At 34.2% G+C, this 72089-nt stretch overlaps 2 long non-coding RNA genes across 2 annotated transcripts in view; one reads left to right on the top strand and one right to left on the bottom strand.

The window, feature by feature from the left end:
• LOC145269589 (uncharacterized) overlaps positions 1–7043 on the bottom strand; it is a 16021-nt gene extending 8978 nt beyond the window's left edge. The window contains exon 1 of the long non-coding RNA XR_013865117.1: positions 6949–7043. This is a non-coding gene — a long non-coding RNA (uncharacterized LOC145269589). The remainder of the gene's footprint in view (positions 1–6948) is intronic.
• A 9229-nt stretch (positions 7044–16272) lies between these two features.
• LOC145269588 (uncharacterized) lies at positions 16273–36231 on the top strand. The gene is made up of 2 exons (XR_013865116.1): positions 16273–16363; positions 30550–36231. It is a non-coding gene; the product is annotated as an uncharacterized LOC145269588 (long non-coding RNA).
• Positions 36232–72089: the final 35858 nt, after the last annotated feature.

Raw genomic sequence — 72089 nt, 5'->3', positions numbered from 1 at the left:
TCATGCTGATAATAACAAAACAACATGAAAAGTTGTTTTTTCCTCCGCCTTATTTTCCAGCTCTGATACCACCACCGTCACCAGTGTATATTAGATGCTTACAGGCCTCAAAAGAATTCTCCGCAAAAAAAAAAAAAATTGGCTACAATCAAGAAGTGATATTAGAAATATGTAGAATAATTTGTCTTCAAAATACACCTACTTTTCTAATATTACTTCTTCATTGTAGCCAATTTTTTTCCCCCGAGAGAATTCTTTTGAGGCCTGTAAGCATCTAACTGGTGGTGGTGGTGTCAGATTGTTAAAGAAACGTTGGAATTAGTGCATCACCCTTAAAGGAAATGAAGCTGATTACAGTGGAATTTTGCTTTAAATTCGTTGATTTATTAATTAAACTTGGAACTTATTGAGTGATGACTTAATTGCTATAAAGAAACTGATGATTTGAGCTTTGTACAAGCAAGAGTCAACATATAAAACAACATTCAGTGTCGCTGCTACTTCAAACAAAATAAGTAAATTAGCAAGAAATATGCTAGCCATATTTCAATGTTTTCTTATACACTTGACTACATTTCTGGTATAAATAAAACACTGATTTAATGACAATATTATTTTCAAATTATAAACTTTGAAACTTGTAGAAAAAATTATTTGTTTCAATTGGTTCTTTTATTAACAAAAAAGTTGAACAATTTGTTTTTAAATAAATGAACATTATGTGATAATATTAACATTCTTCATTTTCACTTTTAAATTATTTTTGAAGATTTTCCAAAAAATGTAAAATAAAATATGAAATGTAATGTGATTGCAAATTTCAAAATTATTTAATATTTTATGTTACTGTTAATGAGGATATTCAACTAAAACATATCTGCGCAGCCTAAAACTAAAATTATGTTTTCTTAGGCCATTATATAGGAAAACGATGAAAAACCAATAGTAAAAAAGAACAGTTTAGATTTTAGATTGAGAGATCAGTTTAGCGTATAAATTTAATGTAAAATGATCATTTTATCGTTATTTCCATGGCAGGTGCTCGTCTGAACTCCAATCTCTGGTCCCCCCTCGCCAATCTTTCACGAAAAACACCCGTCTAGCTGAATCCACTGTGAAAAATTTCCCCCACTCTATATCTGTGCCTAAATCAAAACGCGGATTCCATGAACAAAGCTTCTTTCTTAGAACTGCACGCCTGTGGAACTCTATTCCGTCTGTCTGCTTCCCACCAGACTACAACTTGGATGTCTTCAAGTCCAATGTTAACAAATTCCTAATGAACCGCCCCCTTAAGTAAACACTTCATCAAATCTCCACACTAACGTAATGTACTTGCAATAACCCTTTTCCCTGAGTGGCTTCCGGGCCTTTATAAGTGGTGATCACTGTGTAAAAAAAAAAAAAAATTACTTTCTGGCCAAAAAAGTATTTGAATGACATATAATCAGTCTAGTTAAAACTTAAATGTGCAATGTACTTTTTAGGGGACGGGGCACTTGAACTTAAGATTAATAAGAGGATTAAGGGAAGGATTTGGAGGGAATGCCACCAGCTGGACTTAGGATTTGTGGTAGGAGTAATGGGTGATTTTCACTACCCCGCTCCCCCCCCCAAAAAAAACACGCACACACACAATTTAATTATTTAAGTAAAAAAAAACACGCACACACACACAATTTAATTATTTAAGTAAAAAAAAAAAACACGCACACACACACAATTTAATTATTTAAGTAAAAAAAAAACACGCACACACACACAATTTAATTATTTAAGTAAAAAAACACACACACACACAATTTAATTATTTAAGTAAAAAACACACACACACAATTTAATTATTTAAGTAAAAAAAACACGCACACACACAATTTAATTATTTAAGTAAAAAAAACACGCACACACACAATTTAATTATTTAAGTAAAAAAAAAACACGCACACACACACAATTTAATTATTTAAGTTAAAAAAAACACGCACACACACACACAATTTAATTATTTAAGTAAAAAAAAAACACGCACATACACACAATTTAATTATTTAAGTAAAAAAACACGCACACACACAATTTAATTATTTAAGTAAAAAAAAAACACGCACACACACACACAATTTAATTATTTAAGTAAAAAAACACACACACACACAATTTAATTATTTAAGTAAAAAAAAACACACACACAATTTAATTATTTAAGTAAAAAAAACACACACACACAATTTAATTATTTAAGTAAAAAAAAACTGGTTGTATAGTCTTTAAACGCTATTGGGATACATGATCAGCCTGAAATAGCTGATAAATTTATGCAATTTTTATATGCAAAACTAATTTCGCAGTCTAAATTCTGAAATAATTGATTTTTTTTTTATTCTAACACGTAATCACCTAAATAAAAAGAAAGATCTCAATTTGGTGGGAGTGGGATTTCACTGAAGGTGATCCTCTACAAATTTATCAACAATTATTTCATTATAACATTTTTAAATATTCTTTAAAATCCTTCAGCATGCTTTAAAAATCATATATAAATTGTAGACTGTATTATGAATGTTGCTTAGCGCAACAGTATTTATCTAAAATAATCTTCATTTTCCCCAAAACATGATTTCCATTTCATAGAGAACGTCTTTATTACTGCGAGAAGGCAACAGAAAACTAAAATAAAAAAAATAAAAAAAATTAAAAACACAAATATTTGGGAACTAATATGTTCAATAGAGCCCAGAGTTAACGTTTTCAATACAAGCATTTTTACTTAAAGAATTCTTTGTTTGGCCTTTTCTTTTTGTTTTGGATCCCACCCTAAAATTTGGCATTTTTTATGCCCTTTTTTTCATAAAAATTTGCCTTCAAATATTTATTTTTGTCTGATAAAAGAAAACATTAACTTGATGATTGAATGGATTTCTGGTATTCACTTCTTTGAAAAAAGTTTCAGGTGCAACTTAAGGAAGTAGGTCCAGCAGACGAGCCTCATTCTGAAATTCAGAAAATTTAGCTGTGAAGCTACTGAAAAGTAACCCTTTTTATTGAAGATGGATATTAATATTTTAAAAGTTAATTTCTTAATTTTACTTAAAAACAAAATGTAAACTATATATGTTTACATTTTGTTTTTAACTAAAATTAAGAAATTAATTTTTAAAATATTGTTGATATTCATGTTCATTCAAAAGGGTCACTTTTCGGTAGCTTCACCGGTTGTTAACCTAAATTTTTCGAATGTCAGAACGAGGCTCATCTGCTGGACCTACTTTCTTTATTTCTTTTTTGCTTCACCGCTGTTTGTTTTTATTTATTTATTTTTTATCTGTTTTCCTTTTTACGTTGACTTATGTTGCAATCATTTATGGGTAATTCTTTTTTGGCACGCCAGGACGCCAGCTCACCAAAAAGTACACCACGAGCCAAATTTCACTCCGTCCTAAAAGCAACTTTCTACAGAAAAAAAACCCCAACATATTTTTACATTTTATCTCGGGAATAAAGAAAATTATATATTAAAAACCACGTTTATTATTTTTAAATCCAACAATGGAGTTAAAGTCAATGTTTTCGATTGTAAAACAAAACTATTTTTTATAAATCTCTGTTATTTTTTCTAAGGAATAAAATGGAATAAAGTTTATTTTTGCAAGAATGTTTAGACATTTACCTAGCAAATAAGCATAAAAATATACAGGGAAACCCCCGTTTATTATTTTTAAAATTCGAAAGTATATACCAGGTATGAAGTTGTTTTTTTTTTCTTTAACGAAACTGACTTCATACCCGGTGTATCATTTTGATTGTTTTTTTTTTTAAATAATAAATGCGGTTTTTCATATATATTTTTATGCTTATTCGCTAGGTAAATGTTTAAACATTCTTGTAAAAATAAACTTTATTCAATTTTATTCTTTAGAAAAATTAATTCATCAGTACGCCAAACAGAGATTTATCAAAAAAAAAAAAAAGTTTTGTTTTAAAATCAAAAACATTGACTTCAACTCCATTGTTGGATATTAAAAATAATAAACGCGGTTTTTAATATAATATTTTATATTTATTCACGAGATAAAATGTAAAAGTAAGTTGTTTGTCTGTAGAAAGTTATTTTTTGGACGAAATGAAATTTGGCGTGTGTTGTACTTTTTGGCGAGCTGGCGTCCTGGCGTGCCAAAAAAGAATTACTGATTATTCATTCATTTTCACTTCTTGGTACTTGTGCATTTAACGAACCAGACGTAACTCAGTATTTGCTCGGCTTTGTCCGGTGCATGATGACGTCAACAGCCAGATAAAACCGAGCATTGGCGATAAAATATAAACAACGCTACAATGAAATTGTAGAAACATAAAAAATTAAATAAGTAAAAAGCAAAAACCTACCGTTCATTTATGTTTTTTTTTTATTATTGTTTGAAATTGTTTTCTGTTTTCAAAATAAATACATATAAAACAAGTTTTTTGTTAAATAATAGGAAACTTTTTTTTTGTCTGAACTGTTTTTTTTTTTTCAATTTTTAACGTAAAAAACCATATTGTCTATGTCTTAAACACGTAAAAGTTATTATTATTATTATTATTATTTTTTTTTTTTTTTTTTTGCAACTCTTTATGCCAAATAAATGGAAAAGCCTAAAAAAAGGGCAATAAAAAGCATTTGGGGGCGCAGGAACAAGGATTATTTGTACATTTTTTTTCGCCAGAAACAAGGATTTTTTTTTTAATTTATTAGTGGAAGGAGGGTTTTGGCGTTCCTATTCGGTACAGTGACCAAGAAACCCTCCTTTTCGGCGGGGGTCGTATCCACCGAAGACCCAGACCACCACCAGAAGTCTGCCGACGTTGTGTTTTCTGCGGTTAAAAACGGACTCGTCGATTTCTACCGTATGGCCTGGGCCTCCAATCTGCTGAGGATTCCTAAGAAAATAGTCCCTGCATATATCACGCAGGAAAATTTTCCAATCCACGATTGTGTGGCGAGAACGTAACCCACATTCGCGATGGAGATTTTTTGTAGATGCCATCTCGAACGCCCATAAGTATATTATTTTTATTATACATGCGATGGTTAGTCGGGATTTTGAGAAGAAGGTCCCAATCCTAATGGAGGTCCATCGACGACATGTTACACTTCTAAACCTCCAATCGTAACCGTCGGAAAGGCTTGTTCTCTTTACAAGTACACAATCCTGGCCAAAATGTAAACACCTTTTCTCTTCTGCCAACAATTTCCGTTGCTGGCAAAAGTTTAGTGCAGCCTCTGGGGTCTGGAGCTGCTGGTGCTGGTCCGCAAGAGGTTTGTAATATTCATTATTATTTCGTCAGTTATCTTTTTAAAACAAATTTTTTTTTAACTCTCTTCAAATAAGCGTTTCTTGAGTTGTGACACTCTTCCAATTGATAGCGAAATTGTCGTCTGCTTAATCGGCAACGCTCGGTTTTATCCGGCTGTTGACGTCATGCGCCGGAAAAGCCGAGCAAATGCTGAGTTACGTCTGGTTTGTTAAATGCACAAGTACCCACTTCCTCGTTATTTTCACTTTTTCGTTATGTTTATAGTAATAAATGTTCGAAATTTCTTTGAATTTTGTCTTTCTTTAATTCTTTGAATAATGTGTGTGTGTGTGTGTGTGTTTTATCTTAACTTGCTTTTATATTTCACCATTTCGTTTTTTTTAGTAATAAATGCTTCTCTACATTAAAAAGCGACCTTGTGTCTGACTCTGCCCTCGTGGAGAGACAAGTAAATAGGAAGTAATATCGCGGCTAAAAACGTTTTTCGACCCAAATAAAAGCATTACAATACATTTAAACCTTGAAGAATTTCCGCCATGATGCGCCCTTGTGTTCTAAGTTAACATCTAGCCAGTATTTGTCTGTCAAATTTTAAAAAAAGAAAAAGAAAAAAGCGCTTTAAAATAGTAAAAAAACACTCAAGCTTTTTTCGTTTGTTGTCATTTTTTTTAAGGGGGTTTGAGACGCCCCTATTATCCTGAAGAACCAGCTATGTAAACACTTTGCAATATATTTCAATAATTATTTACAAAAGATTTTCTTTACAATCAATTTTTATTTAAAATTAAGAAATTGTTTTCTGAAATACTTTGTTCATATATGTTTACATTTTTTTTTTGTTTTTAAGTAAAATTAAGAAATTAATGTTAAAAATATTGTTGATATCCATCTTCATTCAAAAAGGTTACTCTTCGGTAGCTTCTTCACCGGTTGTTCAATGAAATGATAAATAAATAACGAAATTTATCAATTATTATATTTTTTAGAAGATTTTAAAAACCGCCTTGTTTTCATTGTTTACGTCAAAACGTGTGGCTCCAATTTTCCCTCTTTTGGGGGAATTTTTTTTTTTTTTTTTTAAATTCATCGGTTTTACGGAGAGTAAAACAAACAAACAAAAAAGATTTTTAGAGAATCTTTCTCCTTCAGAATGCTACAAAAATTACAATAAATCAATTTTATTTTACAAGTTTTTACTGTTAATATTTGTAGGGGGGGGTCGAAATATGCGCTTTTATTAAGTTTTGCTATTAATCAACCGAATTCGCCTAAAATCTTCAACGAGATTAATTCATTTAGAGTTAAATTTATCGGTACTTGTGCAATTATTGAACCGTGCTGAAATAATAACGTTATTTCGACAGCCATTCTTACCATGGGGAGAGGAGGGTGTTTTTTTTGTTTTTTTTTTAACTATTCTGTACTTTCAGTTAACAAATTAATCATAATAATAATAAAAATATCGTAAAACTTTTATTTAACTCGAAAATACTATTTAAAAATAGCACGGTTCAATAAGTGCACAAGAAGCACCTATTCAAATAACGGACATTTTCTTTTTAAAATTGCTTTCCACCTCGATGTGAAATTTTTGAAGATTAATAAAAACATATTTACTAAAAGGTTAAATAATTCAAGTAATATCTTACTTACTTTAATTGAATCTGAGCAGGACAAATGACTTGTCAGGTTTTGAAGTATTCAGTGCATGCGTTATCAAGCCAAAGGTTTTACGTCCCACCACCTCCCCCCCCTCTCTCTCTCTCTCTGCCCGTTCTCATTTCGTTCTCCCACGCCCTAATTTATCACCGGTAAGTTGTTGTTGTTGTTGTTATAACCCCCCCCCCGATCATTTAAATATATTTTTTTATATTATGATATGGCAATGTATAGTTTTAGCGGCGTAAATTATTTGACAGACAAAAAAATGATTTTTTATATACATAAAACATTATTAGACCAAAAAGGCTGAGATAAAACCCGAAAAAATTTGATTTTTATTTTCTCATCATCATTTTTATTAGACGACAATCGAGGCCGCCATATTGTTTTTTTTGTTTGTTTTTTTTTAAATTAGGCCTTTCTAACGTTTGACAGATTGGCCTTTTAAAGGCTAAATTTGACCTATTTTACGCTCTTTCATTACAAAAATTGCGGCCAAAACAGTTCCAAGAGCTTAAAAAGGTCAAATTTGGCCTTTAAAAGGCCAATTTGTCACACCATTGAAAGGCTAAATTTTAAAACAATATGGCGGCCTTGATTGTTGTACAGTTGGTCTAATAAAAACGATGAAAAAATAATAAAAATGAATTTTTTTCTGGTTTTATTCCAGCCTTTGGGTCTAATAATGTTTTATATAAAAAAAAAAAAAGTTTTTATAACTTTTTGTCCGTCAAATAATTCACGCTGCAAAACTACATATTTGCCCCATTGTTTTTACCATGAAAACTTCATTTATCGACTACAAAATCTCGCCCCAATTCTGTAGAAGCTTCGAATTTCCTGTTAAAATCACAGAGAAAAATCTTTGGGATACGTTGCAGAGAAGCAAACAAACGAAAACGTGTACAAATAAAATAAAAATAAAAATGAATAAAAAAAATAATAAAAATACAACTAATAAATGTTACCTGGTATTCTGCTAGTATATATTTCCACCTATCTCATTCAATTCAATCGTGGGCAACGTCAGGTGTTCTGCTAGTATATATTTAAACCTATCTCATTCAATTCAATCGTGGGCAACGTCAGGTGTTCTGCTAGTATATATTTAAACCTATCTCATTCAATTCAATCGTGGGCAACGTCAGGTGTTCTGCTAGTATATATTTCCACCTATCTCATTCAATTCAATCGTGGGCAACGTCAGGTGTTCTGCTAGTATATATTTCCACCTATCTCATTCAATTCAATCGTGGGCAACGTCAGGTGTTCTGCTAGTATATATTTCCACCTATCTCATTCAATTCAATCGTGGGCAACGTCAGGTGTTCTGCTAGTATATATTTCCACCTATCTCATTCAATTCAATCGTGGGCAACGTCAGGTGTTCTGCTAGTATATATTTCCACCTATCTCATTCAATTCAATCGTGGGCAACGTCAGGTGTTCTGCTAGTATATATTTCCACCTATCTCATTCAATTCAATCGTGGGCAACGTCAGGTGTTCTGCTAGTATATATTTCCACCTATCTCATTCAATTCAATCGTGGGCAACGTCAGGTGTTCTGCTAGTATATATTTCCACCTATCTCATTCAATTCAATCGCTACCGGATATCTGTTAGTATATATTTCAACCTATCTTATTCAATTTCGGGCTTCGCCCAGGATTGGATGTAATAGGTGGAAATATATATTAGCAGAATACCTGGCGTCACCCGAAATTGGATGAAATAGGTAGAAATATATACTAGCCAAATACCTGGCATCAACCAGGATTGGATGAGATAGGTGGATATATATACTAGCAGAATACCCAGTGTCATCCTGGATTGGATGAGATAGGGGGAAATATATACTAGCAGAATACCCGACATCACCCGAGTTTGGATGAGATAGGTAGAAATATATACTAGCAGAATAGCCGGCACTGCCCTAGATTGTATGAGATAGGTGGAAATGTATACTAGCAGAATGCCCAGCGTCGCTCAGGATTGCGTGAAATATATACTAGGAACATACCCGGCATATATATTATTCCTTAATTGGAATTCGTTTTTTGAGATGAGCATTATATATATTAATTTATTTTTATTTCGGACTATTATTCTCATCTTTATTAGTTGTTATTTTTCATCTTTTATTGGTTTGTTTATTCACAACGTTTCGGCCAACTATTCTTCTGGCCTTCGTCAGGTGGTAACCGTGACGGATAGGAACTTTGAATCTCCTAACTGCATTCTCAGCCATCACTGCCATCCGTAGTTGTTGTCGTCTCACCACATTTTGACCAATTAACCTCTGGCACGCTTTGGGTGGGATTGAAACCGCTATCTTCAGACAATGTTCATCTGGAACTGTAGAGATTCAACGTCTCTATCAACTGCGCCACGGGCCCCGAAGGGCGATCAAGGTTGGATTCTTTGATCTTATAAATCCACGTTTATTTATTATCTGATCTTCCATAGTCGGGTCCGTACCGATTGGTATATATATTATTCTTTAATTGGAATTCGTTTTTTGAGATGAGCATTATATATATTAATTTATTTTTATTTCGGACTATTATTCTCATCTTTATTAGTTGTTATTTTTCATCTTTTATTGGTTTGTTTATTCACAACGTTTCGGCCAACTATTCTTCTGGCCTTCGTCAGGTGGTAACCGTGACGGATAGGAACTTCGAATCTCCTAACTGCATTCTCAGCCATCACTGCCATCCGTAGTTGTTGTCGTCTCACCACATTTGCCAAACATTTTTAAAACGGTTAGAAACGCTTAGCAATATTATCGGCTGTTGATATCATATTTTGGGGAAAGCAGAGCGAATCCTGAATTACGTCTGGATCAAACTACTAGTCGGAAAAGAGAAGACGAATTTGGTGTTCTTTTTAAGATTTGCTTTGAAAAGGTCTCACTGTTAAATTTTTACTGAATCAATTAAGTATTATATTTTTTATATTTTTAAGGCTACAAACATTCAAAACTAAATAAATACAGACTAAGGTAGACTAGTACAATGCACACTCCCTCCTTGTACTTTTTTCTTTTCGTTCTTTTTAAATATTTTTCAATGGATTATTATCGATTGGATACTAATCTACCATATTATATATAATTTAAAAAATATATATTTATAAGGGATGCTCAGTTTCTAGTAAGTCGATCCTCCATATTGGAACCACTCGATGAGAACATGAACACCCTTTATATATAAAGGATATTTGTATTTAAAAATCTAACGATATAAAGACCCTTATTATCCAATGCATTCTGTATTGTTTTCCTTGGTCGCCATATTTCTTTTCACGTGCACCTGCATTCAATTGTAAAAACAATACGAAATACATTGGATAATATCATTGTCTTTAAATAATTAAATGAAAATACCTTTATATATATGTTCAATATGGGGGACCGATTACAAAACGTTGTATTAGAAAATGAGCACCCCTTACAAATATTGTTTTATATATATATATATATATATATATATATATATATATATATATATATATATATATATATATATAGCGTTGTCTGGGTGTTTGGAGGTGTGTTGCAGAATAAAAAAAAAAACGTGGTAGTGGGCAGGCAGGCTCGAACCTGTACCACAAAGGAGGAAAAAATGTGAAAAAAAAAAACATGACGTCCTTGCTGTTGCATTCATCGCCAAACCAAAAGTGACGAATGTTTAAATTAAGGCTAGTCAATCGAAAGGCAGTACGACTTTCGAAAATATCAGCACAAAAAGCGACCCCTCTCCATAGAAAACTGCCTAGTTGAGCATTAAAGAATTAATGTTTTTAGCCAAGTTTTCGATATTTGTCGTCTGAAGGGTCGAGCTTCAAAACAATACCAATCTCGTGAAAATCCGTCGTTCTGGCAAAAGTTTTAGGCAGACATACTATCATACATACATTTGAACAGACAGGTAAGATTTAGATTATAGACTAGCGGGGGATACCTGGCGTTGCCCGGGTATTTGGAGGTGTGAACAAGAACAATAAAAAATCGTTGCCCGGGTGTTTGTGTCGGGGGGGGGTTAAAATAAAAAAAAAGTTTTGGTAGTTAAGTATGAAAGATCGAACACGAAGCCTTGAGGCGAAGTTGAAAATTAAAGTGTGAAAAAAAAAACATGCGACGTTAATCACTGGGCCACCAAGAAATAGTAACATAAACATGTTTAAATTTATTTAAGTATTAAAAATTGGCAGGTGCTTGTACTTAATGACTTAATGAGGTCAACTTTCAATACGGGGGAGTATTTTATTTACTTCAGGGAAGCATTTTTATTTTTTTTTGTTTCCCCAAGATGTTGGGGGGGGGGACCAGCTCCCCATAAAAAGGGGATTGTCCAAATTAAGGAGAAACTCTGTATTGATCAAAGCTGATTATTTTTGGACGTTCCCGGCGATCGCACTGGGAACGATGTCTTAAGCTTCATTTTGCTTTTATTATACAAAAAAGCCCAATCCATATGCAGTGAACGAAAAATGTGGAATATTTATCTTTTCGAACTTGGGCAAATTAAATAGACAGGAGACCCCCATTGTTAACTCGTAGATGTTATCATTTAGACATGATATAAAAAGTTTAAGAATGGTGTGAAAAAAGCCTTTCTCGGACATACACAAAAAGCGAACATACATACATACACACATTTTCGCTTTTATATATATAGGGGTTACCCAGAATTGCCCGGGTGTTTGGAGGTGTGCGTGATTTTGGGTAAATCAAAACAAAAGAATAATAAAAAATCGTTGCCCCGGTGTTTGTGTCGGAGGGGGGGGTAAAACTTTAAAAAATGTTTTGGTAGGTAAGTATGAAGGATCGAACCAGCAGCCTTGAGGCGAAGTTAGAAATTAAAGTGTGAAAAAAAATGTGCGATGTTCACGACTGGGTCACCAAGAAATAGTAACGGAAACATATTTGAATTTATTTAAGCATTAAGAATTGGAAGGCGCCCATACTTAATGACTTAATGAGGTCAACTTTCACTGTGGGGCAGTATTTTATTTACTGCGGGGCAGCTTTTTAAAAAATTTTTTTGTTTCCCCAAGATGTTACCTCATAAAAAGGGGATTGTCCAAATTGAATAGCAATTGTCTGATATAAGGAGAAACTCCGCATTGATCAAAGCTTTTGGACGTTCCTGGCGCGATCGCCGGGAATGATGTCTTAAGCTTTATTTCGCTTTTATTATACGAAAAAGCCCAATCCACACGCGGTGATTGAAAAATGTGGAATATTTAGCTTTTAAAACTCACCCAAATTAAATAGACAGGCGGACCCGGTTGTTAACTCGTAGATATTATCATTTAGGTATGATATAAAAAGTTTTAAGAAGTAGTGAGCCGACTGATCGCTTCTCGGAAAAAAGCCTTTCTAGGACATACACAAAAAGCGAACATACATACACACACACACACACACACATTTTCACTTTTATATATATATAGACTAGCGGGGCAGGGGTACCGCGAGTCTGTTGACTTCTTTATTTATACGAAAAAGCTTAATGCACATGCGGCGATCGAAAATTGTTGAATATTTACCTTTTGAAAGTCGGGCAAATTAAATAGACAGGCGACCCCGGTTGTTAACTCGTAGATATTATCATTTAGGCATGATACAAAAAGTTTTAAGGAGTTGTGAGGCAACCGATCGGTTCTCAGAAAAAAGCCTTTCTTGGACATACATGAAAACGCACACACACACACACAAACATTTTCGCTTTAATATTTATAGATGGTAAATTATTGTCCAATCGATAATTTGTTGGAAAAAAGACAGAAAAAAATAAGAGCATTGTATAGGTCTACCCTAGTTTGTGTGTGTGTGTGTGTGTGTGTGTGTGTTATGTTAACACACAATATTTTTTAAAATATCAGGAAATAAAAATTGATATTTAACGATGGATGTCTTGTCAAACGAATCTTATAAAAAGAAAAGTAGAAATTGTGGAATTATAAATTTGAAGTATTTTTACATGTTTTTAAAATGTTTGGAACATATGACCCCCTTCGTTTACTACTCTCCCCTTTCCCGACCACCAAACAAAAATGCTTACGATTATATATCTCGTCGACCACTATGTGGCCAAGAAGTGAGTGCTCATTTTACATTAAATTTAAGAAAGTGAATAGACCGATTCATACCATCAAAAAAATTCCAACAAAAACCTAACAGCCAGCCATGGTTCTCCCCTGAATGTGCTGCTGCCATCGCGCACAGAAATAACTTTTTCCATAGCTACCAACGTAATAGATGTACTGAGACTAAAGCTGCTTTCAGGACTGCCAGTAACCACTGTAAAAGAGTAATAAAACATGCAAGAGAGCTATATGCTCAGTCTGTTAAACCAAAGTAGCTGAGCAGCGGCTTGGCTCCCACCAGTTCTGGCAAATAACAAACAGGATCTTGAACAGAAGTGTGCGTTCTATCCCAACTATCATCAATGGACCTGAGATCATCTCGTCAGCATCAGACAAGGCCAGACTATTTGTCAAGAACTTTGCAGCTAATTCTACCCTATGCGACAATGACCATTAACTCCCCGTAATCCTCCTATGACAAACAACACGCTATGCAACATACAAATATCTGTGCATGAGGTCGCCAAGCTAATCAAGAACCTTGATTCCAGTAAAGCAACTGGCCCTGATGGCATTCCAGTTATAGTGCTGAAAAAGCTCCAACCAGAACTTGCCCCCATACTTACAAAACTGTTTAAGCGTTGCCTTAAGGAGAAATGCTTTCCAACACCCTGGAAAACCTCATCAGTATGCCCTGTATTTAAGAATTCAGGTGAAAAGTCATCTCCCTCTCAGTACAGACCAAAAAGTCTCCTGTGTGTCATAAGTAAGTTGTTGGAATCCATATTAAATAAAGAAATAGTCAACCACCTCAACAGAAACAACCTTCTTAGTGACACGCAATATGGTTTCCGCTCTACAAGATCTACAGCAGATGTGCTAACGGTTATATCACACAGAATTAGTGAATCTCTTGACAAAGGTTTCCTTTCCAGGGCAATTGCTCTTGACATATCGAAGGCTTCTGATAAGGTATGGCATAAGGGCCTACTTCACAAGATTTCCAGCTACGGTATTACTGGAAATGTTTTCTCAATCATTAAATCATTTCTCTCCGATAGGTTCATAAGAGTAGTGGTTGATGGGCAGAAATCAGAGGCCCACAGTATTAATGCTGGAGTCCCTCAGGGGTCCATCCTGGGTCCAACTCTCTTTCTGATCTACATCAAAGATCTCCCAAAACACATACTTAAATCATTCATTGACATCTATGCTGATGACACGACCATCTATGGCAACAGATCAAAGGCCATAAATGACAAAGTTCTCTCTAATTCTCTCTCCTCTGATCTTGAGCATGTGGTACAATGGGGGAAGAGGTGACTGGTCACTTTTAATGCATCCAAAACCAAGCTTCTATCTTTACATCATCAATGCTCTAATCCCCATCTGGCATCAATTGAAATGGATGGCTCTCGTCTTGGAGAGGCTCCATGTTTTGACAAGCTTCTGGGTTTGACCTTTACTCCTGATCTAAAATGGAACACGTACATCAAATCTGTTGCCAGGGATGCTAGGAAAATGGTGGGATCCTTCTACCGCTCCAGAAGATATCTCACTACTGATGCAATTCTTTATCTTTATAAAATCCAAGTACGTCCAAGGATGGGTACTGCTGCCACATCTGGACAGGAGCTGCTAAAAACAGCCTATTCTGCATTGACAGAGTACAAAATAGACTTTGTGGTTTAGTGGGGGATGCCCTTTTCTCTTCCCTGCAACCTCTCTCCCACAGAAGAGACGTTGCAAGCCTGTCTTTGTTTTATCGCTATTTCCATGGCAAGTGCTCGTCTGAGCTCCAATCCCTCGTCCCCCCTCGCCAATCTTTCACGAGAAACACCCGTCTGGCTGAAACTACTGCCAATAATTTTCCCCACTCTTTATCTGTGCCTAAATCCAAGCGAAGATTCCATGAGCAAAGCTTCTTTCTTAGAACTGCACGCCAGTGGAATTCTCTGCCGCTTGCCTGTTTCCCACTTGACTACAACTTGGACGTCTTCAAGTTCAACATAAACAAATTCCTGACAAATCGCCCCCTTAAGTAAGACACTCTATCAAAACCCCCAATACTAATGATTACTACAATACTATCTCATTGATTACTGTACACGCAATAACTCTTATCCCTGAGTGGCCTTCGGGCCTTGATAAGTGGTGGTGACCCCCATGTAAAAAAAAAAAGTGAACCCTCACTCTAAAATGTTAAATTTGTATTAATTTTCACATTAACTTTTAAGACGGTTGAAACGTATTAGCCCCCCCCCCCCGCCCAATAGATTTTTATTTATTTTTAGAGTAAACTACGGCGGGTTAGGTCGTAAAATGCTACTAGTACTACTACCACCACTGCCACTGTTCTTTTTCTTCTTCTTCTTCTTCTTCTTCTTCTTCTTCTTCTTCTTCTTCTTATTATTATTATTATTATTATTATTATTATTGTTTGTTGTTGTTGTTGTTGATAATAATAATAATTATTATTATAATAATAAAATGTTATTAATAATAATAATAATAATTATTATTATTATTATTATTATATTATATATAGTAATGATAATAATATAATATTATTATTATAATAATAATAATAAAAATAAAATATCATTATTATTATTAATAATAATAATAATAATAATAATAATAATAATAATAATAATAATAATAATAATAACAACAACAACTTACATTTTATGAGAAGGTGAGTAAATGCAATGATGGAGAGATTTAGAGAGAGATTTGGAGAGAGAGAGAGAGAGAGAGAGAGAGAGAGAGAGAGAGAGAGAGCAGTGACGTAGAAAAAAAAACTCGTTTGGTTTAATGGCACATGCGCCGACTATTCCGATCTGAGAACAAAGCCTTTGTCTAGCTCAGCAAACTCATGAGGTCAGAAGGCTAGAATTATAGACTTAAATTTAACAACGATAACAATAAACTGTTAATCAACCGAATAGTAAGCAAAAATAAAATATAACAATTGTGTTTACAATGAGAAATAATGACAAACCTGTCAGAGGAGAGGGAGAAATCCAGTAAAAAAAAAAAAATCTCAGTTTTGATGATGACGAAATGCGTTATTTGACCTTGACGAGATTCACTTAATTCTGCCCTTAAAAAACAAAACACCGCACACACACACACACACACACACACACACACACACACACACACACACACACACACACACACACACACGCGCGCGCGCGCGCGCGCACGCGCGCGCGCGCGCGCGCACGCACGCATGTGCGTTACCCTTAAAACATCAACGAATGATTCCAACAAACAAGTCAACGAAAGACGATTCAATAAATGTAAGTATAATATTACTGGAATTATTTCACCTTTTTGTAAATATGTTTTTTATTAATTTTCAAAAGGTATCACATCGAGGTCGGCAGCAATTTTTTAATTGACATTAGATATATTGAATTCTTTAAAAATATATTTAAAAATTAATTTAATCTCTTGGAAGATTTTAGGCGAATTTGGTAAATTATAGCGAAACTTTCTTCTCGTGTTGAAACTTTAACTTTTTCAAATAAGTAAATATCAGAAATCCAATTGACCACCGAGTTAATGTTTTCTTTTAAATAAATTTCTGAAGCTAAATTTTTCAGAAAAAAAGGCCTAAACAGGTCAAATTAAAAACTGAAGCTATACTTTTAGAAGCAAAAAAGCAAAAACAAACAAAAAAGGCCAAAAAAAGAAGAAGTTTTAAAGGAAAAATGGCTGTATTGAAAATGTTAACTCTGTTGCTATATTGAAGCTGTTAGCTCACAAATATTAGCATCTTTTATTTTTTTTTTAGTTTCGTATTGTTTTCTTAGCAGTGCTGCTGAAGTAAAGACGTTCTCTATGAAATTGAAATCATGCTTTTGGGGCGAATTAAAATTAGTTTAGATAAATACCTTTGCGCTAATGAACATTAATAATACATTCTACAGATTATATATTATTTTTAAAGTCTGCCCGAGGACTTTAATAATATTTGAAAATGTTCTTCTATATATGATATAAACGTCATAGTCCCCCCCACTGCGCCAAAATACTGTAGGCTTACAAAAACAGATGGCACATACAAATTTAGTGCCTAAACTATTAACCACTATCTCATGTAACTATCAAACGACATTTTAGACATATGCATTCTTTATAACAAAACCCTATTGGCCAAGATCAAAGTGTAGTATCTGTTCCGACAGATACTGCAAGCTATGACTAGCAAAGACCAGATGTGGGGGCAACCCCACATGCCTGACCTTTAACCAGCTCCCATTTCCCACCTCTCGGGAGCTGGTCCCCTTTTTCCCTTCCCCCTCCCTTCACTCCTCACATTAAAAATCGGCCTTGTGCCTAATTTGCTCAGTGGGGGAGCAAATAAATACCATCTGTTCCGGCAGATGCTGCACTTAAGATTATTTGTACCAGTCAATGGAGGGGAAACCCTCTATACTGGGACAATTATTATTTTTGATAACCAGAGTGCCCCCTTTTTGCCTACTTTTAGGGGAGCTGGTTTTTACCTCACATTAAAAACGGCCTTGTGCCTAATTTGCTCAGTGGGGGAGCAAATAAATACCATCTGTTCCGGCAGATACTGCAAGCTATGACTGGCTATGACTAGCTATGACTAGCAAAGACCGGATGTGGGGGCAACTCCACATGCCTGACCATTAACCAGCTCCCATTTCCCACCTCTTGGGAGCTGGTCCCCTTTTTCCCTTCCCCCTCCCTTCACTCCTCACATAAAAATTGGCCTTGTGCCTAATTTGCTCGGTGGGGGAGCAAATAAATACCATCTGTTCCGGCAGATGCTGCAAGCGATGACTAGCAAAGACCAGATGTGGGGGCAACCCCACATGCCTGACCTTTAACCAGCTCCCATTTCCCACCTCTCGGGAGCTGGTCCCCTTTTTCCCTTCCCCCTCCCTTCACTCCTCACATTAAAAATCGGCCTTGTGCCTAATTTGCTCGGTGGGGGAGCAAATAAATACCATCTGTTCTCCAGATGCGGCACTTCCAGAAATCCTTCACGACTGAGACAATTTTTATTTTTGTACCTTTTCTCCACGTTAAAAAACCACCCTGGTGTCTAACTCTGTCCTGTGGGGAGGCATTGTAAATAGGTACAAAACCCTAAGTTTAATCCTAAGAGTGACATCATCACCATTGCAATCACCTACACCTACTCCCTAATTACTAAGTCCTTCCAAGATTCCCATGCCACACTGTGTAAATTTACACACAGGATAGTTATATTGACACATCCATCTTCCTAACTGATCTGTAAACTCATAGACATAGCAGTCGCCTTCCATTCCTCGAAACAAAATATAATAAGGTCTCCCCAGATGTGTTCCTACCTTTCTGATTGGCTGATACGTGACATTCTCCTGTTCCAGAATGAAACTAATCTCAGTATTAAATGAACACTTCAAAAACTTTAAATTATTGTCCTTGCTTAAACACGCAATTTATGTGAACTGTTAAACGGTTCGTGTCAGCACATTACTTACGGAACTAAAAAAAAACACCTAATAAACAATACAAGTTCTATAATGGATTAACCCTTACTCCCTCCGAAAAAAACAAAACAAAACAAAAACAAGAAAGAAAACATAAAAATATTTCTGTGAACAACTCGTGATAACTTTGTTCTTTTTTAATCACCTAAAAAGCATTCAAAACAATACAAAAAATATGATCCACTTTTCTTTTCTTTTTCGTTTTTTTTTTTTGGGGGGGGGTGAAATTGCATATTTATAAATGGCCGACAATGTGTTTCCTTATTTTCGTTACAAAAACTCAATGAATTTAGCTTGTCACAACTTACATTCTCACACTTACCCTCCCTATCTTAAGTCATCATACGCCTTGCGATAAATACAAATAACATTTTGTGTTCTCCCCACTCCAGTTTTCTCAGGTTTTTTTTATCTAATTGAAACAGTTTTTTTTTGTTTTTTTTTCCTTTTTATTTGTCTTTTGGTACTCATACATATGATGATCCAGACGTAACTCAGCGTTCGCTTGGATTTCCTAGACAACAGCCAGATAATTACCGATGGAATAATAACGCTACATACCCTACGTGCAGTGATTTTCAACTTGAACGCCCCAGCATAGTATAAATATCCCCAACCTCTCCATGTTAAGAATGACTTTCAGAATACTCTCACAAATCACTCTATGTTAAGAACGGTTTTCGAGGTTAGGGATGTTTAATCTGAAAGCCGTTCTTAACATTGGGCGGTTGAAGGTGTTTATAATATGCTGGGGCAGGTTGTAAAAAATTACCCATTTATTTGTAATATATTTGCTTTTTTACCATTTCTTCATACGTAATAACTAGTCGGAAAAGAGAAGACAAATTGGGAATGTTTAGAAACACCTTCTCTTTAAACATTTATTAAAAATTATTTTTTTTTTGCTTTTTTCTGTTGATTTTACTGCATTTAAAATTTTTCTTTTTTTCTTTTACGTAGCGTTGTTACTATTACATCGGCAACTTTTGGCATTATCCAGCTGTTGAAGTTATGTTCTGGGGTAAATAGATGCTGAATCATGTCTGGATCAATATCTGCATGTGTACCGTTTTTTTTTTTATTTTGGGGAGACTTGCTGTCACTCAGACTCCAGAGAACACCATAAGTTGTTATCAAAGAGAAAACTTTGATGATAGCCTGTATGACTACTAGTGAGTAAACAACAATAATATTAACATATTCTACTCTAAGCAGACGAAAAATACTAAATTTAGATTCATCATCATTATAAAAAATTTAAAACAACTCATTTACTAATAAGCAATAACTCGACATCTGACGACAATTTACTAAAAAATAGCATTTCTGTGTATATTTTTAAATGTCCTATAGGAGAATGCGTCTCCAAAAACAACTCGTACATCGGCATGACTAGAACCAGTATATTTCACTTGTCTTCCCATAACAGCTCCATCACCAACACCTTGTAGCACATGACATCCCAAAAACGAATTTAGAAACATATCAATAAAAAACACCGCCATTTTAGCCATCTCACATTGTAACCTGCGCCTCTTAATCATTGAAGCCCTACTCATTCGCATAAATAAACCAACCATCAATCAGGCTCAATATGAGGGGGAGGCCACGCTTAAGTGCTTTAAATAATTTTGATTGACTTTTAAATACATTCACCAAACGCAATTTTTAATTCATCACTCACCTGAAGGCGACTCCTAGAAGTGAAAAAAATATTATTATGAAATGAAAAAACTTCATTTGTTTTTTGGGTATTTTATGAAGAAAATATACTTTGAAACAGTGGTGGATCACTTTCCTATATTAATTTAATGTGAAATGAGCACCCAATTTATGGCCTATTTTTCAGGGTGGGGGCTGGTAATTTTTATAAGGGGGTTTATTTAGTCGTTGTGGTAGACCAACATAAAACCAACCAACAGGCAATAATTGCTGTCGATATTTGTAAAATCTTACTTTGGTTCCCAACTTAACATTTTCCTCTCAAATGACGACTTATAAAGGTTTTCGGTTATGCTGAAAACGAATATCGCATTTTAAATTTCCACAAATAAGTAGTTTTCCGGATATTAAGCAATGTAACTGTTACATGTTATAAGGTTGTAAATGTTATAAATGGTGGCTAAAATACATTACAACACAAAATTTATCGGGATAGGTAGAAGAGGAACTTATCTTGACTTTATAACGTTTTTATTTGTTGGCTTCTCTTAACAGAACTCACCAAAACGATGAATTGTTATTTTTCATTATTTTGAATGCTCCTAATTTCTTTTATTACAAATTATTTTTCTACTTCATTTTTTGATTCAGTGAAAAGTGAAATAATTGAAACCAAGTATTGCAGTAATTAAGAAAAAAAAAATACACGAAATAACTTTCATTTCATTTCTTAAGGATAGGATTCCATGTTTTCATGCTTAAATAAATTTCTGTTTTTTAATAAAACTTTGAGACGAGTTATTTTTACTCACAGAGGCCGATAAGTAACCAGTTAAGATTACCACAGCCTCAATTGTATGTCTTTTTTATGCTCGCTGCCCTCCCCATGTAAACATAGATTTTTGTTAAATGTTAAGCGGTAAATGTCAGCACGTTACTTATGGAATTTGACTTCAAATGGTTTGATTTTCAAATCATATTATTTTACCTTTAATTATAATAAAAGCCTTGAGATTTATTTTTTGTTATTAAAATATATAAAGAAAAGACAAATTTCATAATAATCTTTTTTTTTACATGGAAGTCACAACTTATCAAGGCCCGGAAGCCACTCGGGGATAAGGGTGATTGTGTGTACAGTAATCAATGGGATAGTATCGTAGTAATCGTTAGTATTGGAGATTTGATAAAGTGTCTTACTTAAGGGGGCTGTTCATCAGGAATTTGTTTATGTTGGATTTGTAGACATCTAGGTTGTAGTCAGGTGGGAAACAGGCAGATGGAAAAGAGTTCCACTGGCGTGCACTTCTAAGAAAGAAGCTTTGTCCATGGAATCTATGTTTTGATTTAGGCATAGATAAAGAGTGGGGCAAATTATTGAACGTGGTTTCAGCTAGACGGGTGTTTATCGTGAAAAATCGGCAAGGAGAGACCAGGGATTGGAGCTCAGACGAACACTTGCGATGGAAGTAACGATAAAACAGAGACAGCCTTGCTACGTTCTTATGTGGGAGAGAGGTTGAAAGGAAGAGAAAAGGGCATACCCCCCCACTAAGCCACGAAGTCTATTTTGTACTCTGTCAAGGCAGGATAGGCGTTTTTTAGCAGCTCCTGCCCAAATGTGGCAGCACTACTCCATCCTTGGACGCACTTGGCTTTTATATAGATAGAGAACTGCATCAGCAGTGAGATCTCTTCTAGAGCGGTAGACTGATGCTACCATTTTTCCAGCGACCTTGGCAATAGTCTTGATGTACGTGTTCCATTTCAGGTCAGGAGTAAAGGTCAATCCCATAAGCTTATTAAAACATGGAGCCTCCCCTAGACGAGAGCCATCTAGTTCAACTGATGGCAGGTGGGGATCAGAGCGTGATGTAATGATAGGAGCTTGGTTTTAGTTGCATTAAAAGTTACCAGCCACCTCTTCCCCCATTGTACCGTGCACTCTAGATCAGAGGAGAGAGAATCAGAGAAAACTTTATATAGAATTCAAACTCTTTCCGTCTTTTTTATGGAAAATTAAAATTAGTTGATTTATATTTTACAGATTTTGTCTATGTTATTATACATACGTTCGTCAAATTTAAGTGTTTATTATTATATATGTTATAAGTAAAAACATCAGATGTAGCTTAAAAACAGACTGCTCCAATGATAAAGAATTTAAAATTACCAGTAATTGTCTATATTTGTAAAATTTTAGTGCTTATTATTATTAGGTACGGGCAAAAATAGAGGGACCTAGTTTTGAAAGTCTATTTATCATAATTTTTTGTAGGTTTCTGACTACTTTTTGATTGTATTCGAAATATTAGAGACTAAAGTTAATTTCCTAAAGGAAAAAATATTTGTACACGTAAAAAAAAGTTATGAAAAATGTTTTCACTGCGAGCTAATTCATGTAAATTTTGAAGTTATATAAATTCATTATAAAAATCCTTTAAAAGATAAATATTAGTTTTCTGGGTCTATTTCAAAGATAATTAGTAAAGTAAAGTCCTAAGATATTGAATTAAATAAAAAAACACCTTGTTTGTGCAAAAGTAACTTAATTATCCCTCAAAAAGCAAGTAATTTTCCGTTCGCCAAAAACACAACAAACTAAAATTTTGTAAACACAATTATAAGGAGGCCCAAAATTTCAGCCAATCGAAACGCTGTTTCAAAATGAAGAGGGGTGTCAGATTTCTTTTTTTTTGTCCAGACGTGCATCCATACATTCCTATACTAGACGTTTGTACCAATTTTTATCATTTTTTAATTTATTTTTTATGTTCCTGTTTTTAAATAAATTTTTTTAATTATGGTTCGAGATTATATAAAAATTATGTTATGCCAAAAGTTTCACATTCTTGCGAGCAAGGAAATTATAAAAATCTTGCATATAAAAATTCTGAAAAATCTGTAATTTAAAAAGAAGTAGATATATTTTTCTATTATAATTTTTTGTGTGTGAAAATATTGAATAAACAATGCTTAATTCAATGGTAATATCGGTAGTTTGAGAAATTAATTTTTCTTTGAGTTATATTGAATTCATTAATACGGACTTTAGGGGGGTTCATAGTGTTCCTGGAAAACTTATATTTTTATTGTTACAAATTATGATGCTTTATTTATATATGTTGTCAGCTTACCAACCTGCGAAAACAAAAAACAAAAATTTGGGTTGGGTATCAGTATCGTGCAGAGAAATGTGCACATTTTTATCATGCGTTCATAGAACAGTGAATTACAGTGCATAATGTATGCCATTATATCTCGAAAACTACTTGTCTTTGCCAAAGTTAAAATAGATTGTCTTATTCAGCATATTCTAAAACCTATAGAAGTCGTCAGTTTGAAGGAAATAGTGTAGTTGGTGCGAAGGTACCTAAAAATAAATAATGTCTGAGCAGTGTGGAAAATGAGTCCTAAAAAGAAAACTGCATAAAAAACAACTTTATTAAAAAAACAAAAAACAACTTTATTAAAAAAGCAAAAAACAAAAGTCAATCTATGACCAATAAGTATATCCGTAGGCAATGTAATAAAGGGGAAATGTGTACTTTAGCAGCGAAAATTATGTGACATTCAAAGTAAAAAAAAATTGGCGTAAATGAAGTCAAATACAAACTGATTGAAAAGTAATGAAAATGATAATTTATCTGGACGTAATTCAGGCTTAGAGTGTAATAATGTGTTTTATATAAAAAGAAATATTTATGATTTCTAGAGTGAAAATATATATATTTTTTTGCCTGATCACTCCAATCTAGGCTTGGTGCCACTTTGATGTAGGGGGCTACTACAACTCTTTTATTAAGAGATTTGGCGGACATTTATGAAAGTATCCTCTCCTGTAAATACTACAATTTACATTCCCTTTTTTTCCTTTTTCATGTTAATCTCATCGATTACAAACTTAACTTTCAGATAAAAAAAAAGTAAAATTGAAAAAAAAAATATGACTTTTATTGTCGGAGATAAGTTTTCAATCATAAATTATTGGATGTAGGTAGATTTAATGTAATCTAATTAAAAAATACTATATCCTACTTTATTTTGAAAGTGCCTACCTTTATAAATTTCATTCGATATTTTAGAAACAAATAAATTGATAAAAACTGTGAATAATTAACTAATTGTTTTACGGATCTTTTTTTCTAAACAACCGAGAAAAACAGAAGAAAAAGCTAAATAAAACATTATGTAACTATGGTTAAAACCAAACTAAGATTTTATATGTTCATATATTCGTCTTGATCGTAATTGAACAGTACTTTGTAACTATCACCGCATTGTTACAATACATACTTAAATAATTCGTTGACATCTATGCTGATGACACGACCATCTACGGCAACACATCAAAGGCTGTAAATGACAAAGTTCTCTCTGATTCTCTCTCCTCTGATCTCGAGCGTGTGGTTCAGTGGGGGAAGATGTGGCTGGTTACCTTTAATGCATCCAAAACCAAACTCCTATCCTCACATCATCAACGCTCTGATCCCAGTCTGGCATCAATTGTGATGGATGGCTCTCGTCTGGGTGAGGCCCCGTGTTTGGACAAGCTTCTGGGTTTGACCTTTACTCCTGATCTGAAATGGAACACGTACATCAAGTCTGTTGTCAAGGTCCCTAGAAAGATGGTGGGATCCTTCTACCGCTCCAGAAGATATCTCACTACTGATGGTATTCTCTATCTATATAAAAGCCAAGTACGTCCAAGGATGGAATACTGTTGCCATATCTGGGCAGGAGCTGCTAAAAACAGCCTATCTTGCCTTGACAGAGTACAAAATAGACTTCGTGGCTTAGTGGGGTATGCCCTTTTCTCTACCCTGCAACCTCTCTCCCACAGAAGAGACGTTGCGAGCCTATCCTTGTTTTATCGTTATTTCCATGGCAGGTGCTCGTCTGAGCTCCAATCTCTGGTCCCCCCTCGCCAATGTTTCACGAAAAACACTGAATCCACTGTGAAAAATTTCCCCCACTCTATATCTGTGCCTAAATCCAAATGCGGATTCCATGAACAAAGCTTCTTTCTTAGAACTGCACGCCTGTGGAACTCTGTTCCGTCTGCCTGCTTCCCACCGAACTACAACTTGGATGTCTTCAAGTCCAATGTTAACAAATTCCTAATGAACCGCCCCCTTAAGTAAACACTTCATCAAATCTCCACACTAACGTAATGTACTTGCAATAACCTTTATCCCTGAGTGGCTTCCGGGCCTTGATAAGTGGTGATAACTGTGTAAAAAAAAAAATTTTTTTTTCTTTGATGGTCACAAAGTATGTGTTCAGTTTAATAGATTATCATAATTGAAAAATGAAAGGTAAGTTTGTATTCGATTAAATTAACGCAAATAAAGTGTAAATTGTGGAATTTAGAGGGATGGCCAATTTCCGAAACGTCCGCTAGAGATTCGTTCATATTTGCATCTCACAATTTTTGACAGTTGAACGAATGATATTTATTATGAAATCAAATCATTAAAGAAAGAAAGCTGAGCCGATCTATTTTTTAAATGTAGAATGTGTTACAAATGTTACTGTAACATGAACTGTTAAAAAGAAAAACAAAACAGAAATAGTTGTCACAGCTTTTTTTTTTTTTGTAAGTATTTTTTAGCGACTGGAAATATTGTTGATGCGTTTATTGTTTTGAAAAACTGTAGCATATCACTTAATGCTAAATCAAACGAAAAGTTGCTGTGCTTCCTAGGTAAATGTTATCATCTAATGTAAGTATCAATGGTTCGTTGTTTTTGCTGTTAATACTCGGTTATAGAGAACAGTCCTTAATCATTTTCTAAGAGATCAGTATATTTTAGCATCGCTTAGTTTAGGACGCTACAACCGGATATGATAAAAAGAAAGCTGTGAAGTAATTTTTTAATACACAATATGTAAATAATCCAAATAATGCGAAAAAGGCATGTGTTATTTTAAACTAAATGTTATGGTTAATTTTTTGTAAAAATTAGTCTTTAAGATAGAGGAAAAGTGAGGATAGTAAATTATAAATGATTTGAACCAATGCATGGCGATTCAGCAGCCACATTGATTTAGGGCTACGGTGTTCATTTTTTGTATGATTGTGTATAATCTGGAATAATAGAATTTCATTGTTGCAACCAATGAGAATAGGTGGAATGTTAACGGGGTGAAACCATTATTTTTAATAGTGAAGTGTAATGATAGTTGTATGTGTATGAGTGGTTAATCCAGTTAATAAGGGTATTCAGTCAATATAGTTATAATGTTTATATACTAGCAGTTCAGCCCAGCTTTGGTCGGGCCCTATGTACTGTTCATAACTTTATGTGCATATGTATATATATATTAAAAAGTTTGACTCATGTCCAGGAAACCTATATTTAAAATTTCAAGTGTTTAGACGCAAAATTAGCAGAGGAGTTTAGTACAGTATGCAAAGGTCAACTCTTTCGACTTTGACCCCGTGGCAGCCAAATTTTCGTCCAAAAACTGATTAAAAAGCTTGCTAGATGTCTGAATACACTTTTTGAAAAATTCCAAATGTTTAGCGATGTAGTATTGGGAATCCCAGCTTAATTGCCATATAGGTAGGTTTAGAAGTATATTTTCGTTTCCCATCAACGAGTTGGCAGGATCACAAAAGGTTAGGTTTGACAGGCATCAACCTATAGAGAATGCACCGGAAATTAGGAGTGACATGTACCGGAAATTAGAGATGACACGGGAATTGTGGTCGTAGGCTTCCGGTTGACGACCACATGGGCTGAGAGTTGGTTTTGTGCAGCAGAGAATGCAGACGGGAAATCTTGTGTCGCTGGCAAACAGGGTTTCGAGATGATAGGCTTGCCTTGAATAAAAAGATTGAAGCTTCAAATCCATCTTGTTTATCGATGCATCTGTCTGCAGTGATCACTCCCCATGAGATGGAGACCAGCATCCAAGAAGGCATCATCCACTGGCCAAGGCAACCAGATATGTACAAATTATACATGCCACATACACGTCTCGAAGATTTTCAAGTCAAGAAACGGTGTAAGGATAAGAACACACACACACACACACACATGTAACAGTGAACTGCACGTAACATACGTAAGAGAATACATACACACACCCATATATGTAGTAACACAGACATTTAAAAGTAAATGTAAAAGAAAATGTAAAAGTAAAAAGAAAACGAAGTAGAAGTAAACGAAATAGTAAGGTGAATAACTAAATATGTAATAAATAGAAGGACGTAAAAGCCCTCATTTAAGATACTCAAAATTGGCTGAATAGTTTGATAGAGACCGCAAAGTCAAATCTTTTAAACTTTGACCTCTTGGTAGCCAAAATTTCGGCCAAAAACCGATTACAAAGCTTGCCCTATGTCTAAATACACTTTATGTAAAATTTCTAATATTTAGATCAATAATTGGCTGAGTAATTTTGTAGAGAACACAGGGGTCAATTTTTTTTTAACTTTGACCCCTAATTTCCCCCCCTTAACATTTATTGTCAAGGGCTCAAATCAAATTAAAAAGTTTGATCCATGTTCAAGTAACCTACATCTAAAATTTCAAGTGTTTAGACCAAAAATTGGTGATTGAGTTTGGTAGTGTTTTCAAAGGTCAAATCGTTGAACTTTGACCCGTTGACAGCCAAATTTCTGGCCGAAAATGGATTAAAAAGACTTTCCCAAATCTCAATACCCCTTATGTCAAATCGCGATTCTGTAGACTGAAAATTGACAGAGAAGTTTGATAAGGAAATATACACACACAGACAATTTTACTTTTATAGATGTATAGATTTACCCGGTCATGACTGGGAGAGTGAGAGGATTTTTCGGGTAGAGGGGAAAATACGAACTACTTCGTCTTTAGGTCTTGGCAATTGTGATGATGTCGATCGTAGGAAGTAAGATAGGATTTTTATCATAATGAAAAAATGTGTCAGTAACGGCGTTCAACTGTTAGAGAAGATGTTGGGTAAAAGTTCAAACAATAAATTTACATGTGGCATCTGTTATTGCAAACCTACAGTAATTTGGTCCAGAGAGGAATTTCTGCAAACAAATTATATATATATATATATATATATATATATATATATATATATATATATATATATATATATATATATAGGAGATTATAGCCAAAAGCCTCACATGTAGCTTAAAAAACAGACTGGTTCAATGATAAAGAATTTTAAAATAAAAGCGATTGTCTACATTTGCCAAATTTTAGTGTTTATTATTTCTTTAAAATATAAACATTAAGTTGTCTGGATTTTTTCGAAAATAAAACTTAGTTAATAGCTTTTCTAGAAAAGTAATAACCAAATAGAGAATTAAAACTGAAAGATTTTTATTTTAATTATTATTCACTTTAAAATGACATACACAGAATGAGTTAACATTCTTGTGCCTCAATTTTTTAAATGACATCGTAAATATTTCTCATAAATGATTACACCGAAATATAAAATTACATGGATAAACAATATTTTAGTCATCAAACATAGAAAATTCAATGTGGTAAAATTTCATTTATATTCTACAATTTTTAAAAAATTATTTATTGGTCCCCCCATAAAAAGAAGTATGGGTCTGTCAATTCATCCTTGTCTCTTCCTCAATTCTTTTTTCAATAACTACACCTTGGAATTTTTTTTAAATTTTGCACAAACATTAAACATGATATGAGTAAAAACGGATCTTCCGGGAAAATTCCGGTTGGTCCCCCCCCCCGGTGTGCCTTTCAGGATAAAATGGCTTAAATTGACACTTTTGTGCTTATTAAAAAAAAAAAATTGGTGTCTTTGATTTTTATAAAACTTTCTGACGTATGAACTTTTTTTTACACAGTGATCACCACTTATCAAGGCCCAGAAGCCACTCAGGGATAAGGGTTATTGCAAGTACATTACGTTAGTGTGGAGATTTGATGAAGTGTTTACTTAAGGGGGCGGTTCATTAGGAATTTGTTAACATTGGACTTGAAGACATCCAAGTTGTAGTCCGGTGGGAAGCAGGCAGACGGAACAGAGTTCCACAGGCGTGCAGTTCTAAGAAAACTCTGCTTTCTAAATCAATCAATATTGGATTGATTGGGATCTGTATTATTAATACATTGTATTAGTTATAAAAATAAATTTGTCACAAAGTTATTGAGATAGATTGTAATATTTGAAAGAAATCTTTGGCAACTTTGGTCAGATTACATTTTCAGATAACCATGATTGCTTTCAAGTCATCCTTCCATTCTCATTGATTTCAAATCCTTCTTTCACTTGTAATTCCTTTAAAGTATTTCATCATCAACCATTACAACCATTGATGTGTTGGGCAGCAACAAAGCTCCTCCAGCTCCGCCTACTTTGAACCAGTCTAGCCATTGAACCCCAAGAATGCTGCATAGCTTTCCTCTCCCTTTTCAACGTTATTCTCCAATCTGTTCCTAGCCTCCCCCTCTTCGTTTGGCCATCTGGAATCCAGTGCAGTGCTGTTATTGTGATTAATCGTAGATCTGTCCGGAGAACATGCCCAACCCACCTCCATCGCCGTTTTCTGATGATTTGGCCCATATCTTCTTGATGCCATCTCCTTAGTAGATCTTTGTTTGAGATCTTCTCAGGCCAGAATATTCTCAGTATTCGTCCAAGACACGTGGTATAGAAGGGTCGAAGCTTGATGAAACATAAAGGAGTGTTGATACTACACAGCTCTGATAATGTTTGAGCTTCGTGTTGATGTTGTATTGCGCAGATCTCCAGATGTTGTTCATACCCCTAAACACGCCCCTTGCCTTGCCCAGCCTCCCTTGTGCCGCCCTCGGGTCTGATGATGCTGCCCAAGTAGGTGAAGCTGTCTGCCTGGCGCAAGTTCTTTCATTCACTTGAACTGGAGTTGGTCTATTCACGTTCAGTGTCATTGTCTCTGTCTTTTTGGTACTAATATTGAGTCCAACCTTCTGGCCAAATGTCTGCAACTTGTAATAAGTATTTATTGAATTGTATTTCCTTTTAAGTTTTCCTTAAACAGTAGTTGCTATTAAGTCTTCTTTCTACAGTAATTTTTTAGTCTTCATTTAACTAGAAATAAGAAAACAAGTCTCATTATATTACCGCATGTTTCTTTACATAAAAACTGATTAATACAGAAATTGAGTAGTTAATTTCAAAATATTTTGTCTCATGTCTTTAAACATCTATACCTAAAGATTTATTTATTACAAAGTATTATGGTGATTAAATTTTTTTATTGTTTTGATTTCACTACAGATGTATAAATTACTCATATTTTCTTTAAATGTTTTCTTTTAATATTTTCTTGAATTTTGCAGGATATTATTCATTTATGAGAAAAACAAGTATCATTGGATTTGAAAGGATCAACATTTTTGGTGACTTTAAATGGAAACGTCTTACAAGATATATTTTCAAATTTTATATTTTTATGTAAATTCTCAACTATAGTAAACAGTACAAATGTTTCTTTTTCGTCGAATCAGACTTATTTATCATACAAAGGATGTTCTTGTCAACTGTACACAGATTTTATCTTTAATTTGCCTCTTTAGTAGAACACTAACTTTAATGATTTTTCCAAATACATGCTCAAAATAATTAAGGATCTTAAGAATTAATCCATATTATTAATTTCGAATTTTAAAACAGCCTGCGAGTTACATTTCCTTCCGTTTCTTACCTAAACTAAAGAGAATCAAATTGTGCCATAAATAATATAAAATATTCAGCCTTAAAATGAGCTCTATTTATTGTGAAATATGTGGCTCTTCATTTTCAAGGAAGCAAAATATGTTGCAACATATGCGAACTCATACTGGAGAGAAACCATATTCTTGTGAAGTATGTGGCTCTTCTTTTACACAGAAACAAAGTGTGTTGGAACACATGCCTACACATACTGGAGAGAAACAATATTCTTGTAAAGTATGTGGCTCTTCTTTTACAAGGAAAAATAGTATGTTACAACACATGCGAACACATACTGGAGATAAACCATATTCTTGTGAAGTGTGTAGCGCTTCTTTCACACAGAAATCACATATATTGCAACACATGCGAACACATACTGGAGAGAAACCATATTCTTGCGAAGTGTGTGGCTCCTTATTTAAACAAAAACATAGTGTCTTGGTACACATGCGCACGCATACTGGAGAAAAACCATATTCTTGTGAAGTTTGTGGCTCTTCTTTTACAACAAAAGCAAATATGTTGCATCATATGCGAACGCATACTGGAGAGAAACCATATTCTTGTGAAGTATGTGGCTATTTGTTTACACAGAAACAAAATATGTTGAAACATATGCGAAGACATACTGAGAAGAAACAAGATTCTTGTTAAATATGTGGTTATTAATTTTTATAGAAACACAATATGTTGCAACATATGGAAACACATACTTAGCTATGGAATATGTTTGAGCAAGACGTGTATAACATAAGTGAAGGACAGAGATCTGAAGGGAAAATCACTCCACCAAAAATATCAGAGCGACAATGTTTTTAATGAGACTAAGATTCAATACATAAAAACCAAAACTTACTGTAGCAGAATTAGCAGTAACCAAAATGAGAAATAGAGAGCTTACCTCGGATACGTCTGTTTTGGGCTGAGCGGAAGAGAGAGTTCCAAGATGGCGTCCATGGGCTTTTATTAGCGTTTACCCAATGTAATTATTGTTGAATCACGTCTGCTCTTGCGCGATTATGCAAATACGTCGTTCCCGGCCGCTATAAAGGCAGGACATTGGAAAGGAGAGGCAGCGTTCTGCAGATTGTGTGTAGGTGATTCTTGCGAGTAGATTGTGCTTGTTACGACCCACGTGTCTGCGAGAAGCGAGTTTTTGTTCCGTCTGTTTTTAGTTGTATTTTTTGTTTGTTTTGCCTACTACATTTTTGTTTCACTTACAAACAAAACAATATCATTACAATTAATTATCGGTGAAAATATACAGCTTTAGCATTGTTGACTAACTTCAAAGGAAATAAACAGACTAGACAATAAAAACGTAGAATGTTAACATTGTACAGAAGACAGTGTTTGCATAGACTGTATCTGCACATAGATTGCTTATCAGTATCCTGCCACTATCCTGAGTCCCACTGAATTACTGATGAACTCCCAAAATCCAGACATAAAAATGATGCATCAACATAATGATATTAGAGTCAGCAGACAACTTCCACCAAATCGAAATATTTTGGACAAAACTGTCGTTCAAAGAAAACAGTATGCTACAGAAGAAGTATACTCTTTATTCACCCCAAACAGGGCACAGTGTCACTAAGTCATAAGGAACTACTAATAATAACAACCAGATTTTCTCGGATACTATGTAGGGAATTGGGCAGCGAGATTTCTGTTCATATTAAACTTCTGAATATCAATACAGTTAGGAAAGCATGGGCCTGGGAGGGAATTCTAAATTCTAGTAGTTAGTGGGAAGAAGCTATTTGAGTAGAAAGCTGTACGGCATCAAGGGATCTACAGTGTAGGGATGCTTGTCTGGTTTGTTGGGGATAGTAATGTCGACAGGATCCTAGTGCTTTGAGTTATTCCGAGCATTTACCATTAAGGTATATGTAACACAGCCACACTTCACTTATGGGACAGAGGTTGGAGTTTTGCCGACAGTACGAAAGCTATTAGGTTGTGACACCGTTTTTTAACACTATATGAGAGCGAGGTACTATTGGCACATGCATCAACTCAGATATGACAACAATATTCCATGCATAGGAGAATAGTGGCTTTGTAGAAATACATGGTACTCTCAGGCGTGAGTAACCTAGCATGGTAGAAAGAGTTCACCTTCCTCGTAGCAGCCTTGGCGAGTATCTCAATGCATTTGTTCCAATGCACGTTGTTTGTCAATGGTAAGCCTAGGAACGTGATGAAAGTACTTTCAGGTAATGTATCATTAGCCATGCAATCAGTGGTTGAGAAGGTTTCTAGTAATTATTAAAGACAATAAGCTTACCCTCAGCGGCATTGACCGTTACCATCCAGTTTAAGCTCCATTCCACCACAGAATGAAGGTCTTCTTCTAGAGTTTCAGTCATTTCTTTAGATATGTATTTATTAGTTTTCTCCTAAAGTCTGTTATCCAATGTAGTGTCATTAGCATATACCCATCTCAGGCACAATTTTATCAGGAAAATCGTATATGAATATCAAGAGAATAATCGTCCGAGTAATGACCCCTGTTGCACACCCATATTTGTATCATGTTTTAGAATTTTTTATTAACTAAGAAAAAATTGATTCTGTTGAGTAAACGTCAAGTAATGCCATACAATTATATTTTGATCAGAACCCTATCAAGTGCGTGGTATATACGTTCATAGATTACAGGTATGATATCTGCTGTAGAACAGTTTTTTTTAATGGATACTGTCGGTCAAGAACTAAGATTTTTATCTATGAGGTGGCGAAATATTGTTGATTTATTAACACAGTGGTCTGTGAAAACATCTCCACGGGACGATATGAAAAAATTTAATATGGAATGCAACAGTAAGCCCTTGGAACATGTTTACCAGGAAAAACAGTTGGGAATAAGTCATACACCATCCACTATGTTTATGCAATCCCTACAGCTACATACCCAGAAAATAAAGCCATAAAATATGACAAAGTGATATGGAACAAGAAATAGAAGAAGCAACCTTAGTAGAAGTCAGTGTCTCCAATAATGCTTGGTTAAAAAGGGCTGAGAGGGAAATGATAACGAAACACCAAGGTATTACGTATGACATGACAAGAAACTGGAATCTATGGGAGATTGCTATCATCCCAGTAATTATAGGAACAACGGAACTTCTGAAAAAGAATTTAGACAATTACCAAACAAATATACCCGGGAAACAAAGTGCAAGAAAGATTAAAACAATTGTACTAAAGGGACGGACAGAATCTTAAAAAGATCTATCGGTAAAAATATCTGAGTTATCAGGTGGTTGCTTGGCATTCAGTAGGATGTCCCTTACCGAGCTGAAACAAAATGATGAGAAATTATTTTAAAAAATCACACGAGCGTTTTAAGTAATAAACAATTAGAAAAATTACTATGTAAAATGACTCAACGAATATACTTGGTGAACTAATACTGGAGAAGTGAAAAATTGTACTTAAATAATTTTTGTCACTTGAATTTGTCTCTCAATTTTAATATTTGGATATGATACATTAAAAAATCCTTGAAAACGTATAAGTCAATCGTATATTTCACAATATTAAAATCAATGCAAACCTGAAGAACTTTTTTAAATGTAGAAAAATAAGAAATATTTTTGTAAAACTTTTTTATAACAGATAAAAACTATAACTTTTAACAACCCTTAAGTTACATAATCACAATCACTTTTTATTTAATGTGAGGAAATGATGACTTCAAAAGATTTCTGAATTTTACTTTTGATACAAAAATAAAATAATCTCTCCAAAAGTTTGCAGTTTTTCCCCTTTATTTGTAAATAATTTTATTTTTATTTTTACTTTATCAAAATGTAACGTGATATTTTTGTAACATTTACCATTTGTATAATATACTTTGAAAAGTAAATTAGTTGTTATAAAAATGCAACATATTATTTTTGTAACATTTACCATTTGTATAATATAATTTAAAAGGTAAATTATTTGTTATCAAAATGTAACGCAAATTTTCGTAACATTTACCATTTGTATAATATACTTTGAAAAGTAAATTAGTTCTAATCAAAATGTAACACAATTTTTTATAACATTTACCATTTGTATAATATACTTTTAAAAGTAAATTATTTGTCATCAAAATGTAACCCAATCTTTTGTAACATTTACCATTTGTATAATATACCTTGAAAAGTAAATTAGTTGTAACCAATTTGCATCTTATTGATTGTGGGTGGAGAATACTTTTATTCCATTTTATTTCATTTGCATGAGAATAGTTTTGATTCAGTGAAAATGTTTTTATTGGACACAATAGATATGAAAAAGAATGTCCTATTTATAAACCGTTCCTCATAGTTGTGGAAATTGAAACGGCAGACTAATTCGATTGTCGCCCTTTAACTCTGATAACCGGAGAGCGACACAGTCACGTGACTTCCTGTTTCTTTCTTTTCTCTTCCTCTTTTCCGCTGAACCCTCGACCAGTCAACATGTAATGAAGAGTCGCTCCTGGTGGGGGCATTGGCCACCCAACCAGCGCTCCTGATTAACCCGTCAGCCTCTCATCAATCGCAAGTAACAGACTCTTTTTCTAAATGAATTCTTATTCTAAACGAACTCTTATTCTAAACGAACTCTTATTCTAAACGAACTCTTATTCTAAACGAACTCTTATTCTCAATAAACTCTTATTCTCAATAAACTCTTATTCTCAATGAACTCTTATTCACAATGAACTCTTATTCTCAATGAACTCTTATTCTCAATGAACTCTTATTCTAAACGAACTCTTATTCTCAATAAACTCTTATTCTCAATGAACTCTTATTCACAATGAACTCTTATTCTAAACGGACTCTTATTCTCAATGAATTCTTATTCTCAATGAACTCTTATTCTAAACGAACTCTTATTCTAAACGAACTCTTTTTCTAAACGAACTCTTATTCTAAATGAGGTCCGGTTCTGACTCGCTGAAGTTCCCTCAAGACTTTTTAGGGAGCAGATGAATCAATGCGCCCTGTTAGCTGATGGGTCAGCCTGTGGCCGGAGAACTCAGAGTGGGGGCAGTGGGGCATTAATTCACCAGAGAAAATAGTTCTCTGTGACCGCTATATCTACTTAAGACTACAAATTAATTCCGGCGAAAAATGAAGGAGTTTAAATTCATTTTTACAGATGGCGGCGGCAAGTTATGAAGAAGAAAAAATACAATTCCAGTCGGATTTTGGGGAAACGCGATCGTCAAGTTATGGAGAAAAAAAAATTGCAATTCGAGTAAGATTTCTTTTAGAAATAACGTCGTCAAGTTATGGAGAATAAAACATTACAATTAGCGTGAGTTTTTTTTTTTTAGAAATTAAGTCGTAAGTTATAGAATTTTTAAAGAAATACTGTCGTTAAGTTATGGAAAACAGTAAAAAACGATCCAGTTAGATTTTATGCAATATTTAGGGTTAGTAATGCTTTTAGGGCACACCCTAATAAAATAAATAATTCGATACAAGCTTCTGAAATGACAAACGCAACAACTTCATAAAATGTAACACAGAAAGTGTTTATTGAGGAGAATGAGGTATTTTCTTTGTAGAAAAGCTGGACTCCGGCACCTGGTATTATCGCGGTAGTTATTCCAGTTGAATCGTCGATACCGTAGAGATAACACCGAGGTGGAGAGAGAGAGAGAGAGAGAGAGAGAGAGAGAGAGAGAGAAGAAAAGGAGGTCCGTTCTGTTTGGAGTCTCTCGGCGTAAGAATGAGTTGAGTTGTTCTTCTTCAAACCGGATGCTGTCTGATTTCCTTTGGGGATAGGAAGTATCAATGCGCCGTACCCCTGACTGGACAAGATGTGGCCGAATAGCACAGGGGAGAGGCATTGATTCAAGGAAGAAAAAAGTCCCATTTGTTTCTGCTACATAACCCCCTGCTTAGGCTGAAAGCCGACAGAGAAAAAGGTAGCATAAAAAATAGCGAAAAAATAAAAATGTCTTTTCTTTATTTATTTTTAAGAGAAAGGAAAAAATGTTCTTACTTTTGTGTGAAAAGTTGGGGAATATTTGCAACTTCTTGTAATAGAATATATATATATTCATTTTTTTTTTTTGAAATAAGGGAAAACAAGGAAAAAATATTTTCTTAACCGAAATACAAAGTTTTACACAGTCTCTTCGGCTAATGTACCCACTGACCACTACGTGTTGTGGTGACATGATTGTCTTCACTTGGAGCATTTACTTCAGGTGTATGCATATTTTGATGCTGTGTGAAAGTAGGGGGGTTGCTCGTGTGTTTTTGTGTCAAGAAAGGCTTTTTTTACTCTATCAATAGAAACAGTTTCTCTTTTACCACTGATATCTAAAGTAAAAAGTTTATCGGTATGTGAAAGCACGTGATAGGGGCCAGTATAAGGTGAAGTTGGGGGGGGGGCTTTCACGGTGTCCTTTCCTAGAAAAACGTGAGTCCAAGATGAAATGTCATTTGGGACTGAAGATCTAATGGTCCCTTAGTGAATATCACTTTATCTGCCGATGCCGCTATCTCATCAATGGGATGCTTTTCCAGTTGGCCGATTTCCTTTGACTGGTCAAGATGTGGCCGAATAGCACAGCAGGGGAGAGGCATTGATTCGAGGAAGAAAAAAGTCTGCTACATACTCTTTTACCTATGTGGATAGGCTTTTAGTGTTATTACTCACTTTAAAACGTTTAATTACCAAACAACGTATGGTATTTTCAACATGAAAATATTGTTCAAAGCAACTTCTTGTAATAGAATAATTTGTTTTTTTTTTGTTTTTTTGAAATAAGGAAAAACAAGGAAAAATATTTTCTTAACGGAAATACAAAGTTTTACACAGTCTCTTCGGCCAATGTACCCGCCGACCACTACGTGTAGTGGTGACATGATTGTCTTCATTTGGAGCATTTACTTCAGGTGTATGCATATTTTGATGCTGTGTGAAAGTAGGGGGAATGTGTGGCTCGTGTGTTTTTGTGTCAAGAAAGGCTTTTTTTAATAGAAACAGTTTCTCTTTTATCACTGATATCTAAAGTAAAAAGTTTATCGGTACGTGAAAGCACGCGATAAGGGCCAGTATAAGGTGAAGTTGGGGGGGGATGGCTTTCACGGCGTTCTTTCTAAGAAAAACGTGAGTCCAAGACGAATGTCCTTTGGGACTGAAGATCTAATGGTCTGTCCCCTAGTGTGCATCGGTGAGAGCTTACTAAAATAAGCTTGCAGTCTGTTTACACACAGAGCTGAATGGTTTGTTATGACTCTATCGGGCTCAACATTTGGCTTGGCAACGATAGAGGTACTCCATATACAAGTTCGGCTGAAGAGTATCCCAGGTCCTCTTTGATAGCAGCACGACAGCCAAGAAGGACAACCGGTACATATTCGCGCCATCGCTGTTAATCAGGGTAAGCACATAATGCTGCTTTCAATTGGCGATGGAAGCGTTCAATCATCCTGTTAGAAGCAGGGTGATAGCTTGTAGTGCGAATACGTTGGATCCCTTGCATCCTGGAGAGTTCCTGGAAGAGGTGGTATTCAACTGTATGCCACGATCAGTGGTGATGGTAGTGGGAACTCCGTAACGCAATATCCAGCCTGATATAAGAGTTTGCACTACGGACTCAGCCAAAATGTCTGTGAGGGAAATGGTTTCAGGCCACCGTGTGAAACGGTCTATAGAGGTCAGGAGATAAGTAAATCCCTGACTGACCGGCCAAGGTCCAATCAGGTCGATGTGCACATGGCTAAACCGAGCGTCTGGGGTGGTGAATGTTCCAAGGGGTGCACGGATATGCTTGTGCACCTTTGACTTTTGGCAGGATACACAGGAACGTGTCCAGGCAGTGATATCACGCCTCATATTTGGTCAGAAAAATCTAGCTGTAATCAGCTTCACTGTGGCTCTGCATCCAGGGTGTGCCAAATTGTGTAGGGTGTCAAAAACAACTCTACGATGAGTCAATGGAACGAATTGTCGAGGTGAATCTGTTGAGGTGTCACAAATGATCTGCGTGTCGGAGGTAGGCACAGGCAGGTATGCGAATTTGCAAGTTGCAAATTCAGGTGACGATGGATCCAACGTGTCCAGACTTGGCTGGTCTAAGGCCATCTTCTGTAAGTCAATATCCAATGGTGAGGACAGAGAATTAATGGGAAGGCGGGACAAAGCGTCTGCCACAGCATTCTGCTCACCTGAGATATGTCGGATATTGCTGGTAAATTGCGAAACAAAATCCAAGTGGCGTGCTTCATGGGGAGAATATTTGTCTGGCTTAGAACGAAGTGCGTACGTAAGTGGACAGTGATCAGTGTGGATCACAAATTGACGACCCTCGCGTGAATGTTGGAAATGTTTCAGTGCAAAGTACATTGCCAGGAGTTCACAGCCAAATGTGTCGTAATGTTGTTCTGCCGGTTTCAGCTGTCTCAGAAAGTATGAGAGAGGGGTTAACTGGTGTTGGTGCTGCTGTTGCAATACTGCACCTACAGCTGTGCCTTATGTGTCAACAACCAGTGAAAACTGGGCATCGGGTACAGGATGTGCAAGTAGAGATGTTGTCGTTAGTTTTGTTTGTTTTCACTTCATTGAAAGCTTTTAGCTGGGCCTCATTAAGTGAGATCTGCTCATTTTTCTTCTTCCTGTTACGTAACAGGTCGGAAAGAGGAGCTAGACGGTCCGCACAGTGTGGGATAAAGCATCTGTAGTAGTTCAACAGACCGAGGAAGTGCCTTAGTTGGCGAAGTGAAGTGGGTGGTTGAAGGTCTTGCAGAGCTTTCACCTTTTCCGGTAACGGAGATATACCGTCTGGGCTGATAATGTGGCCCAGGAAAACTAGTGACGAAGCACCGAAATCGCATTTACTAGGGCTAATCCTCACCTGGTATTGCGGAAATCGTTTGAATAGTAGGCGGAGTTGGGTGACATGTTCCTCAGATGAGGCACTTGCCACGAGGATGTCGTCTATATAGTTATAGACGAAGTCCAAGTCACGCACTACTTCGTCCATGAAGTGCTGAAATGTGCTAGCCGCATTTCGTAAACCAAACGGCATAGTTAAGAATTCAAACGCTCCGAATGGAGTCGTTACCGCAGTCTTAGGTATGTCGGCCAGATTTACTGGAATCTGATGGTAAGCCTTAACTAGGTCTAGTTTGGAGAAAGTCTTACAACCATGCAGAGAGGAAGCAAAATCTTGTATATGTGAGATTGGGTAACGATCAGGTACCGTCATGGCATTGAGTCGTCGGTAGTCCCCAGTCGGACGCCAATCTCCATCTCGTTTCGGGACCATATGCAAAGGGGAAGCCCATGGACTGGACGAGGGGCGTATTATTCCTAGGGTAATGTCAGGAAACCGTGAAAAATGTTTGTCGAGCTCGAATTTTTCTTTTAAATTCAGTATGAAGTCGACAGCTCCGTGTTTGTTTTCTGCCGAGTCTGACGAGGGGTTTCGTCATTGTAGTTCGTTGAGGTCCTTGTCGGTAGAAGTTCACTTGTTTTTCTTTGTTGAAAATTTCGTTTTTTTCCTTATCAAATAAAACGCGCGTCTCACTCAAAACCATTAATTTTAAAAAGGTAGGGTCACCATGATTGTTCGTTCCATGTCAGTCGGGCGCCAGTTTGTTGTAGACTTGTAGCATAAAAGGAAATGCGTGATCCTCTCATGTTTGGATGTCACCATTTGTGGTGGTGTTGCAAATTAGGACTAATGAATTGAATTGAGACAGAGACGAAGTTCGTGTTAAATTGAATTAAACGAACTAGGGTTTATTTTGTGAAGAAACAAATGAAAGAAAAAGGTACTACACGTGTTTAGTTTGGCGTGCGTCTCTCGCTGTTAACTGGTGAGAAGGAAAGTTTATAGTTTGGCGTGCGTCTGTCGTTGTTAGCTGGTGAGAAAGAGTCTATAGTTTGCCGTGTGTCTCTCGTTGTTAGCTTGTGAGAGGGAAAGTTTATTGTTGTAAAGAGAGAGAGAGAAAGTCTGTGTGTGTATGGGTGTTTCGTTGAAAATCATCCATTTAATTTTAAAATAACGGGGTCACCATTTCATGTTGCGCATGGCAAGAAAAGGAAATGGAGTAGAGGAACAAAAAATGAAATGCTGGAATAAAATAAACATGTCGTTTATTTTCTGTTGAGAAATGAAAGTCTTGGGTGTACACTTGTTCATTCGGCCGTTGACGACTACACACGTGAAAGGAAAGGGGAATGCAATAGAGAAACGTGAAGTGGCAAGCCGGCCTGTAGAAAGAGAGGGTTAAGCTCAGTAGAGAGTCGCACACATGTCTGTTGATGGACCAAAGCCGAAAGGGAGATAGAGAAAGAAAGTCAATCCAGGTTATGGAGATAGAAAGCGTATAAAGTGTACGTACTGTCTGTTGGCTTTTTGTCCCACAAAGTAGCAAGTGGTGTGAGGTACGCACATGCGCGCATGCCGAAAAGGCACGCTGTCAGTCCCTAGACCGTACAGCTCGAAAGCTGGTCCTAAAAGGAAGAAGCCGCTTATTGCTCTTTCTTTTATAGGTGTTTCCGGTGGTCTTTTGCGCATGTGTGGATTTCCTTTGAAAGGGGAAGTGACTCCATGCGTGCGTGTATATGAGTACATGTGTATACGTTAGCATGTGTGTATATACACGTGAATGTGAGTGTATTTACTCGAACGTGAATATATGTACGTGTGTGTATGTGTGCGCATATGTTTGTGTGCGCGTATGTATGTGACAAGTAATATAGCTTGAGATGTGAACGCATGTTTTTGTGTGAGACTAGAAAAGGCTCGTGCACACTGCATAAATTCCGGATCCTGTGACAAATCAAGTTTGACATGATATCATTAAACACTACTGTAGCAAAATGTTGTAGCCAAAAATCAGGAACAAAGCTAGGAAAAAGTCATTTTCGCCCTGCACCGCCCACCTCTAGAAGAGAGGGATTTCTTGGCTGTAATGACCATAGAGAAAGAAGGAGACAGAAAGAAAACGCAGAAGAAAACTCGCTTCGCGCAGATTCGTGGTTCGTCACAAAGAACAATCCAACCGTCAGAACCACCTATGCACAATCTGCAAAACACTGCCTGACTGCTTCCCAGCCTCCTGCCTTTAGAGTGGCCGGGAATTATATATTTGTATAATCGCATGAGAGCACGTGCGATTCTACGAGAATTGCATGGGGTCTAAGCCAATAAAGACCCATGGACACCATCTTGGAACTCTCTTCTGCTCGGCCCGCAACACAACAACAGACGTATCCGAGGTAAGCTCTTTATTTCCCTCTATTTCGGTTATTGCCATGGATCATGTGAAAACAAAAACATCTCTTGACAATGTCTCACAGAAGAACAATTATGTATGAAATCTCCCAAACCGATTCTAAATGAGATTCAGTTGGATAAAAACAGTTTACCACTATATCGCCGATTATCTACTGCTGCTGGAGGCTTCCAAATAACGGTTACCTTTCCTGGTAATATAAATTTTTCTGTAGATAATCGCTGGGTTATAATATATAATACACACCTTTTAAAATAGTTAATTCACATATCACCGTTGAACATTGTTACAGTGTGAAATCGATAAAATAAATTTGTAAATATGAGAATAAAGCCAGTGATCAAGTTATTTTTACATGCATACTGGTTCAAAAATTTCACAACCTTACACGAAAGACTAGCCCACAACCTGAGAAGATGTATATAGGAAGCAAACGTACCAGACTGGATGGCAAAAGGTAGAACTACACTGCTACAGAAGGACACAGAGAAAGGAACCGTCCCTAGCAACTATAGGCCAATCACGGGCTTACCAACTATGTGGAAGATACTGACAGCACAACTGAGGGAACAAATCTACCACTCCCTGAATAAACGGGTACGTTTTCACGTTCGAAATGCTTACTACATAGGGACGTTATTTTAAAGCGCCAATTGTGTAAACACGATTTTCGTCTCGCAATTTCATTATTTTCGTTCGATGAAACAATTTTTTTGTTTAATTATTACTAGTTTATTTTCCCCTTCTTTTAAATGGTACAAAAGTTATATCGATAATATTAATTTATAATAAAGTTACATCGTTTTACAATATGGGGAAGGGGGGTAATTCTGTGATGACTTTTGGTACAGTCTAATGTAGAGTATGATTTATGGTTGTACCTCAGAAAATAGGGGTATATTTTGGGCCAGATAGAGAGGATTTGCAAAATTGAAAATTGAACTGGTCCCAAGTTCTGGTCGACTATGGGAATTTCCATCTTTTACAGAAATCCAAAATCTAAATGAAAAATTTTCTTCGATTTATTACTGAGATTAATTCATATCTACTCAATTTTATTTTTACTGTGAGGCTAGTAAATACCGGCCATGAATGCTCTTTAGGCATTCAATGGCTACACCCAAGATTAAGCTCTCCTTTGGTGAGGAGGCAGGAAAATGTTCACAATAAAGCTATATTTAAATACCACTATAATACTTAGTTTTGTTCGTGAATAGACAGCCACTGTATGATACCATGCGCTAGTTTAAACAATTCTTTTATTTGTACATCTGTATGTATGATTCATGGCTTATGGTAAAGAGATACATAAGATTTGACTGCATAATCAGAAAGACCCACACCATTTTGCATAAGAGTGCCACGTTTCATGAGAATATCTTGAAAAATAAATAAATGGTGGCGAAATTACCGAATTTCTTGAAATGTTGAGGTCTACAATTAGCCCACTTTTTCTCAAGAAAAATATATATAAATTTGGGCACTTAAAAATCTCATAATTTTTTAACAACTGATGGTATTTGCATTATTCAAACGTACTTTTACATAGCTCTTTTCATGCAAGTTGATAAAATAACAATTATCTAAAAAGACAAAAATCAACTTGTAATGCTAATGCTAAATGGCTAAGAAAGAGTAAGTGAAGCTACTAAAAATGGCATAGTACATGTCATCAGTCAACAATTGTTTAAAATCAGAAGGTATAACATCAGATATTGTGTATCCAAGAACTTTACACAAATATCTAGCAGAGCAATTCAAGCTTATAAAAACGACATATTATATGTCATTAGTCAACAACTGTTTAAATATCAAGTGTGGAAGAAACTTTCAGTTCTCTAGATTCTGCTCTTGATGATGGCTCTGCTGTTCAATACCTTTCAGAATTTTAAAATTCATTATAATTACCTGGTTTGCAATCACATGAATTAAAGCTGAAAACTCGTTGTCCAATTATGTTACTCTGGAATGTTGTTACTCCACGACTTTGCAATGGAACAGGATTGTGTGCTAAACGCATGCAAACATGTGAAAAAAGCAGCCATATTAACTGGAGTCGCTAAGGGCGAATGAAGATTCATTCCAAGAATATCCATTATTTCATCATATACTGCAATTCAATTCAAAAGACTTGAGTTCCCTAATTAAATTATGTTTTGTCATGACAATAGGCAACTCCCAAGGACAATGATTGGCAGTCGTTGGCTTCACTGTGTTTTAACGGTGAGCAGTTTCATGTAAGATGTTCACGGGTAGGCTGCACTATATATCTATATATATATATATATTAACATCAGAAGGTATAACATCAGATATTGTGTATCCAAGAGGTTTACACAAATATCTAGCAGAGAGAAATTCAGGCTTATAAAAACGACATATTATATGTCATTAGTCAACAACTGTTTAAATATCAAGTGTGGAAGAAACTTTCAGTTCTCTAGATTCTACTTTTGATGATGACTCTGCTGTTCAATACCTTTCAGAATTTTAAAATTCATTAGAATTACCTGGTTTGCAATCACTTAAGTTAAAGCTGAAAACTCGTTGTCCAATATTGATGCTCAACGATTTTGCAATGGAACAAGATTGTGTGCAACCTCATATGAAAAAAGCAGCCATATTAACTGGCTAAGGGCGAATTGAAATTCATTCCAAGAATAGCCATTATTTCATCATATACTGCAATTCAATTCAAAAGGCTTCAGTTCCACAATTAAATGATGTTTTGTCATGACAATAAACAACTTTGCAGTCGTTGGCTTCACCTTAGCTTCAGCTTGTTTTAGCAATTTTATGCAAGATATTCACGGGTTGGCTCCACTATATATCTATATATATTAACACCAGAGGATATGACATCAAATATTATATATCCGAAAGCTTTACACAACTAAGAAAACCAATTTCATAAACAAATTCGCTTACATAAAATCATTTAACTTCTGTAACTTTATATTAGCATCAGATCCACTAATTTGGAATATATTCTCAAATAAAAGATTATCATTAGATTATAGTTATGAAAACACTCTTTATTAATAATGATAGTTGTAAGGCAGTTTAACATTTAAAAATCCTTTTCATCCTACTTACATTTTTTTTTTACTTCTGTACATATTACATATTTCCGTACTTCATACACTCCTCACTATTAATTATTATTGATAATTAGATGCCAGTCTAAACATTTTTTTAGAAGCATACTAAACTACAAAACGACTATACTTGTAATAATAGCTTTCTTCAGTAATACTTATGTTTGTTTGCGCCATATAACCATGTTTTCATTCGTTTTCAGGTATTTCGGTAAAACAATTCCAGCGATAGCTTTCATTTATTTTTCAAAGATGACATGCTTTCATAAATACATAAATAATAATCCATTTTGTTTTCTTTGTCTCTCACTACTCAGATTTTTTTCTTGACTCTCATAAAATATTAAAAATACATAACAACAATCTATTAATTCATTATACGATCGTTTCTCTAAATCTCACGTTTTGCTTAAATCTAAGATCACTGCTATACTGTTATATAATATAGTCATACAAGCAATATACTGATGTAATACTTTAAATTCTGAATCGACTTCTGTCAGGCATAAATTTTACCAATCTAGTTTATCAACTAGAAAACTCATTTTTATATATAGACATTGTTAATGCTCTCACAGAAGACATCATTTCCTCTACTTAATTGCTTACGTTTATCATAGGCACCGCCAAAAATGGCCGCAAAATCAAGTTGTTGTTGTTTTTTAAAACTAAATTACATTTATTAAAATCAATTATTTCTGAGCAACTTTTTTTCCAGAAAGATAAAACCCTGAATTTTATCATATAGAAAACAGAATAATGTAAAACTTTTTCTACTATTTTTAATTAAATTTTAAATGTTAAATTTTCCCAAAAAGTTAACAATTGACATTTTTTGTCTTGCACAAAAAACGTACTTAAATATTAAAAAAAAAAAAAGGTTTTTGAAATAATTAATTTATTTATTTATTGTCTAACTAAGATTTAGGATGATTTTCTAAGAGAATATGCAAAAATATTAATATATAAGTACCTGAATTTCAAATAATTCCACTTATTCATATAGGTAACCAGATATTTCGCGTCGATGTAGAGTCTAGATCGACTCTGTTTACGTTTGCGTTTGATAAGGAGAAAACTATGGAAGACCAAACAGGCCAAAAAAACTTATTTTTCAGTGACGAAAATTTCAATGTATTATTAAGCTGAGGCTGGCCAGTACCAGATGGGTGACCATTTGTATGAGTTTGGTTTTTAATGTGTATGTGTGTGGGGGCCAGGCTCCCCAAAATGGGGGGGGGCAATTTAAAGCAGAATAAAAAAAATTATTTCAGCGCGTTTGGTCCACCGTAGTCGAAAGGCGGCAAACGTTTTCAAATGGGATCGAAAAAAATGATGGTATTTTTAACACAAAGGGCACAATATTTATCGATTTTTTGTATCGATTATTCAAAGCATGCCCTGTTTAATAATGGTCATGCATTATTCGGCTCGCTATAAAAAAAATTTTAATTTATTTATCAAAAATTTTAAAATGGCCTTTTTCGTATAAATATTTAAAAAAAAATTTTTTTTGTTTTGCTTAACTTACTTTAATTATTTTACTTAACATATTCACCGAATTTCACACTTCAAAACTCAAAAGCGGGATAATTAAGCACAATCGAAGTTCTGATATTCAAACGTCAAAATAAGGTATGCAAACAAGTTTTTTTTTTTTTTTTAATCTACAATTCTGTCCCTTACAACAACAAAATATGTTTTGTTCAGTTTCAGATGATTATTTTAAGCATATTTGTTCCCACTTCAAAACAAGGGGGGGTGTAAGCAAAAAAAATATATAAATATTGTTTATGAAAAATAAGTAGACTGTTATAAAGTTCATTCTTCTCCTAATAATCGCTGAAAATTTCGTATTGATCGGATAATTACCTGATTTTTGGTAGATTTTTAAAAAGACGGTCCGTCAAAAAGTACTGACCCCCCCCCAGTTTTGGCGGTGCCTAGTTTATCATATTCCATCCAGTATAACATGTCAAACACTCGTCTTTTTTTTTCAAATTCAATAACTGGGATAACTCAGTTTCATCAACTGCACTAAACACCGCTAGTAATAAAGCTCTACTTTTGAAATTTTATTCGTATTATTTGGATTATTGTTAGAATATTGTTCTCATTGATGTTTCTGAATTTTTAAGATGATGATTCATAATTCGTATTATTTGGATTATTGTTAGAATATTGTTCTCATTTTGAGTGTTATTGTCCTTTACTCGCCCAAGCTTTTCATCAGTTAAAAATGTTACTTATGCTATACTTCATAGCATCGACAAAAGTCTTTATCTCTCAATTAGATAGAAAAGTAAATTCATGCTGTCCACTATGCTATGAACAAAGCTTCTTTCTTAGAACTGCACGCCTGTGGAATTGTCTTCCGTTTTCCTGCTTTCCAGCTGACTACAATATGGTTGTGTTCAAGTCTAACGTAAATAAGTTCTTGATGAGCCGTTCTATATAAGTTATCAAATTTACCAAATTTTCATTACTAATGATTACTATATTGTCCAATGTCTACTGTACACTCTTTAACCCTTATCCTTAAGTGGCCTCTTGGCCTTGATAAGTGGTGATGCCTATGTAAAAAAAAAACAGAATCATGAAGTATGGAACGTTCTACCATATGTGAAGTGTGTAGATGTATTGAGAAATTTCTCAATTAATAAGAAAACCAATTCTTGCCGGTATACTCTGCAATTTATCTCTTCTTTTTTTTCTCAACTGCTGATATTACTCTTTTCATTTGAATCACTTTGACAGCAAATTTGCAGCCGCACACAAAAACAAACGTAATTGCTACAGGAATATTGAAGTATCTCAATTATTTTTTTTTTACACAAATTCGAGTTTACGGCAAATATCTTGACAATTTCCCCACATATTCAACCAACTGAAAGAATCTTATAAGCCGAGTTATATCTACATCTTTCTATATCATTTTTGAAACTCAATCAACGCTTTAAATGATCGCCATACACACTAGTTATAAATGTGATTCTATTCGAGCAACCCTGAATTAATCTCAAGAAACAGTTCTAACGCTGGCTTTACATTCACTTTAAGCACTAGTTTAAGTTTGTTTAATTGATTTAATTTAGTTTAATTATTTAGTTAATTCTATAAAATACTTACATATACAAAGGATCTAATCTAGAAAGTACGAAACACAATTTTATACACATTTCTGTAACATTTTTGAAACTCAACGCTTTAAATGATCGCTGTACACGCTAGTTATAGATTTGATTCTACTAGATGTGTTTTAGAGTTTAGATGCTTTTAGGGCACAACCTAAGAAAATAAATAATTCCATACAAGCTTCTGAAATGACGAACGCAACAACTTCATTATAGGTAACACAGAAAAGGTTTATTAAGGAGAATGTGATATGTTCCTTGTCAAAAGCTGGACTCCAGCTATCTGGTGCTATCGCTGTAGTTATTCCCCGTGGAATCGTCAATACCGGTAGAAATAACACCCAGGTGGAGAGAGCGAAGAAAAAGGAGGTCCGTTCTGTTTGGTGTCTCTCTCCATAAGGATGAGTTCTTATTCTTCAAACCGGATGCTGGCCGAATTCCTTAGGGGATAGGAAGGATCAATGCGCCGTATCCCTGAAATGACGAACGCAACAACTTCATAAAATGTAACACAGAAAAGGTTTATTAAGGAGAATGTGATATGTTCCTTGTCAAAAGCTGGACTCCAGCTATCTGGTGCTATCGCTGTAGTTATTCCCCGTGGAATCGTCAATACCGGTAGAAATAACACCCAGGTGGAGAGAGCGAAGAAAAAGGAGGTCCGTTCTGTTTGGTGTCTCTCTCCATAAGGATGAGTTCTTATTCTTCAAACCGGATGCTGGCCGAATTCCTTAGGGGATAGGAAGGATCAATGCGCCGTATCCCTGAAATGACGAACGCAACAACTTCATAAAATGTAACACAGAAAAGGTTTATTAAGGAGAATGTGATATGTTCCTTGTCAAAAGCTGGACTCCGGCTATCTGGTGCTATCGCGGTAGTTATTCCCCGTGGAATCGTAGAACTGATAGAAATAACTGGTAGGAATAACATCCAGGTGGAGGGAGCGAAGAAAAAGGAGGTCGGTTCTGTTTGATGTCTCTCTCTCTGTAAGGACGAGTTCTTATTCTTCAAACCCGATGCTGGCCGAATTCCTTAGGGGATAGGAAGGATCAATGCGCCGTACCCCTGATTGGTCAGTATGTGGCCAAATAACACAGGGGAGAGGCATTGATTCATGAAAGAAAAAAGTCCCATTTGTTTCTGCTACATGTGTCCTGAACTAATCTCAATAAATAGTGCTAACGCTGGCTTGTTTAGAATCCTATACTCACTTTCCTCACAAATATATTTTGAGGAGTTCTCTGCACCGTTATTAAGAAAAAAAGTTTTCTTAAATCGATAGTTTACAGATTTTGTTCTAAATTACTCAAGAAAGCCAGTTTCCAGAAACTCCAATGATTCTGTGAAAAAAAGTGTGTGGGGGGGATTAAAGTATTTTTCCCCAGGTCAGGTGACAGTTAATCACATGACCTTTTGGTTATTTAAAGGGAGATTCTGCCCAGTGGTTAAGTTCTTTTCAGATGCATTTGTGGCTGGTGCCCGAAAGCTATTCTTTGATTACCTCAGCTTTGCTGGCTAGCAATTGTTAACTGACTGTCCCGTCAATTCTTCTGCAACTTAAGGTAGGTGCACATTGCTTCCTTTCCTCGACTGAGCAGTCATTGGATTTTAAGGGAAAATTAATTTTTTCACAATTCCATTTGAGATATTGGTTTGTACTTGCTTATTTCTTTGAGACTATATGAAGTTAGAAACCAATCTATTTTTTCTGTCTGGCGACAGGACGCATGTTAATGATATTATATTAATCTTGTGTCGCTCTTGAATTTTCTTAAATCGATAGTTTGCAGATTTTATTCTAAATTACCCAAGAAAGCCTGTCTCCAGAAGCTCCAATGTTTGCATTTGAGATATTGGTTTGTATCTGCTAATTTCTCTGAGACAATATGAAATTAGAAACCAACTACTTTTCTGCCTGGCAACAGGACGCTTGTTGTAGTTTAGCTTTCACAAATGTGGCTGTTAATAATACTTACTCCAACTATTAATTCAAAGAATTGCCTTCAACATTATATTAATATTGTGTCGCTCTTGGGTGACTTGCTTTACCTAATGTTGGTTTCACTAGTGCAAAATAATATGTTCTTTCTATAAAAGATTATTTCTTTTTTAGTGCATTCTATAAAACTACTCCTAAAAATATCTGAGCTTATGTTAAAAAAATACTGCAGTACTCATCCGAGTTTTATACTTTTATTTTCAGTCACATTTCGATATTGTCCTTTGTTTTTATCAAATGATTTAAGAGTGATTGTTGTATGCTGCTGTGAAATGCTCATAATTTGAACACATTGTAAAACACAATTGAAACAATATAAGTTTTTCACTAAGGAATATTTATTTATGCTATTAAAATATTACTTTACGTTGACTTTAAGTATAATTTTGTTTAATCATTTAGTTTAATTTTATAAAATACATATCACAAAGAACTAACATAGAAAGTACGAAACACAATTTTTTATATATATATTTTGCTTAATGTTTTTAAAAAGAAACTAACAAAAAATCATTTTTCGAGAGATGCAACTATCAAAACTTATATATTTTTTAAAATTCTGCCTTAAAAGTTAATCAATATATACTGCACAAGAATATTGTGTTATTTTCACTGTGTTGCCATGCAATATATTTGATTTCATTTAAAAAAAAAAAACAGAGAAAAATATGGTGCAGCTGAGATAAGTAGGTCCTGAAGACGAGCCTCGTTCTTAAACAATCTGAGCAGTTAGATCATGCGAAATTTGACATTGGTGCTCCTGCTATTATTGACAATTTGAATTATGGATATAGAAAACATGAGCCAATTTTTGAAAAGTTATGAGGAGGCAAAAGCGTTTCTAAGAGAAAAATATTTTACAAGCGGAATTTGGTCTTTCATTCTTTGAATTTTTTTTTTTACTTTTAGCTTAACCTTGCTTTTATAGTTAACCATTTCGTTTTTTAGTAATAAATGCTTCTCTACATTAAAAACCGATCTCGTGTCTAACTCTGCCCTCGTGGGGAGGCAAGTAAATAGGAAGTAATATGGCGGATGAAAAACGTTTTTCGACCCAAATAAAAGCATTACAATACATTTACACTCTGAATAATTTCAGCCATGCACCTTGTTGTTCCAAGTTAACAACTACTTGTGTTTCAAACTTTAATAAAAATAGGCGCTATAAAATAGTAAAAATACTAAAACTGTTTTTGCTTGTTGTCGTTTTGAAAGGGGGTTTTGAAGCGCCCCTATTATCCTAAAGAACCAGCTATGTTGAAACGTTGCAATATATTTCAATAATTATTTACAAAATTTTTTCTTTACAATCAATATTTAAAATTAAGAAATTTTCTGAAAAATTTTTTATATATTTTTACATTTTAGTTTTAAGTAAAAATCAAGAAATTAATTTTAAAAATATTACTTATATCAATCTTCATTCAAAAGGGTTACTTTTCTCTTGCTTCATTAGTTGTTAACCTAAATTTTCCGAATGTCAGAATGAGGCTCGTCTGCGGGACCTACTTATCTCAGCTGCTCTAAAAATACTTAAGAAAGTGGTGTCATTAAAATATGTATTAATACTATATCAGTACATGTTATTTCTGAAAAAAAAGAGATGCCCACCCTGCAAAACTGTGGTCACTGCTCAGTATGTGTTCTCATGTTGCAACATATCATCTTTCCTTGCAAATGAAGATCTACATATTTTACAAGAATATGGTTTCTCTCTCTATTTTTTCATTTTTCTTATCATTTTGTTTAAGCCAGAGATGGGGCATCCTACCAGATGCCAAACATACACCTGCTATTTTAGATACTCCAACCGAGAGATCTTTTTAAGATTCTAACCGTCCCTTTAAGTGCAATTGTTTGAATCTCCTTTGCACTTGGTGTACCTGGTATATTTGTAAGATAGTTTGTAAAATTCTTTTTCATAAGTCCGGTTGCTCCTATAATTACTAGAATGATAGAGATCTTCTTAGGTTCCAGTTTCTTTTCATGTCATACATAAGACCCTGATATTTGGTAATCTTTTCCCTCTCAGCTCTGTTTAACCCAGCATCATTCGGGACACTAACTTCCACCAAGGTTGCTTCCTTCTCCTTCTTGTCCCATATTACAATGTTGGGTTTTATAGCTCCGTTTTCTAGGTACGTGGCTGTAGGGATTGCATAGTCATAGTGGATGGTATATGACTTGTTTCCGACTGTTCTTTCGGGTATATGTTCCCATGACTTCTTGCTGCATTCGATATTTAACTTATTGCAGATCGTCCAGTGGAGATATTTGCATACTTCATTGTGTCGCATTGTATAGTAGCCGTCCCCTAGCAGAACCTTACAGCTAGAAATCAGGTGGCTCACACTCTCTACTTTTGTGTGGCAGAACCTGCATTTGTTGTCTTTGCTGAGACCGCTCATCTTTTTAAACGCATTGGTCATCAAGCCTTGATCTTGGGCAGCTATTATAAACTTCTCCTGGTCAAAGTGGAGCGATCCATCCTTTAGCCAGCTTATAGACCCTTCCTTATCAATATAGTCTTGGTTATATTCGTCCAGAAAATACTTGGCCCGTTGTTGGTTGGCACATTCTTCAACTTTCTTGTCATGGAAAGCTTTAGTGTATTTCTGGCGACTTTTTCTGGCTATTTCAGTCGCAGGTATCTTTTCTGTTTCCGTCTCACTTGTTAGACAGTCTTTCCCAAAATGTTTGGCCAGTTTTGTGATGGATGTTGTTCTACTGGCTCTTGATTCCTGATGTTGGTGTACCATCTTGAGAGTTGGGTTTTTAGAGCTCATCAGATATTGTCCGGTGCTTACAATAGTTGCACGATGTTGATGGTCAATCTCCGAGAGCCCCATACCTCATTTCCATCTGGGCAGATACATTCTAGACAGACACTGGTTTCTGTATATTACTTTATACATTGTCAGCATTTTACGTGTCTTAGTGTCTAGTCTATTTATGTCTTTTTGTGGCCAGTCGACAATACCAAAACTGTATGTTACCACTGGCATGGCTAGTTGGTTAATGGCAGTTATTTTGTTTCTGCTTGTGAGTTCTGTTTTGCATATCTTCTTGACTCGGTGTATGTACTCACTTCCAATTTTGTTTCTCATCTTGGCATGCTGGATGGTATCATTCTCTTCTATGCTAAGGTATTTGTATCCTTCCTGCCCTTCTAGGTCCTTGATGGTGGTATATTCATCAAGCTTTATATTTTCAGTTTCGATCTTCTTCCCAGATTTGATGGAGCACTTGGCACATTTGTCTAGTCCAAATTTCATGCCAATATCTCTGGAGAAGTTATGTACGACTTGTAAGAGTTCATGTAAGTCGGCATCAGAACTGGCATACAGCTTGAGGTCATCCATGAAGAGCAGGTGGTTAATTCGTTTGTTTGGGTCTTGTCGGCGGTCCTGGCTTAGATTGTAAGCACATTTGTTTTTGTTTAAAAGTTTGCTTAACGAATCTATTGCCAAGCAGAAGAGTAAAGGGGATAAACTATCTCCTTGGAAGATTCCTCGCCTGATGTTTACGTCCGTGACCCTTATATTTCCTTTTGTGGCTAAGCAGAAAGGATGTGATCAATTTTCTCAGATATGCTCTTAGATAGTAACTCCACTGTTGTGGGGGCGATAGATTGCAAATATAAATACGGTGGTGTAAGCAAGTGCAACCAGGAAGCACATACAGAGTAAATCAGGGTTTTTTCTGGAGATGTCCCTATCACATGGAAAGCCATCTTTAATGTAATCACATAATCCATGCCCAGGATGATCTTGGGGGTCAGATTTGGATGTTAAGTTAGAGTATCCTTTAATTACGAACTCATTTAGGGAAATGGTCGGTTCAATGCCAGTTTTGCTAAGGAATAATATGTCAGGTTTAGTTTCCTACAATTGGGTTTCAACTTCTGGAAGGTTGAAACATAGACTCCTGAAGTTGGAGAAGGAGACATGGTTGTGGGGGTCTACATTGAAAAATGGGGTTCTAGGTTTATTTGTGTTCTTTTTTCTGGCGATATTTCATAATGAAGTTTTGGGATTTGTGGAAGAGGTTGGCAGACTTGGTTAAAGCAGGATAGAGGGAAAGTAAGAGAGAAAAAGAAAGGAAGAATCCCCCCACCCAAAATACTGTTTATTGAAAAGTAAAAACAATACTTCATCACCCTACACACACACACACACACAAACACACACACACAACAAACACACACACACACATATATAAACTGAAATCATATTCAAAAATAGGAGCAAAATGTAGTATGTGTTGTGATACTACACTTCATCTTTATAAAAAGTTTTCACGCATTAAAAAATAATTAACTCTAGATATATAGGGAAACTGTATTCATAGACAACGTAAAATGATCATTATAGAGAATTGCATCAGTAGTGAGATATCTTCTGGAGCAGTAGAAGGATCCCACCATCTTTCCAGCGACCTGGGCAACAGACTTGATGTACGGGTTCCATTTCAGATCAGAAGTGAATGTCAAGCCCAGAAGCTTGTCAAAACATGGGGCTTCTCCTAGAAGAGAGCCATCTATTTCAATTGATGCCAGATTGGGATCAGAGCGTTGATGATGTAAAGATAGGAGTTTGGTTTTAGATGCATTAAAGGTAACCAGCCACGTCTTCCCCCACTGAACCATGCGCTCGAGATCAGAGGAGAGAGAATCAGAGAGCTTTGTCATTTACAGCCTTTGATGTTAAATATTTTGTTAAATATTTAGAGATTTATAAAGAATCGGAATCGGTAATTTTATTGGAATCAGGAAAAATATTGGAATCGTCCCATCACTAATTCATAGACAATATATAAGGATGTTTATAGACACGAAAACACAAAAGCTCATATTCCTTCTACATACACATTGCATCAACAATAAAAGTGCATACATATTACACATAGTCGATGGTGATTTTTGATAAAAATACTTTTCAGTGAAAAACAAAGAAATATTTCCCCCAAATATTCCTCATTGAAAAGTAAAACATACTATTATATATATATATATTTTTTGTTCTCTACAACAGCTATATTTACCGACAGTTTCACCACCCCCAAAAAATTTAATGCAAAATAACAAATGTGGAACAATATAAAATACAAACCCGAAATCAAATTTAAAGGTAAGTTTCTAGTTGGTACTCTAGCGCATATTCATTCCTCTTGGATTGTAAATCTTTGGTGATAAGACTTGAAGAATGTATATTAAAAACAGGAAGGAATTGAAAAAAAACAAAAATGCTTAGGCAAAACCTTTGTAAACGATGGGTAACGAAACTTGAACACACACACACATATCTCTCTCTCTCTCTCTCTCTCTCTCTCTCTCTCTCTCTCTCTCTCTCTCTCTCAGGCAGTCAGTCGATTTCGACGATGACGTGGAGGTCGGTTAGTATCCGTGTTGAAGGTGCGATGTGCATCCGATCGGAGCTCTGAAACCCCGGCCGCAGATGTGATACCTGATGACAAGAAATCCAGGTAGTGGCGCCCCATCAAACCTGCCGGTACATTCTCATTCCATCTCCACAGGACTTTCACCTACCCCCAGCCTAGGCAAAATAGGAATAAGCAGCTTGCCCAGTACTGTTAGCACCCTCTCCACTGGAAGCAAAAGTACAGAGGCAAGGACGGGCTAGGACAGTCTGCACACATGCAATCAGTCGCATCCAATGGCTGAGGCAGACCCAAGTCGAGTTGTACATCACCCTTGTTGGTGCTGGTTCATTTGTTGTACAAGCCATTGGGATTCCTTCCTCATGCACCAGGAGCATTGATGACCAGGCTTTGATTTTTGTGACCCTGAATAGGGGGGCTAGAGGATACTACACCTTGTCCAAGGGTAACCCAGCACTGCAACGACTAAGGAGTAGTGACATTGTCCCAAAAACCTTGGAACTCCTGCACCAGGGTCTCATTGCCGGATGTAGTTTTACGTCATACCCAGGACAAACACACACACACACACATATATATATATATATATATATATATATATATATATATATATATATATATATAGAGAGAGAGAGAGAGAGAGAGAGAGAGAGAGAGAGAGGGTTCGTGTTGCTAGGTTTGAATTGTTCAACTAGTGTTAATCGTGACACCCTGCACTGAAGATTCCCGAAAGGATGAAACACTAGTGTCTGTAGGTATTTAATTATTATAGTAAATAAAAAAATAATTATGACAGCCCCTTTAAGAAATTCGTTTCTTATCGTTGAGCACTTTCAGTTGAATTAAAGTCGGTCAATTTAGGTCTTATGCATAGATCATCGTATAACGATTAGATCACTGTCTGACTGACGTAAAGAACATTTAAAATTAAAATGTTTAAATTCAATGTTATTTCACGCGGTTAATGGTAGCCGAATTGATGCGGTCTCTGCCAATCGAGCCAGATAGTTTGTGTTGCCGGGTTCGAATCGTTCAACTGGTGTTAATCGTGACAGCCTGCACTGAAGATTTTCGAAAGGATGAAACACTAATGTTTGTAGGTATTTGATTATTATAGTAAAAAAATACTTGGCAGCAAGTCATTATTCAAGCATATCTGATTGAACACAACAGACTTATTTTTTCCGATTTTTCTGGATATCTTTTCCGTTCACCAAGCAGTCTTTTTAATTTCAACTGGCAGTTGCATAGAAGGGCACCCAAAAGTTGTTGTTCAGTTAAGAATATATATATATTGTTTAGTTAAGAAGAATATATATATATATATATAGTCTAAAGAAGCTTTGAGTAAAAAATTGTCAAAATAAAAATAAAGAATGCAGTTTAAATTCTCCCCCCCCAAAAAAAAAACAAATTAAATTTAACCTATCACAGACTTAGCACCTACATAATTCGACTTTTAATGAAGAAAAAAGCTCTTAACTAAAATAGTTAAATAGAAATAGACTTTGCTATTGCATAAGCCGATTCCTCAAAAGTCTTTACCCAGCCAGCCTGAATGATCGGCCCATCATCGGCCCATTACATAACCGACGATCAGACGACAAACACTGTAATGGGCCGATGATGGGCCGATCATTCAGGCTGGCTGGGTAATTATAAAAGAGAATTTAACTGCATAAGGATAAAAAAAGAAAACCTTAACTAAGTTTTTAAAAATAGAAAATGGGGATCCTCAGTTACCTACCATCTAGCTGTTGCGAAGATTTAAAAACAGGACGGCTATTAAATACATGGCTTCCAGTGGATAATACCAGTTCCCCAATAAGAAAATGTAGAATAATACGGTTACTGTTTGCACTAATATATAAAAAATAATAAAAATATTAATAATAATGTCTAAGTACATTTAACAATATTACAAGATCTAATTCTGCAACATGTTGACTGGTATATAAATGCTTTGAGAATAAAAATGCATAAAAGGTTTAGTACCTTTGGTGGCAAAAAGGCAAATAGATAAGAGGAAGGAAGCCTAGTCATACATATCTAAAAACTATATATATATATTTGAATTTCAACAGATATATCTTTTTCCCAATAAGAATATAAACTTGCGTTCATAGTTTTAAAATTAAATTAACGACTATATGACGTCACTAAAATTTCCTTCTCTTTAATAGCGCCAGCCCACCCCCCCGCCTCCTTTTTGAATTTCCAACATCAATTTTCCGTTTCTGTGAAATAGAACTGCGTCACACTGTGCACGTGAAACATTTTCAAATATTTTGTACTGGTATATTTTTTGGTTTCTTAATCTCATTCATCCAGAGGAAGTCTCGAAATAAAGACGAAACGTTGATGAACACATAATACGGTTTGTTCCTTTTTATTTTCTCTATTTTGTCGGAATATTATTTCCATTAATTTCATTATATATATATATATATATATATATATATATATATATATATATATATATATATATATACTGATGATCAAAATTAAGACCACTTAAAAATCTTTTTAAAAAAAATCAACTTTTTTTAAAGATAGATTTTAAACTCTTCCGACTTAAGCTTACCAATATTCCAATCTAAAGGGTTATGGAAACAAAAAGCTACATTATAAACATTTATTCAAAAAATTTACATTTTTATTAAATTAGGCTTTTTACACATGATCAAAATTATAAGACCAGGAACAAAAAATCTATTAAATTGTACAAAAAGTGTATGAAAAATGTATGAAAACATTCAACAATCAAACTTAATAATGAGTTCTACCTCCACTGCTTTTGATGACTTCAAAATTTCTTTGGGGGATGCTAGAAATAAGGGTTTCCATTAAGGTGCGGGGGGATCCTGCTCCAGTTTCTGAAGATGGCTTCACAATGTTCATTTTTTGTTGAATATTGTTTGCCATTTCGATAAACCTTTCTTGTCATCCACCCCCAAACATTTTCAATTGGGTTCAAGTCCAGTGAGCATGCAGGATGTTCCAAGATATGGACTCCATTTTCTTGTAGAAAGCTCATGATCCATCTTGCAGTGTGGATTGCAGCATTATCCTGTTAGAATATTCATCCCCCACACAAACGATGACCCACAGTCATCAAAGATGCTTTTTGTAGCATGCTAACATAACCACCTGCTGTCTGGCGACCCTGGAGCTCAATCGTCCCTCTGTAAGAAAACGTACCCTATACCATTACGGACCCTCCACCACTATGATGTGTGAAAAAATTTCAAAATTTCAAGGGGCATGTTTTTGTATGCCAATATCGTTGGAAGCCATCAGGACCATCTAAACTGAATTTTTTCTTATCAGAAAACAGGACTTTCTTCCACTTCTCAATCTCCCAGTCACAACCAAAGCTTAAGCAGTCCACTTTGTGACAGGGAAGCAATCAAGGAATTTGTTTATGCTTTTTATTTACCATGCCTTTTTGTTGTAAGTGTTGTCTGATGGTTATTGGACTGCAATCAGTATTTGTAACCGCCTTACTTTGTCTAGAAGAGAGTCCTGTGTTATTCATAACAATCCGTCTGATTTTCCTACTCAATGGAGGAGAAATTTTGTGGGTGGGGTGGGGGTCCTACCAAAGGATTTTGCTTTTCCATAATTCTCAGTGTTCTTTAGAAAGATGCAAATAACAGTTTTACTGCAATTTACCTTAGCTGCTATCGCTCGCTGTGACAAACCTTGCTTATGGAATTCTAGAGCGCTCAACTTCAGTTAGTTTTCTTGCTTTAGGCGTGGTAACAACTTTACACAGTGATTGCTAATCTCTAACTGAATTAAAACATTAGAATTACCATAAATCCTACAATTTATACCCTTTGTCTTATAATTTTGATCATGTATAAAAAGCCTAATTTAATAGAAATGCAAATTTTTAAATAATTTTTTGGAACATACGTTTTTGTTTCAATAACATTTAAGATTGTCGTATTAGTAACCCTAAGTCAGAAGAGTTTACAATCTATCCTTAAAAAAGGTTTCTTTTTAAAGATTTTTAAGTGGTCTTAAATTTTTGATCAGCAGTGTGCGTGTATATATATATATATATATATATATATATATATATATATATATATATATATATATATATATATATATATATATAAAAATAAAAGTTACAATAAAGGAAACACAAGATAAGTGGATAGTCCTTAATCCGCGGAGTTTCGAAGAAATACTCTCCTCCTCATCAGAGGGCAGGAATTAGCAAAATGCAGGATCGGATTTTGCATATAAAAGTATTTAATGAAACTACAAGTAAGTCACAGATCTTACTTGGTTAAAAAAAAGGGTGAGGTAAGGGGATCAGGAGGCAAAAGAAAAATGATAAAAATTAAATATGTTTTTAACTCTTTTTCAAGATGTCTTTTAACATGTTTTATTAATCATTTGTTAATATTATAAGCTCTATTTCCTTTTCGGTTTTATTGAGCTTTTACATCTGGCTGAGTTTATTTACTTGTAAATATTAACTCTTTAATATTTATAATATATTTTAAGTTTACCATTTTGATTACCTTGGTAAACTTATTGTAATTTTTATTATTATTATATAATTATATATATATATATATATATATATATATATATATATATATATATATATATATATATATATATAACTTGGAGAGTTAGGAGAAGATAATAAATTAAATTTTATAAGAGGGGACTCATCGGGAAAATATAAAGTTCAACAAGTTTCAATGGAGCTTATTTAGGAAAAATACAAGAGTGGAAAATGAAGTCATAAAAACTATATATTGGTAAATTTATTTATTTAATAAGGGTGTACATACATTTAGTTGGAGGATAAAGGGGACTCTTTATACCAAAGTATTTCGAAGACTAATGCTTCTCATCAGAAGAGTACAGAAGATGCTAGATAACATAATCTTATCTGAGAATTCAATATAGTTCCTCCTAACAACATCAATATCTTTATTTATTTATTTCATTCCTGATAAATCTCTCGCTAGACGTCACCTCCTAATTATGTAACCTAGCATCTTCTCTACTCTTCTGATGAGAAGCATTAGGCTTTGAAATACGTTGGTATAAAGAATCCCCTTTATCCCCCAACTGAATGTATGTATACCCTTATTAAATAAATGAATCATTTTATATTTACTAATTTGTGACTTCATTTTCCACTCTTATGGTCTCATATATATATATATATATATATATATATATATATATATATATATATATATATATATATCTATATATATATATATATATATATATATATCTATATATATATATATATATATATAGAGAGAGAGAGAGAGAGAGAGAGAGAGAGAGAGATAGATATATTAAGTAATGTGATTAATAATTTAAAATAATCAAATCATAATTAAATTAAAAATCCGTTTCATAAGAAGGAACAACAACAAAGTCAATTATTAATGTTGTTCCTTCTTATGAAACGGATTTTTAATGTAATTATAATTTGATTTTTTTTTAAATTTTAAATTATCAATCACATTACTTAATATTGAATTAGCTCTAGGATATTTACCTATCAAGCTTATTATATATCTAAATTACAACGAGCACTTTCTCTTTCCTGTATTTTAATTAAACTGGTAATTTCACTGTTACATTAAAATACACTCAGCTCTTTAGACTATTGCTCTAATCTCCTTTAAATTTATATATATATATATATATATATATATATAAAACCATATATATATATATATATATATATATATATATATATATAACCATATATATATATAACCATATATATATAACCATATATATATATAACCATATATATATAACCATATATATATATATATATATATATATAACCATATATATATATAACCATATATATATAACCATATATATATATATATAACCATATTTATATATATATATAACCATATATATATATATATATATATATATAACCATATATATATATATATATAACCATATATATATATATATAACCATATATATATATATATATATATATATATATAACCATATATATATATAACCATATATATATATATATAACCATATATATATATATATATATAACCATATCTATATATATATATATATATATATATATATATATATATATATATATATATATAACCATATATATATACATATAACCATATATATATATATACATATAACCATATATATATATAACCATATATATATATATAACCATATATATATATATAACCATATATATATATATATATATATATATAACTATATATTGTGATTGATTTACTAGATTTACTTAGAAACTGAGCACTCCTGCACATATTTATATATTGAGTTTTTGGGGGGATTTTTTTCTTTTTCATTTCTTTAAATACGCTTGTAGTCCAGTGTCCATCTGATAATTATCCGCTGAAAATATTGTAAAAAAAAAAAAAAAAAAGACGAAATAAAGAAAAGAAAATAAAGAGGGGAGCATGATCTTTCAAGCCCACCAGCATTATAAATAAAGAAAATATTAACTTTTTTTTTACACGGTGGTCACCACTTATCAAGGCCCAGAAGCCACTCAGGGATAAGGGTTATTGCAAGTACAGTAAGTTAGTCTGGAGATTTAATGAAGTGTTTACTTAAGGGGGCGGTTCATTAGGAATTTGTTAACATTGGACTTGAAGACATCCAGGTTGTAGTCAGGTGAGAAGCAGGTAGATGGAACAGAGTTCCACAGGCGTGCAGTTCTAAGAAAGAAGCTTTGTTCATGGAATCCACGTTTTGATTTAGGCACAGATAAAGAGTGGGGGAAATTTTTCACAGTGGATTCAGCTAGACGGGTGTTTTTCGCGAAACTTAGTGATTTATTAGATTTCTGCCATTCACTTATTTGAAAAAAAAATACTGCAAGAAAGTTTCACTATAATCCATGGAAATGAAATCGCTTAAACTCTTTAAAGACATTAAATTAATTTTAATTATATTTTTTAAAGAGTTAAATTGGCTTTGGTTTACTTTGGCCTCCCTATTGTTCTACGAGACTGTGAGCATGGCGATGTATGCAAAAAAATTTGTGTCCGGCAATGGTTTAAGTCAAAAGTCAATGTAATAGAAAAAAAAATAATAATAATTTAAAAAACACCTTTTTCTTTTTTTTTTTTATCAAAAATAAATTTTAATAAAAAACGAGGTGTTTTTCCCCCACTTATATTAAGAACTTTATTTGAAATTATTTAACTTTTACATATTAAAAATAGACTTTATTATTTTATGATATATCTTTTTACTTTATTGAACAAAAAGTTTTTTTTTTTTTTTTTTTTTTACATTTCTCATGTATTTTAATCAGGCATTAAAAAACGTATCCAATACATGAGAGCAAAGTGATAAATGAAAAAAAAAACAAAAAAAATATCTTTTATATATATATATATATATATATATATATATATATATATATATATATATATATATATAATAAAATCTCATTTCCAAAAATGGCAATTGAAAAAATTCATTTCCCCCCCAAAAAAGGGGGGTACGATTTTTCATATATTTTGGTTAAATAAATGTTTAAACTTTATTTTTTATGTATGTAAAAGTTTGTTAAAAAGTTCAAATAATGTAAGTGGAAAAAACATCTCGTTTTCTTTTTATTATTATTAAAAATAAAACTAACATTGACGTTTGACCTGAAACATTGTCGGAGACGAATTGTTCGCATACACAGCCATGTTCCCAGTCTCGCAGAACTGTTGGCCAAAGTAAACCAAAGCCGTTAAATTTATCAAATTTCAATTACGACATTTTCCTTCCAAAAACTGCTTTACACCTGGATGTGATATTTTTTTGATTAATTCTAATTATATACCAATATTTTTTCTCCCTAATTTTGGACGCTATAGTCAACCGAATTCGCCTAAATTCTTCAGAAATAAAGATGCTAGGGCACTTACTGACCCGCGTTTAATTAAAGGTTTATGATATGTTTTTTTTTTCAATTGTAAGGTTACAGTACAGAATAGGTACAAACACCCTCCCCTCCCCATGTTAAGAATGGCTTTTTAAATAATAACGTTATTATTTCAGCACGGATCAATAAGTGCACTAGTACCGAAATTAAATTCATTTTTCATTGTAAATTTTAAGGAGTATATTTTATGTAATCTCATTGACCAATATTTTTCCCTCCCCCAAAATTGTTTTCTACCTCGGTGTGGTAGTTTTAGAAAATTAATAAGCACATATTTACAAAAAGGTGAAATAATTCAAGTACTATTATATACTTACATTTACTGAATCTTTTTTCGCTTGACTTTTTTATGGAAGCATTCCTGGATATTTTAAGAGTTGCACATGTGTTTTTTGTTGGGTTTTTTTTTTTTTGCTTTAAAGGGCAAATATATATATATATATATATATATATATATATATATATATATATATATATATATATATATATATATATACGCTTACTTTAAAAAAGCTGTACTATATATGAACAGAAATAAAGTAATATACAAAAAATTCTCTTATTTTTGGGCCCTCCCCTGCCAAGTTGAGATGACGTAATTATTGGGTCTCTCAATTTGAGACCGGTGCTACTACCAAACACAGCAAACCTATCGACTTTTTGTGTTGAATTTGAGGTGCCTTATAGCAATGCAAGAGTTGACTTAACGGGACATTTTTGTGTGAAGGAAAGAAACCCTGAGAAAAAAATGTACCTGTTGCTGTTTACTTGTTTAAGTGCAAGGGAAATGCATATTGAGGTAGTTTCGGACATGAATATATTGTCCTTTTTTTCGGGCCCTAGTTTGATTTACAAATGCACATGGCATTCCGGTGTTTATTTTAAATGGCAATGCAAAGAACTTTCTTGGTTGTGGAAGATTATTTAAACGCCTTTGTCTCATTCAGGACTGCCAAGCAACATGTGGGCCTGTAGCAGCCGAAACTCACTACAAACACAGACAGGAGCTAATTCTCACGGCTTGAGATTTGAAATCCACTTTCTCCCTGGCTTGTCCAATCTCAAGCCAGCTCTCAATCACGTGACCGAGTAGATAAAAGGCGAAATCACAAACCTTTCTCCCTCTTACTCCCTGGCTTCAGCTGGCAATAGCCATTAGCCTGGGACTTTGGTTCGAGGCCGAACGTGAGTACAACAAGCTAACATTCTTCCATGCACACTTCACACACATACTTTTTCTTACCACAAGACACTAACCCTTTGCTTTGTCTCTACTATCAAACGCATGCTCCAACACACATAAACACACTGAATACTTTTCCCTTAAACAAATAGTTTACTAGTTTGAAATTTATAACATAAATATATTTCGGAGCTAAACTCCATCTTTTTTTTTTTTCGTTCTTGCCATGTCGTAAAGTTATAACATGGTAAGAATAAAGAAGAAAAAAATAAAACAACATACTGAGGATGGAGTTTAGCTCTGAAATATATTTATGTTATACATTTCAAACAAGTAAAATATTTATTTTCCTAATATTACATTGTGATTTGGCTTTCAAGCGCACTTGATACATATCGTATTTTATTCAAATTAAATCAACGTTTCTATATGAAACTCACACCCTTGACGTTAGTAATTTTCTCTTTGTTTTCTAGATTTATTTTCGATTGATAGTGCTGCAAGTGCATTTAGTCTTTCATAACTTATAGTTGTTTTTTTTTTAATCTTTTCCTGGTTTAAAAACGTTCCGCTTTAGATGTAGTCATATGGACTTTCAAGAGGATATTTATCAATTATGTAATTTCACTAAGAACATTATCTAGATTATTTTCCGGAATAAATTTCAGGAGCTCAATTAATTTGCAATATCCATGAATATCTGACCTACTAGATAATATTTCTAGCTCAGTTTTAAGCTTTTCTTTAAGTATGCGGTATTCTTCAGTGATTGCAAGTATCTCTTTTTAGGCGGTTTGTTCTTAAAACTCAAATTTATCATTGTTTCATAAGTTGAATTTGAAAAAATAATAAACGTAATTTTTCATATGTAATTTTATTTTATTTGATAGATAAAAATGTAAAAATAAACTTTTTTCTTTAAAAAGTACTTTTGATAGGTAACGGGATAAATAGCAACTTTAGCGTAACAAAATGGCGAACTTAAATTTGATGTACTGGCGTACTAGCATACAAAAAAATTACTCTTTCTAAAAAAATGTGCTTGTAACAATATACAGAATAAAAAAAAAAAGTTACATTTTTGTATCGTAAGTTTACAAACAAAAAACATTTCAAGATACATAATTTTATTTACAACTTATTTTTATATAAAAACAAACTTTACTATGAGGACAATGTTCGACACAATGTCGATTTTTGTCTTTGTCATAAATCCAAAGACTAGTCTATCCCTCTGCATTCTATTAACTGGAGACTCATGAAATCAATAAAATAGCAACATGCAACCTTGACGCTGTCTCTATAAACTGGTAACTTGACAACTTCAGTAAAATGGTAAGACAAACTACTCGTGATTCTCATAAAATTTCTTAAACAAAACAACGTGGGCCGTAACCAAAATGCATGGTTTGTTTCATTATCATGGTTGTTATTTATAATTTTACATAAGGTCTTGTTTCAAGGAGCTAATCAGACATTTCGCACAATATTGCCTAGATAGTAATGACCAATCTGTGAGAGATTCATATCCTATTCATTTGATACAACCAAAGCAGACACTGGTCCCTGTATGTTACTCTGCGCAGTGTCAAAGACCTCGTTTTAATGCCTAGCGTGTGAATGTCCTTTTGTTTTACAGTCAAAAGTTCTAAAACTCAATATTATCAGTTGCATGACGAGTTGGTTAATGACAGTTACCTTGTTTTTCTTTGTGAGTTATATCTTACATTTTTTCTTATCCACCATGCATGTTTTTCTCTCAATGTGGCACGTGATCTTTTATACCAAAATATTTGCATTGTTTCTGCACATCTAAGCCTTACATGTCAGCTGTATCTTTTACTTTTGGATATTCTTCCCGGCTATAAAGAGCACATTTATCCAGGCAAAAACTTTATTCCAATGCCTTTAAGAAAAAATTGTACTTGGAGGAACGGATTATACAGGAGATAAACTTTTTTTAAATCAGTTTTGCCTCGAGAAAACTTTTGCATCAAAATAATCGAACGACTATTTACTTAGCATACAAATGAAAACAAAAACATGAAATAAAACAGAATAAAATAGGTTCCACCCACAATCAATAATATGAACATGGACCTACAACTAATTGTTTTCGTTTTTAATGAATGATACATTTTGATAACAGTTGCATGACGAGTTGATTAATGACAATTACCTTGTTTTTCTTTTTAAGTTATAGTTTACATTTTTTTATTATATGCGGTACACGTGTTTCCTAATTGTAGCACATGATCTTTTATAGCAAGATATTTGCATTGTTTCTGCACATCTAAGCCTAAAATATCAGCTGTATATTTTACTTTTGGACATTCTTCCCAGCTATGAAGAGCACATTTATCCAGGCAAAAACTTTATTCCAATGTATTTAAGAAAAAAAAACATATAATAGCAAAAAAGTCTACATTTCATAAAGCAATGATGGAGTAAGACTAGATTAATTATCCCAATTGTATTGAGAGGAACGGATTATACAGGAGATAAACTTTTTTCAAATCAGTTTTGTCTCTGGAAAAAATTTCATCAAATCAAAATAATCAAACGAGTACTTTTCAATCCTAAAATTGTCATAGCAATTACAACAATTGCAGGTTCTGAAACACAAAACCAGAGTTTGTGGGCCACCTGACATTTAGTTGTAAGTTCTTGTTATAGGGACAGCTACTATATAATACGACATAATGAATGGTGTTAATAGCTACGATATGTAAGAAGTTGAATATCGAATGAAAGCAGTGAGCTCTTTGGACATATGCTAGAAAGAACAGTTGGAAATAAGTTACACACCATCCACCCTTGCAAATTCTTTGCATACAGATGAAAACAAATCATGAAAGAAAACAAAATAAAATATTCTCCATCCATAATTAATCATATAAAAAGTGACCTACAACAAATTATTTACTTTTTGAGTTTATTATACAATTAATGAATGATACGTACAAGTATTGCACTACATTTTTATAAGAGTAAAAACGAAAGGAAATAATAGAACACGTACTTGCAACTAGAGGGATATGAAAAACTGTACATCTAAAGTTACATTGTAAATTATGTAAATATTTTATGAGAATGTGCTTCTTTAGCATCAGCAAATTTGATTTGTCTGAAGAGGAAGAGCTACATACTTTACTGGAATGTAGTTACTATGGAGTATACGTTTGACTTTGCTTCAACATTGTGTATCTTTGGAAAATGTAATTGATAATAGAATGCATTTTTGTTTTCCGTGTGTACATATGCAAAATATTTGATTTATTTTAAAAAGTATACAAAAATACTAAATTATCTAGTTTTTATTTTCGAGTATGTGTTCACGTGTGTTGCAATACATGTTTTTTTTCTTAAAGAGTTGTTGCAAATTATGCAGGATTATGGTTTCTCTCCTTTTTTTTATAAATTTTCTCATCAGTTTGTTCTATCTGGGAATGCAAACCATTCACCTACTAACTCATATATTGCAAACGAAAGATCTTTATAGAGATCTGATTACCCTTTTGAGTACAATTGTTTGAATCTCCTTTGCCCTTGGTTCACTGACTATATTTCCAAGATAGTTGTCGAAATACTTTTTATACTTATAGTTTAGTTGCTTGTATAATTATTGGAACAATCGAGATATTCCTAAGATTCCAGTTTCTTTCTATGTTATACATACTGTTACAATATTTTTGGACTATAATGGGGTATGATCCCGCATAATCGGGACATTCTATTTATAAACGACGCTGCAAGGAACTGACGAATCGAATTAATTCATGTTCTGCTACCAACTAATCAGAAACCAGAATTGCTCCATAAATATGAAACCTTTCTGTAGCAATTTTGCATATGTTTTCTCCGTCTCAACATGGGAAGAGTCTTTTGTTCTGTAGATTCCAACTCGAGAACTGTCTACTGCAAACCAGTCACCTCTCAGGACTTGTGTAGAACAACGAACCATCGGAAACTGTTCTGAAACTAAACATGGCTTACATTTCTAGAGGTTATGAACCCAACATGCGTCTTTATTTCGATATATTTACCCTGTTGAATGTAATTGTTTGAATCTCCTTTGCACTTGGTCACTGACTATTTTTCCAAGATCGTTGTTGAAATATTTTTTCTTGATTTTAGTTTCTTGTATAATTACTGGAACACTAGATCTTGCTAAGACCCTAATTTCTTTGTAAGTTATACATACAAACGTGGCATTTCATCTTATTTTCCCTTTAAGTTCTGTTTTACCAAACATCATGGGAACACTAACTTCTATTATCGTAGCTTTTCATTTTTGTCCAATATTACTATATTAGATTCTTTAGCTAAATTTTCTAGGTACATAGCTCCAATTTTTAGGTACATAAGCCTAGAGATTTGATACTCATAGTTGATAGTGTATGATTTATTTGCAATTGTTCTTTTTGGTGTATCTTCCCAGAACTTGCTGCTGAATTTGATATTCAACTTTTTACTCATCGTCCAATGGATATATTTACACATTTAATTGTGTTTTGTCATATAGTAGCCATCCCACAACAGAATCATACAGTTAAATGCCAGGGAGTTAATACCCTCTAGTTCTGTGTGGCAGACCCTGCACTTTTTGTCATTGCTTAGACTAGTATTTTTCTTAAAAACATTGGTCATCATGACTTAATCTTGGATAGCTATTACAATTTTCATAGTTGAGCGATCATCGTTTTAGAGCCGTCTTTATCAATAAAGTCCTAAGTGGAATTAATCCAGATAATACTTGGCATGCTGTTGGTTACCTCATCATTTCACAAAAGAAGGTTTTAATGTATTTATGTCGAGTTCTTTGGACTATTTTGGTAGCAGACTTGGTTTCTGATTCTACCTCATTTGTAAAACAGTCTTTTCCTTAATTATTGACCAGTTTTATGATGGAGGTTTGTCTGCTAACTCTTGTTTCATACCTTGTGAAAATTTCCAGGTGCGATTCTGGAAACTAATCAGATATTGTAAGGTACTATTGAAAGTCACATGATGCTGATAGTCAGTCTGAGGGATGCCTTCTGGTCTTCTGGGCAAATACAGTCAACACATACCCTTGTTAAGTTACAGTCTGTTTATGTCCTTTTATAGTCCAAAAGTAATGTGGTTCCTCTCTCTTTCGCATGTGTTGCTACATATTTTTTGTGTAAATAAAAGGCCACATACGTCACAAGATTGGAGTTAATTTCTTGTATGCGTTTTCATGTGTCGCAACATATTTTCTTTCGTTGTAAAAGAAGAGCCACACTCTTCACAAGAATATGGCTTCTCTCCAGTATGTATTCGCATATGTCGTAGCATACTGTGTTTCATTCTAAAAGATGAACCACATATTACACAAGGATATGGTTTCTCTCCAGTATGTGTTCGCATGTGTTGCAACATATGTGATTTTTGTGTAAAAGAAGAGCTACATACTTCACAAGAATAAGGTTTCTCTCCAGTGTGTTTTCGCATATGTTGCAAGATACTTTCTTTATGTGTAAAAGAAGAGCCACATAGTTCACAAGAATATGGTTTCTCTCCAGTATGTTTTCGCATGTGTTTCAGCATGCTTTGTTTCGTTGTAAAAATGGAGGCACATATTTCACAAGGATGTGGCTTCTCTCCAGTATGTATTCGCATATGTTGCAACATATTGTATTTCTGTGTAAAAGAAATGCCACATACTTCACAAGAATATGGTTTCTCTCCAGTATGAATTCTCATATGTTGCAACATACTTTGTTTTGTTGTAAAAGAAGAGCCACATACTTGACAAGAATATGGTTTCTCATTAGTATGTGTTTGCATATGTTGTAACAAGTTTTGTTTTCTTGCAAATGAAGAACTACATATTTTACAAGAAAATGGTTTCTCGCCAGTATGTGAACGCATATGTTGCATCATATTTTGTTTACTTGCTAATGAAGCGCCACATACTTTACAAGAATATAGCTTCTCTCCAGTATGTGTTCGCATATGTTGGAACATATTATTTTTCTGCGTAAAAGAAGAACCACATACTTCGCAAGAATATGGTTTTTCTCCAGTATGTGTTCGCATGTGTTTCAACATACTTTCTTTCTGTGTAAAAGAAGAGCCACATACTTCACAAGAATATGGTCTTTCTCCAGTGTGTGTTCGCTTATGTTGCAACATATTTTGTTTCTGTGTAAAAGATGAACCACATACTTCACAAGAATATGGTTTTTCTCCAGTATGTGTTCGCATATGTTGCAACAAGTTTTGTTTTCTTGCAAATGAAGATCCACATACTTCACAAGAATATGGTTTCTCTCCAGTGTTTGTTCGCATGTGTTGCATCATATTGTTTCTCTTTAAAAGAACAAGGATATACATATAACATATATAGCTTCTCTCATGTATGCATATAAAGTAAAAGGCTTCTCCTATGTATGCATTTGCATGTGTTGCAATATATTTACTTATTTGTACAAGAATATCCACATACTTCACAAGAATATGGTTTGCATATGAATTGTGCGTATTTGTTAGAAAAGAACTATATATTCCAAAGTATTGGATTTCGAGCTTGTGTAAAAAAAAACAGATTATTTTATATTATTTTAGGACAATTTCATTCTCTGTAGTTTATGTGAGAAATTAAATACAGTTGACAAGGAAACCTTTTGTTCAATATATCATAATAAGATATTATTTGATGAAAGAAGATAGTCACAATATTAGACAATTTACAGAAATACTTAAAGATGTTAAATATATTTTGTAATGCAGTTCCATATTTTAAGTCACTAAGAAAATGCAAATCCATTCAAATCCAATGATACTCGTTTTTGTCATCAATGAATGATATCCTGCAAAATAGCAAAGAATTAAAAGACACATTTCAAGAAAGGATAATAATTTTATACATATTCTGTGCGATCAATACAATTAAAAACTATTTTAAATGCACTGTCATATATACTGAGAAATAAATTCTTTATTTAATGAAACTCGATTTCTTATTTACAGTTGAAGGAAGACTCAAAAGTAATCATTGTTATCAGCAATTACATTTAAATCGACACGTTAAAGGAATTACAATTAAATAAAGACTTGAAATCAATTAATGTTGAAGAAAACCTTGACAGCAATTATAGAT

Source organism: Euprymna scolopes, chromosome 45 (genome assembly GCF_053919585.1).
Source record: "Euprymna scolopes isolate OS-2025 chromosome 45, ASM5391958v1, whole genome shotgun sequence".
In the NCBI taxonomy this organism is placed as follows: Eukaryota; Metazoa; Mollusca; class Cephalopoda; order Sepiida; family Sepiolidae; genus Euprymna; species Euprymna scolopes.
Note: the sequence above shows the minus strand (reverse complement) of the source record. Positions and strands in the feature narration are given on the sequence as shown.